Source organism: Heloderma suspectum, chromosome 2, assembly GCF_057233095.1.
Source record: "Heloderma suspectum isolate Gila_16-S chromosome 2, 16-S_ref, whole genome shotgun sequence".
Taxonomy (NCBI): domain Eukaryota; kingdom Metazoa; phylum Chordata; class Lepidosauria; order Squamata; family Helodermatidae; genus Heloderma; species Heloderma suspectum.
In genome coordinates, this window is record NC_139459.1 from 61,157,760 (window position 1) to 61,229,848 (window position 72,089).

At 41.0% G+C, this 72,089-nt stretch overlaps 1 long non-coding RNA gene across 1 annotated transcript; it reads right to left on the reverse strand.

The window, feature by feature from the left end:
- Positions 1–34,466: 34,466 nt before the first annotated feature.
- LOC146352283 (uncharacterized) lies at positions 34,467–42,596 on the reverse strand. Its single transcript, XR_014787656.1, has 3 exons — positions 42,536–42,596; positions 39,505–39,639; positions 34,467–37,831 (listed from the first exon to the last, which is right to left on the reverse strand). It is a non-coding gene; the product is annotated as an uncharacterized LOC146352283 (long non-coding RNA).
- Between the last annotated feature and the right edge of the window lie 29,493 nt (positions 42,597–72,089).

Here is a 72,089-nt window from a genome sequence, read left to right on the forward strand (position 1 = left end):
GGGGCGTGGCTATGAATGTCACGAAGGGACCCTGTACTTCTGAATTTGCCACTACACTACTGCCTGTCAGGGAGAAAGGTGACTGATTGATTGATTACATTTCTATAACGCCCAATATTTGAAGCCCAATAACCAAAGCTCAAGGTTAATGTTTGTGTCTATACACATATTGCTTCTCCCTCTCTATTTTGCCTGCATAAAACTCACTTTCTGCCAGCCCAATCCAAAGTACTGGAGTAAACTCCACAGAAAAAAAGGAACATTCTAATCCAGTGGTGGGAGGAGATACATCAGGATATAGATCTGTGGGTGATTTGCAGTAGGTCAGCAAGGATTTCCCAATTGTTTTCTCCCAAGAGCAGCAAGAAAATTATTCCCCACCTCCACCACCACCAAAAAATAGACTGCTGAAATGAAGAAAGCTTGAAGTAACCAGAAGTATATTTTTGTCTGGAAAGCCTGTGAGCTCAGTTCAGTTCTAGTACACAAACAAACTCTTGGGCTCAGAATTCTCTAGTGTATGTCACTTGCACCAGGCTCTGGTGACAATTTTTGCTTAAATGCAAAATTATTGCATTTAAATCTGTGTAATACTAGGGATGGCAGACAATTCCGCCATGGATCTCGGTCAGGCTGAATGCCAGTGCATTTGGCCTCCCGAACTCCGTGTCGGAACGGCCTGCCACCCCCCTGCCACCCCGCGCAGATCCCCCCCGGGATGAGACTTACCTGGGGCAGATCTTCCGGGTGGCGGCAGCTCCGGTGACAGCTCCGGTGGCGGCGGCCAGTCTTCCGACTGGCTGCTGCCGCTGCCATTTAAAAAAAATTTAATTTTTTTTTTAAAAAAAGTATTAAAAATAAAGACGTGATAGGCTACGTAAAGATTAACGTAGCCTATCATGGCTAGGTTAAAAAACAAAACAAAACAACGTGATAGGCTAGGTAAATCTTTACGTAACCTATCATGTCTGACTTAAAAAAAAAAACGTGCGTACGCAAATGGCGGTGGCTATGGCCGCCGCCATTTGCATTCCTTATTTTGGCCCGTCTTAGTCTACGTAAATATTTGCGTAGACTAAGAGAGCGAAAATAAGGGGAACACAAATAGCATAGTGGACGCTATTTGCGTTCCCCTTATTTTCGCCGTCTTACGTAAATATTTACGTAGACTAAGATGGGCCAAAATAAGGAACGCAAATGGCGGCGGCCGTAGCCACCGCCATTTGCGTACGCGCGTTGTTGTTGTTTTTTAAGTCAGACGTGATAGGCTATGTAAAGATTTACATAGCCTATCACGGCTGACTTCAGGGACGCAAACGGCAGCAGCTATGGCCACCGCCATTTGCGTCCCTGCTAGCCAGTGGCCGGATGTCCGGCTGCTGGCGGAGCCGGCCGGCGGCTCTGCGGAATCCCCGCGGAGTGGAGCCGGCTGGCCAGGATTCCGGGGGGAGGGACAGAGCGCCTCCCCCCCAGCGGAACCCAGCGGAGACAGGTAAGGGCAATTTCGTACATCCCTATGTAATACCATTTACTTCAGCTGGACAACTCAAATTTGTTGTCTGTTAAATCAGACTGTTACAATAGATTCTTTGGAACCTTATGGGATTTTTGGAACCACATTCACCTCCTTTGATGAGACTTAAGGGCTTCTTCATACATGTGGTTGACCCCCAGAAACATATCCACCACCAAGCCCTAATTGCTTGGTAAATAAACACAAATACTTCTTAGCAATTCACAACTTCAGTGGCGATAGAGCTAAGGGGTTGTAACCAGTGATGAATTTGCACTAGTGGGAAGCATGTCAGCTCATGCAAAGCAAGGAGTCCAATTTTTGCCAATCCTTCCACTATTGCAGCCTTCTGTGCCATATCCCAGACTGTTTGGGAGGGCTACCCAGCCCTCAGGAGCAGGCTTTTGAGGACACAGGGTGGGTGCAGTGAGTAGAGAAGGAAGTACTTTCCACTAGGACAAAGCCACCATTGCATACCCACTGAGGTTGTCTGCCATGTCATGCATTCTCACTGGGGGAACATGAAATATCTAATGATGCCAGACAAACTCTTCTGAGTACATGGTATCATCAATTTGCCTACTTCAACAAAAACACACCATGCCTTGCAATAATTAGAGATGACTCTTGGAATGGAGGTAGCAAACTGAGTGTGAAGGGTCTCTAAATTTATTTAGATATAAATTTTTATAGTGCTTTGTTTCTTAGGACTTCCTCTACAGAAATACATATAAACATCTTAGAAGCCATATTCATTTCACAGGTCATCTGTAGACATTAATATGGATATCTAGAGTGTCTACATACATATATGTGTATTATCACTGTTAACAAATAAGATATGCCAGCTCTACCCCTTAGTCCCTGACCATCCTCTGTTGAACAGATGTCGACTCAGGAGTGTTTCTGAGTGCAGGGAGTAGGATAGTAGTTCAGATTCTGAAGATGAACTGCCAGACATGGGGGTGGTATTTTCCCAGGCTAGTCCAGACACGGCTAGGCAGGCTCCTCAGGTTTCAAAGGTCCAGCTGGAGGAGGAGGGTCCCTCTTCACAGCCCCCCCCCCATGAGAGATAGCGAACAGGGAAAGGTGGAGTTTGTGGAGTTTGAATTAATAGACGCCAGGCACAGATGCAGAGCCAAGATTGAGAAGGCTGGGGCGGAACTTAGATGGTCTACCTGATTAGCCCTGCATGAACAGCTGTGCTTAGAAGCCTCTCAAGAGGGACAGAGACCTCTCCCCACCCCTTAACTTAGGCTAGGCAGACCGCGTTTCTTTCAAAGGTGGGTAACTTTCGTAGCTACCTTTTGAACCCCCTGAAGGCATTTCCTTGTAGACTGAGAGTCACTGAGAATTTGCATCTGTATGACCCTTTGAAGTAATGGATTAAAAGCTGTAGATTGAAGCCTCTTGTCTGTGTTTGATTCGGCAATTGAAGTTCAGTGGGGGCAAAAGGAATCCTGACAATAGGGAGTTCTGCAGTGGGCTTCTGCTTGCATTTGCTTGAAAGTGAATAGAACCCTTTGTGGAATCAGGAACCCTGAAAAAGCAGTGCCCCCCCCCATTCAACATGAGAAGGTTGGGTAATGAGGGGGCAGGGCTGGCAAATGCAGTCCCCTTCCTCATACTCAGGTTAGTCTACCCTATTCAGGCATGATGCCTGAATAGGTGTCATCTATACTTTATCCCATATAGCTGACACTAGGGATGTCAGAGAATTCCGCCACGGATCTCGGTGAGGCCGAATGCCAGTGCATTCGGCCCCCTGAAATCTGTGGCGGAACAGCCTGCCGCCCCCCCCCCCGCAGATCCCCCCCGGTACGAGACTTACCTGGGATGGATGTTCCGGGCAGCGGCAGCTTCAGCAGCGGTGGCTGCGGAGGCTGGTCTTCTGACCGGCTGCCGCCACCGCCATTTGCAGTCTTGTCGGGGGGGGGTTGTTTGTTTTTTTACAGAGACATGATAGGCTACGTAAAGATTTACATGGCCTATCACGGCTGGGTTAAAAAAAAAATGTGTACGCAAATGGTGGCGGCTACAGCCGCCGCCATTTGCATTCCTTATTTTTCACCGTTTTAGTCTACGTAAATATTTACGTAAACTATTACGGCGAAAATAAAAGAGAATGCAAATAGCGTAGCGGGCGCTATTTGCGTCCCTTTTTGATTCGCTCTTTTAGCCTACGTAAATATTTACGTAGGCTAAAATGGCGAATCAAAAAGGGACGCAAATAGTGCCCACTATGCTATTTGCGTTCCCCTTTATTTTTGCCATAATAGTCTACGTAAATATTTACGTAGACTAAGATGGCGAAAAATAAGGAACGGAAATGGAGGCGGCCGTAGCTGCTGCCATTTACGTACGCGGGTTTTTGTTGTTTTTTTACCCAGAGCGCTCCACGGCTGGAAATACAGCTGCGGACAGCTCTGGCTTGGGCCTGGCCGGCTGTTCCGCAGAGCCGCCGCGGAGCACAGCCGGCCATCGAGGATTCCGGGGGGGAGGAACAGATTGCCTCCCCCCTCATCGAGGATTCCGGAGGGAGGGACGGAATGCCTCCCCCCCGACCATGAACATGGAAAGGTAAGTGACTTCCGTACATCCCTAGCTGACACCTCAAAATGTTACCAGGTGATTTTAGAGTTGTGAATCCCAGACTTATTATTACATCCTAATTTCATGTATTCCAATAACATTTCTTGGTCCAAACTTCAAGCCAGGGCCTATCAGCTACCTGCCATTTCTTTAAGTATCATTAACTGCCATCGCTGTTAGTATGGGTTTTCCACAGCAAACTGAAATAGGAGAATACAGATCTTTATCATTAGCCATGTTCATGTTTATTGGTGCACACCTGTGCAAAATTAGCACCTCTTCTTTGCAGTCTGTCTTTATTCTAGCACTTACTATCAAGCAAGACTTTCACTGCAGTAGCACATCCTTATATCCAATTAATTCAATTGCTTTATTTAACGTAAGAACATCAGAAGAGCCATGCTGGATCAGACCAAGGGTCCATCTAGTCCAGCATTCTGTTCTCACAGTGGCCAACCAGCTGTCAACCAGGAACCCATAAGCAGGGCTGGTATATTTCCTGGTATATTTCCCATCTATAAATGTGGTACAATGGGTACAAAGGTGCTATATATTCCATGAATCACAAAAGTTAGTCCATAGCCCTATTTCTCTATAGCCCTGGAGGGATTAACAACTGCATGAGAGGGAAGAGGGGGCCCCACCCCTGCTATTGCAACCCTGCTCCTACACATCAGAGAGGCACCCGTGTAGTGGGGAGCCGGCTCTATGCATGTTTGCTGCCTCTGGGATATGAAACCCTTATTGCACAGACTTCCACATCACAGGGGGAGCATAGTTGCACAGTGCAAACTCCCCTCCACAGATGTGCTGCCCAGTATCTGGATAGCAAGGAAGCAGGGCAGAGGGGATACAATGGTGGGGGCATCCCCAGCATATGTGGCCCCACTCTGCAGATGTACAGATTTTGTTAAATCCATTCCATCTGTGTTTCGCAGATTGTCAGGCGCCTTTCGTTCCGTTGCCCACTCAGTGACAGAATCAGATTTTTTTTTACCAGAATATCGTCCTACTTGCGCTAATTTGCACTAACATACTTGTGCACTTGCACAAATGCACTAATGCAAATTAGTGCTAATTGCCATTAGCGCTACTGTGCATTAGCATAACCCCCCTCCCCAGTGAAAAACCAGTTTGCAAGTCTGCAGAATGTTGGAGAAATCTGCAACAGATGCAGATGAGTTTGGCTTTCTATGAATCCAACATGTGGATTCCTCACCAGACCAGCTTTTTCCAGGAAGCTGTTCCACTGCGGAATCTGCATGTTAGATTCATCTAAATCCAAATGCATCTGAATCCATTGTAGGTTTTTCTGACATTCCTACCCCACTCTTGCCCTCATATGATTATTAACCTCATGAGGGAGAATTCCTGAACAGGTCTTACGTTGCAACAATTGTTACAAGATTCTAAGTCATGAAATCTTAAAACCCTATCTTCCTTTTGAGAGTAGCTTGCCAAACTTAACTATAATTTGACTGGGTGATGTCGGTTTCAATGAGGTATTATTTGAGCAGATCACAGCCACCGAGCTTCCAAGTTTCACAGCTGTCTTCTTTTACCTGAGCAAGAGACCAGAGGAAAGAGGCACCAATCCTATACACATTTAGTTGGATGTAAGCCCCAATGAATGCCTTACTTCCAAGTAAACATGCATATGATTTTACTGTGGGCTTCCCAAAGGCATCTCGTTGGCTATTGTGGAAACAGAATACTAAACTATTAGACAGGCTTCTGGTCTGATCCAGCACAGCTCTTCTTATGTCCTTATGAAACATTTTTCATTGAAAAATAAACAGATCTACTTATCTGGGCCTTGACTTTCTGAGATGAAATGATATGCTTCTTTTTAGGTGTTAGAAATTGTGGTCCTCTGTGCCGGTATGTAATGCTATGTATAGACAGGTTTGAACTATCACAATGTGTCTGCTGTGGACAAGCTGAGCACCTTTATCCAGAACCCAGCCAGATATTTGTCACTGTAACTCTCACAAGCTCAGGATGAGAATCTACATTTTTTTTTACAGCTCCAAAAATGGAATGAGGCAACACTGTAAAAAAGACAGAAAGAAAAGACAGAATGCAGCCCTAAGATAAGTGCATCAAGACAAACAAACTAGCCAGTTCAAAATAAAGTTTTTTTAAAGCTCCTTTCATATTGTGTCAAATAATGTAACTGGGTGATGCACAAAGATGAGATGAAAATATTTAAAATGACTTTGATGGGAAGTTTCATTCACACCTACTGTTTCAGATACTGAAGGAAAATATTTTAGCTCAACCAGGGTTTTGAAATCCAAGTTAAAGTATATTTTGGTGCTATATTTGCCCAATGATTTTATAATTGATTAGCCTCATTGCCCTTTCTTGTCAATCGAGGCCCGCATTTCTACTGTGCATCAGATCTTTGTGTGATGCAGGTAGTGCCCTGCGTGTTTGATCTTTGACCTCAACTCACAGACTGTTTTATGTAGAAAAGCCCCATGATTGTTGCCTTCACTTTCTTTAACCTACTTTTTCACCTTGAAGTGTAAAGGGTCACAGCTAGGGCCTGGCTCTTATTACAGTCCTTAAGATGAAGCATATTCTATGAAAAGCACTCTGTTTTTATTTCTTTGGAATTATTGGCTTTCAAGCCTTTGAATTCTATGCAGATAATTACTGTTTTGCCCCCTTTTTTGTCTGATATTTGATGCTGCTGAGTGGAATAAATTACCTGTCTAACAAGGAGCTTTAATTGGTAGTTGCAGGGCCAATGAACATGATCCATTCTAACCCCCTTATTATTTAAAAACTACCATATTACCATGTAGGATGAGTTATTGTTTTAACCCTTAACAGAAGTTGCAAACTATGATGCAATTTTTCATTTCCTTTCTACCCACTTTGCTTGGACATTCACATCTCTGTGTGTATGTGTCAATCAATACTGTGTCTGCAGGAGAGGAAGAATGGGATAAGGGTTTTACCTAAATGTATATGTTCTTTTTCCAGTGGCTGATCACACCTATCACAGTCCTATGAGGGTGTCGCTTTTGAAGTCGCTCTGATTTTTCTCCAGTAAAAGAAATCAGAATCTGGCCGATGACTGTTAGCTCATCAAGATGACCCCAGATCCCATTAAAGCTCTATGTTAGCACTGTACAAGTTTGAAAAGCGCACATCCATATTAGGTTAATTGGATCCAATTCTAGGAAGTTGCAAGAATTCAAACCGAGTCCTCATGCTTCATAAAGTAACTGATGCCCATTGTGAGCGCTTCCTACAGATCTAGTTTTATGAACTCTTTGGAGAAAAAGTACCTTTTTATTTATTTTTTATTAAGTATGTGGAACAAAAAGTACTTTTCAAAGGCAAAACATTTATACCAGCTCACACAACTGTAATTGTGTGTAAATGAATACTTTTCAAGGATAGAACTCCAGGCAAAACCATCCCAAAGTGGTTTTAGTAAATACCAAGAAATATAACATCTATATAGCAAAGATTCATTTGGGATACAACATGAAAATGGCACTACTGAAGTTATTGTCTAATATATCCATCTCCCTAATAAGTCTCTGTCACAAGGCGGTTAGGATCTCCTGTCATGGTTTTTGTTTTTCAGAAAATGAAAAATATCTCTCACTTGGGTGTTCTAATAATCATGATATTTAAACAAATACTCCATTTAATATATAGGATTAGTTATTCTAATAGTGCCATTAGCTATCACTATACACCATAATAAGTGGCTTCATCTTTGTTATGACATGATCTTTCCTACTGTTTATTGACCTTTCAATACAAGGGGGAGGGAACGTTCCCAACCCCCCAAACCTTTAAGCAGCTACTGTAAAGCCGTGGTTTTCTTCTCAGCTGGAATGTTTAGAAACCCTTAGAGCTAAATACCTTGGTGTACTGCTTAAACACCAACAACAGCCTTATGGGGCCTTACCCGACCTTAAACACATCTTTTTTTTGTTGAGAATATTGCATTCTGTAGGCTAACCCTGGGCTCACATTAAATATACTAGTCTCATTGAAGCTCACTGAATTGAACTGAGTTGCTTTTTGTTTTATTCTCTCTTTACTTCACCCCCAACTGGGACTGGGCAGCCTTTCTTCCAGTGGAGCGTGCTTTAAAGTAGCCCAAAGAAGAGAATAAGGGGTAGAGGGAGAAAGAAAACCAAAAGGTGCTGCTTAGGCCCATAATTAGCCTTGATCCTTAGAGTCTAAAATATTTTAACGCCAGGTTTCTGATTGCAGTGCGGCAAAGTGGATTTGGGAATGCAGAAAAGTAATTAGGTCTGTGCATTGAAGTGTGGAGAGCATTTAAAAGTGAATGGGTGGTTACTACATTCTTGGCAGGCTGTTTTTTATCTTTTCATGCTCCACTGTTGTTAGAGGTGATGGGTTTATTGCAGTTTTAGCACTTTGGAGGTGGTTGTGTTTTTCTTAACCTAGCCTTTCACGTCCCTGTCTCTTAAGATGAATACTTGTGGCAGAATGGAGATTGAAGAAAAATGCTAAAAAGACGAAATCCTTAAAAAGGCTGGAATCCTGGAGGGGCGATAAAATCATTCGGTGAAGGAGAACAAGGAGGAATAAGCCCCAGCCTTGAAGCAAAGTCCTTGTACAAAGAATCGGCCTTTAATTAATGACTCACTATCTATAGAACTGGCCAGAGACAATGGTCACTCTAAGGCGAAGAAAAAGAAAACATTTATTCTCTAGTAGGGTATGTTCACATAGGGTGCAATCCACCAAGTACCGCTGCCCTGCAACCCTTTTTCACTTCAATCATTCAATGAGGCTTACGTGACGACCCGTTTGAATGAATAGATGTTGCGTAGCAGCTGCGCTTTGCGGATTGTGACCGCTGTCATTGGGAGAAACCGCCATCCTCTAAAAGACTAAATAGAGAGGTATCAAGGTCACAAATGATGCAGCACCTCGTAGTAATTTGTAGATTACTGCAGCTTCTATGTAACCACTGCAATTTAAAAAAAAACTCACCAGGAGTCAGCTATTCTTTATAATATTAGAATCAGGCTGCCTTGTTCATTTGCCACTCAGAATCTCGTCAGCACTGACCTGAATGTCATAGAAATATCCTGCTTAAAAAAGGAAAAGGGGGTGGGGTGGGGAATGAGATAGAAACCTGTGCATTTCACAGTTCTCCCTATGGGGAGAGGGGGAGCCGTTCTGCAGCTCCCTTTGACAGTGGTTGTAATTATATGCTACTATATTAAAAGAGCTGTGGTAGAATGACAGGGAATTACGAGGCTAGAGAAGAATGCAGGAGGGCCACTTATTAACTTTGAGGAACTGCCTTTTAAAAAAAGGCAAAAGAGATCTATTGAAGTATATCTAGACAGTGAACAATAGATACCTGAGGCATAATATACTGGGAAGTTCTCCTGAGAAAGCCCCAGTAGAATGAATGGGAACTGCGCAGGAGCATATAATTCATTTAAATGGGGCTTGCACAGGAAAAGTTCCAGGTAGTCATATAGCACTTTTAGATTAGTGTTCGCTTATCTGTAGTTTTAACCAATGAGGAATACCATCATCCGACTGCTTACTAGAGAATATTACTATTGACTCCAGTAGGATTTCTTTAAAGCATTTAAGAATCATTGCAGCAGCTTTTTAATTCATTTTGTTTTGTTTTCAAGAAAGTCCATGTTTAAAAATAATAGTTTCATTCCACAAGGAGTGGGAGAGTGTCTTCTCTTCTTTATATCCACAGAATATTTATCTAACTAACAGGTTTGGCTTGTTTCTGATACCCATTTCAAAGGGCCTGGAATATTTCCCTCTGTTTAGTCTGGTGTCTGGGAAACACTAAAAAAAAAAAAAAAAGGCTTTACCTTTAATAAGTATTTGTTTAAGTGGACTCTATCCTGTCAATATGTAGGCTAAAACTCAGCATCTAGAGCAAGCACTCACCTAACGGTCCTACTGTTTAATAAGCTGGCGGAGGAAAGAACTTTAGAGAAAATTAAACTACCTCTTGGTTAATTTAAACCCAAACACATATTCACCAGCTGTACCTATTTAATAGGCACAGTAGCAAGTTGCCTGCCATGAGTCCCAGTTGCTAAGGTACACTTAATACCCCAATGAAACCACGGGTGGCAAAACACCAGCTTTGAAAGTGAATATCTTTTCATATATATAAAAATGCTAAGATTCCACAAACCATAGTCCCGGTCCAGCTCTAGCTGTGAGCAAAAAGTTGTATGTCACAAGTGTCAGCCTGGATAAGAATGCATATCCCAATATGCATCAAAAGACACATCCAGCCAGTTCAAAGTAGATCTGTGTCTTCACTAGCTATTTGGCACACACATTTGCATCTGTGTGTGGATCTCCCTTAACAGATCAGATCATGTAGAATTTAGTGATTAGGCCTGGCCCACCCAGTGAAAAATGTACAGGTTTGTGACATCTAATTGTTGTAATTTCTAAATAGTAGGGAAATGTACATTTAGAAGATCTCTTTTTAAAAGTTAGCCATCTGATCCAATGAAAGTGGGGTTTTCACACTACCTGGTTTTTACTGCACTCTGCTGAGTGCATCAGATTGCATCTGATTAAGTGAACTATGCTCCACAAAAGCTTATGACACAAGACTCTTGGTTGTTTTTGCACTCTGATGAGTTACTCTCTCAAGCAAGCAAACTGTGTACTCATTTTCATTTGACAAATGACAAGTGCATGTAATAGGCAATGTAAAAATATGATGGATCATAAAAGCAACTGTACATAGATGTGTGTTCAGGAGACGTTGAGAGTAACTGGGTGGAAGATGGAAAACTTGATTGGAAGCTGTTCATTCACATTCATCTCACAAGTTTCCTGGATTTTGGAACTGAAGCTGATTGTTAGATGCATAAGTATGTAGTTTCTGAAATGGGTGGGTGGGAGGAAGCCTCTAATCACTGGCAGCAACCAGGTTATAGTAACTGAGATCATTCTTTAGAATTGAGTTCCCACATGCTGGCTGGTAGGAGCAAGGATGGAAATTATCTACAACCCTATTTTGACCTCCCTGACCTCTGGGCTGGCCTAAGCCCAATATTTAAATAGTGAGGGTTACTAAAGAGAAGAAAGCCCAGGAAAAGAAAGGGGAACCTGCAAACAGACGGTAAGATATACTTACAAATATTTGGATAGTTAAAACTACCAAACGCTGCTCGATTACTGAATTTAGAGTTCCTCATAACAGAATTGCAATTTAAATGGTTTCAAGATTGCAGGAACAGAAGCCTGTATTTCGCTATGTACTTTCTTCTTTCATTTCCATACTCTGAAAGCTAAGAAGCCATTACATCATGCTCTCACATGCAACAGAAGGCTTAGCAGAGCAACTACTCCAAAAAGGGCCAATTCATGCTAACAAGAAATTCTTGTGACCTGAAGGTTTAAATATGCTGATTATCAATTGCGTGGTTGCTATTCCATCAATGCAGACTCACTGCCTTTGTGACCCTGCCTTGCTTTTGATAGGCAGGTTGCTGTGGTCTCTAGAGCATCTTCCTGTCAATTACATCTTCTGTACAGGCTTCATCCCCTCTGGGGGGATAGGGACCGTGCCATGCTCATGATTTTGTATCCGTGTCCAGAATTGACTGCTGTAATGTGCTTTTTGTGGGGCTGCCTTTGAATGATTTGAAAACTTCAGTTGGTGCAAAATTAGGGTGGACATAGATCCTCTGTTTTGAACGCATCCTCTTTTTGAAGGATTTGGAGGTCCAAGTCTGGTTTAAAGATAAAGAACCATCAGAAGGAAGAGCTGGGCCTTGAAGTTGCCCATCAGCAGTTAGCACCTGGACAGCAGACTGAGCAGGCACGTAGGTTACCTGATCACCGTCTTCCACACTATGGGATGTACTGTATTTCTATTTAAATTATAAACACTATTTCTATATTTGCATCTATATGTAGCAGAATATGCATTGTACTGTGTAGAACTGATAAGAATTTATTGTACTTTGTAGACATGACTAGTTCCATGTGTGTATATTATGAGATAATGATGAGTAATGGAATGTATTCTGGGAATTGAAGGAAGGCTGCCACAAGTGGGTCAGTGAGGTACTGGAAGCAGCACACTGCTTAGTTTAGCAGGGATATCTTGGTCTAGGTGTTACTGGTGTCAGTGGCAGGCCTGGTTACACTGAGAACAATGGGAATAGTGGTAAGACCAGGTCTGAAACTAAGGATGAGGTCATCGACTTCATGGGGATTATGAAAGACCAGGGTTGGATTTGTTTGAGAGACAGATCCTGGGAGAATGAGAAATCCACCATACATGCCTAGGCTGGCTTCACTCACCATGCCTTCCATGTAGGTAAATATGAACTTTTGATATTGGCGATTAGATTGAGAAGACCCTAGGTTTCATTATGTTGAAAATATGCTTGCGGTTATTTTTATTGTACTCTTAGTGATTATAACTTGTGTGTATTTAGGATGTTTGAAATCTGCCTCATCTTAGCTAAAGCTTGTTATTCTCTTAAGACTGTTTGAGCAATAAATATATACTCCTTATTATCATATTTTTGTTGTCTGGCTTGAGAGAGGTTTCAGGGGCTACTCTTGGCAGAGGTTAGCAAACCTGTCACTGAGTGGGGTCTGTCCTTAAAGCTGTCATGTTCTTTCTTGATCTGGTGAATCTCAGATACACCCATTCAAGTTTGGGAAATAAGCTAGTTGGATGGAGAGAGGAGTTATTCATCTCATATACATATAAATCAGCACATGCAAATTTTATGCAAATTAGTGTTCTCTTTTGTCCTCTTCTTGGGTGATGTATTTACTCTTTGGGGGCAATTCATAAGAGGTCACCCTATGCAAAATGCTGCAGCCCATTTCCCATTAAATGTCAATTTAAGAAACCTTTCCTTTATCAGCTGTATTGGCTGCTGGTGTGCTTCCAGGCCCAATTCACAGTGCTGGTTTTAACCTATAAAGCTCTGCCTTAGAGACAGTCCATCTTGCCATCTTCATTCACTTCTGCCATCTGCATTTATCAACTCAGGCCTGCTTCAGTTAACATCTGTCTGGGCAATGTGAACATCTGCCACATGACATCGATGGCCCTGAGCCTGTGAAATGACTTCCTCCTGGCTCTGAGGGATTGTTCCTCATTGCTTGCATTCCAGAAGAGTTTCAGAACCTTCCTTTCTCATCAGGCCTTTGAGGCTATTCCCTGAAGGGATTTTGGGGGACTAGTGGATGATAACAACTTTCTCAGTTGTTTTTTTTATTAATTATTTATTATGTTTTGAATTCTGTTTTTTATTTATGTTTTATTATTGTAGGGCTTTCTCTTTGGAAGCCACTTTGAGCATATGCTGAGAAAGCAGCACATAAATATTTATCTAAAATGAATTGCTGCAGTGGTGTGCTGCTTTCCCATGGCTTGCCACTCTAGTAATGTTTGTATGCAATAACCATGCGGATGAATCAAGAGGCTGAGATAGCATGCCTAGCTAGGAATGCTTTACAACAGCTCCATTTGATGTGTAGGCTTTCAGCTTTGCCCCACACAGAACAAGAATTTTGCCATAATTATTCATGCCTCATGAATAACCACATGGGTTTATTACTATATAAAGCGCTCTATCTGTGGCTGTACTTAAAGGTTGTCCAGAAATTACAGCTCATGCAGAATACCATTGTTCTCTGGCTGGTTGGTACAAGTTCTAGGGAGTATATAACAACAATCCTTGGCAGGCTGCATGGTTTGTTTTCAGCCACAGTTCAAGGGGCTGATTATGCTCTTAAAAGTCCTAAATGGGCCTTCTCCTTGGTTAACCTCCCTGGTCCTTGAGATCTTCTGCAAAGTCGTTGCTCCAGTTCCGACCTCTATGGGATATTAAATCTGCTAATGTTCAGAGCTGGACCTTCTGTGGTGGTGCTACAGCAATGCAACTCTGTCCTGAAGGAAGCCTGGCAAATGAATTTATGGTGCCAAATGAAAGCTTTAAAAAAAAAATCCATCAGGCTTTTATGCTGATACTTTTTTCAAATACATATTTCATTATATCATGTTTGTTATGTCATTTAACAATGAACAAATTACATCCCTATAGTGCAGAAAGGAGGGGAAACTCTAAAAAAGAAAAGGTACAAAGGAGAGGTAAGGAGGTTTTAAAAAGGAAGGAAGGAGGGAAGGAAGGACCAAGTAACTAGAGGGATATGAATGTGAGTCTGGGATAGCTGTACAGTCTTTTAGTGCTATGTGTTTAACAGAGCAATCCTATGGTCCCTGGGAGAGTGTCTCGGGAACCATAAAAAGGTAAAAGGTAAAGGTGTCCCCAACCAGTCGTGTCCGACTCTAGGGTGCGGTGCTCATCCCCGTTTCTAAGCCGAAGAGCCAGCGCTGTCCGAAGACGCTTCCGTGGTCATGTGGCCGGCATGACTGAACACCGAGGTGCACGGAACGCTGTTACCTTTCCCACCGAGGCGGTACCTATTTATCTACTTGCAATTTCTTGCTTTCGAACTGCTAGGTTGGCAGAAGCTGGGACTGAAGACAGGAGCTCACTCGGTCACGCAGCACTCAGGTCTGGAACTGCTGACCTGCCGACCTTCCAGTCTGCAGTTCAGCGTCTTAACCACTAAGCCACCGCGGCCCCCTCGGGAACCATAGGATATGGCAAATCCTCCTTCTGAGGCCATAGACGTTGCTACAACCTTGGGAGAGGGAATCCGAGACTGGGCCATTCCCCTCACCCACGTCGTCACAGCCACCAAGCACCGCAGTGGCTGCTCTTCCGAGGTTGCAACAGTGGCCTCAGAAGAGCTCAGGAAGAGGAAAAGGGGGAGAGGAGGGGGGAGGAGAAGCCTGGATACACAGGATCCTAAAGCCTCTCCATCGCCCTTACCTACAAAAAGGTACGTCAGCTGGATGAACCAAGAGGCTTGTCTAGATGTAAATGGAAAGAAAGGGAGGAACTGGAGGCAGTTCGACTTCATCCTCATACCACACTGCCTGGCTCCTGCCAGTAAGGCATAGGATAGACAGAGAGCTTCAAGACCAAGAGGCATCCCTTTGGTTTGCATGGTAAGCATATTTTATTTCTTTATAGGTTGTGAACAATGATATACATTTTTTAAGAATGTGTTCATGGAGAAAAGAGTTGTGTTTAGTCCAGGTGTAAGTATCTGACTTCATTCTGCAGTTGCACACAACTGTTAGACAAGTAGCCAATGCAGGCATCTCCTTGATCCAAAGGTCAAGCACGTGTGTCTTTCTCAGTATATAACAATAGCCCTTTGGTAACCAGTGAAATTCACCTGAGAATGGCAACAGCATCATCCTGTAGATGCCAAGTTTTGATTCATGCTTTTACATTCCTTTTAATTCAGCTCCTTTTCATTATTTTTTGCTACTCATAGGTTTTTTTGTCCTTGTGTTGTTAAGTATTGTTTTATCTTGTTGATAATTCTTGCTACTCTTCTTGAGCAATGTTTAAGTTTGAAAGTTGATATAGAGCACAATCCTACACATGCCTACTCAGAAGTAAGTCCTATTTACTTCAATAGGGCTTGCTTCCACGTAAGTGGGTACAGGATTACAGCTATAGAAAATTTAAATATCAGGACACTGAAAAAGTAAGGATAATACATAAAAGTGATATGTAATATAGATATTTCCTCTCATGTGAGCAAACTCTGGAATGTATGACCTAGTTTAGCAGTCACTTTTGCAGCTTTTACTTTGGTGCACATTTTGGTAATGATTTATCTATCTTTCACATCTGAGCATACTCAGTTATTACAAGGGAATAAAATATTTTAACTAGAAAAATGGAAATGATGACTCATGAGCTCAAACTGATAATTTGTTTCTACATACCACAGAATGTGTGCTGTAATTCCCAGTAAAACACATGTGTACATAAAGCCAGCTGGTCCAGAATATGGACCAATTTTAAATGGTTGATTATTCCTGTTTATAGGAATTGTCTGAATTGTGACATCTGTTAAAAAGCAATGACATTAAATAAATCAGAAACAACAAAAAAGTAGGAGTAGGAAACATTTTAATTGGAGACCGGTAAGAAGACTGTATTTTGTTTTTCCAACATGCCTTAATATTAAAGTGTATTAAATGTTTCTCTTGGCCTATAATTTGTTAAATATTTTTGATGAATCAGGGGCTTCTCCTATGATATGAATTATTCTCCACTCCAAATTCAAATCATATTTACTTTATATTTAGAAATGCTGTTCAGAAAACATAGTGGGATATATAAATGGCTTGGACATAGAGATGGACAGAATGTTGCTTGGTTGTGTTCCAGGAAGGTTTCAGCACACCCATATATGTCCAGATTGCACCATTGCTTCCCCCATTGCATTCTGGAATACGCTGGAATCCAAAATGGCTGTTCTGGAACTCTGAAACAAAGCCTGAAAGTATGGTGGCCGTGTGTCCAAACTTCCACAGTGTCGTCCTCTATTTGAAGGACTGCCAGAAGACAATCTCTATTTTAAAGTGTCTTCTGTATGAAGGACCGCCCAATCCAAGTCTGGTTGAAAGACAACCATTAAGAACGGAGAGCAGGAGCCTGAAAGTTGCCCATTAACAGTTAGCACCTGGGTAGCAAATGGAGTCACAGGTCAGGTGTTCACAGTCTTCCCCAGTATGCTGAGCTGTATTGTATTTCTGTTTAAATTATAGTAACTTATTCTATATTTGTATTTGTACATATAAATTAGCATATGCAAATTGTATGCAAATCAATGTCCTCTTTTGACTACTTTTTTGATAGTGCATTTCCTCTTTGGGGGCAATGTTTAAGTGGCCACCCCATTTGAAAGAACTGCTGGACCCTTTTTTCATAGATGCAGAAGCTTCAGGTGTCATGTGCCAGTGAACTCTGCACATGTGCTTTGAAGCCTAGCTTTGCCTCTGGATGTTCCTGAGCGCTGCTAGATTTCTCTGCATACACGGAGGCATCCAGCTTGTGTAGCTTGAAAGTATCATCAGCCTACATCACTCCATGAGGACTTTACACATTTGCACAGTCCGAATACATTTTAGAACCTGCCAGACCCACAGAAGGAAATCCCCTGACTGATTTGGGAAGTCCTTCTATTTCACTTGGGATTCTACCATCTGTAGTTCACTTAGGGTTCTGCCCCATGTATAATCTAATCATATTTCTCTAAACGCTACCCACACTGAGCATTCAGGAACAGGCCAGACTAAAAAAAAATAAATCCATAAATGTATTATTTACAATGCAATCCTACAACATGACTAGTCAAAAGTAAGTGCCATTGATTTCAAGAGTACTTACTCCCAGAGAGGATTTCAGCCTTAGAGCACAATCCTAAGCAATTGCCGCTTGATAGAGGGCTCTGTCTATCCAAAGCCCTGCTGGCAAGAGCCAGGCAGGGAGGAGGAGGACAGAGGCTTTTACAGACTCTCCATCCTCCATTTAAAACATTTTCAGCTAGATGGGCCTCTCAGCCCACCTAGTTCGCTTACCAGGATGTGGGTGGGAACTGACAGGCTCTAGGATCAAGCGGATCCAGGCCTCTCCTCTCTCCCTCCCTTCCCTGCCGACCATCCTGTCCCCTTTTCTGCCTCTCCATCATCTCTTCTAAGGTCACAGCTGTGACCTTGGAAGAGAAGCCACCATGGAGAGTTTCACAGCGCCTGGGGGTGAGGGGAGAGATCCATGATAGCATCTCTTCCTCCGTGGTCATAGCTATGTCTATGGCTGTGGAGGAGGAGATCCTCCCTGCCCATTAGTTAGTTAGTTTTGTTTATTAACTGGTCTTATACCTCCCATTCTTGGCCAAAACCCTTGAAGTGGTGTTTAATATAATCATCATATGACACAATTAATAATAAAAATATATCTAAAATCCAAATATAACACAGAAACAACAACCCACAAAAGTAGAAGCAAGATCAGATCAGTGTAACTCTGAAAAGTCAAATTCCCTAACCCTAACCTTAAACTTGATCAGATGGTCCTCACTGAATAAAGTTTCATAGATGGAGCACCACAGCTAAGGCCCTAGATGGGGAACATATGGCCCTCCAGTAGTTGCTGAACTACAACTCCCATCAACCCTAGCCAATGGTGAAGAATGATGGGAGTTGCAGTGGTGAGGGATGATGGGAGTTGCAAATAAACAACATCTGGAGGGCCACAGTTTCCCCATCCTTGCCCTAGATTCTGTGCCCACTGGACTTCAGATAATGGGGGGGGGGACTAACAGCAGAAAAAAAGAAGAAAAAGTGAGAAGGCACCAATGCAGAAACAAAGAAAAGAATCTCTAGCTGCACAAAATGTTATTTATTAGGCCCAACAAGTTTAAAATAAAATTTACCTCATAGGCACTCTAAAACAGAACTCTGGGATCTGTGCTCTCCAACTATTCTTTTACAAAATATTTTGTTTCTTCTCCTTGTTTCATCTGTTACAGCAAGACCTGCTTGGGTGATCTCAGAGTACAGGCAGGATAACGTAAGGGAGGAAGTGCTCCTTTAGATGACTAGTCAGACCATTAGGACTCCAATCCTATAGTCACTTCCCTGGGAGCAAGCTACACTGGACTCACTGGGACATACTTCTGAGTAGACTTATAAAGGACTGCATTATTAGAGATTTAAAACAGAACTCTGAATTGTGTCAGGAAGCCAACTGATAACTAATGCAGCTCAGCCTCAGTTATTTTAGAAGCCTGGCTGCTGAATTCTGGATGGACTGTAATTTCCATGCTGTCATCAAGGGCAGCCCCACACAGAATGCATTATATTTGCATGTGAACTAAAATAAAATCACAGTTTTGAAGGTTAAAAATGCTGTAGTTGGAGGACATCCAAGAAGACAAGTTTTTCCCATGCAATGAAAAATTTCCATTATCTTTGGAACTGACATCTAAACTATTATTATTCTATCTTTATGCTATTACATAGATTTCCCCCCCCCCTTAGGAATGAGTATGGCAGGAGTGCATCTCTGTGGCAATTTTGTTTTGGCATCAAGTTGTTATTTTCTGCAAAATGATAATTGTCAGATAATGATAACTCAACAAGCTAAAAATAAAAATTAAAAAAATCTCTTCCCATTTTTGCTTTTGGCTCATTCTTCAAGCTGACAGCTGAAAGATACCAAGTTTCATTGATGGCTGTCATTAGGTTAGGATGACTAAATTTCAGCTCCTTGGCAAGTTGCAGAGAAGTCCCCTAGAGAACTTTCGCTAAGATGCAAAAAATAATCCCCTGAAAAAATCTTCTCACTCTTTCTTGTCTCTCTTTATGGTGCCTGTTGAATTCCCATGGGTACCTTCTGTTAAAATCTTGAATCTGTCATTCTTTCCCTTATTTCAGATCCTCCGATAGCAAGGGGCTATACAAGTCCGAAGTTTTATTAATGGTAACACCCAGAAGATTGGTATTCTTTCCTTCATATTTCTTCAAAGAAAATGTTTTGAATTTTCTTAGTTGTGTGACAAAACAATGATTGTCAATCTAACGACTCATTCAATAAGGGCCGGGTTCAGATGATTTAAGTCCACATACTTCCACGTCAAATTTAATTAACTATTGAGGCACATAGCAGGATCTTGGGACATTTTTCATTTTATGGAATCTTGAAGCTGAAACTACATTTGTTTATAAAGACATTCTTTAGCTCAACAAAAGAAAAGTGCTTCAGTGGAAGACACTGTTCCCATTTCTAAACCTAATTTTCATTTTTAAAGGGTGCTTAAACATATGTTTAAATCCCATCCCAGCGATTCTTAATTTATTTAGGTATAATCCACCGTTTCCACATGGGTGATGAGATTTATAAACACGAGTCATCTGATCCTTAAAGGATAATGTGCATACAGAGACAACTGTTTACATGTATATCCTCTGCCAGAGAGAGAACTGTGCATGCATGAGGGCATTGTACACATGGTTCTCAACACTGGATTTCTGGATGCAGCTTTGACAAAACTAATCACTGGTTTGGATAGTCTTGGGAGAGACTGAGTGACGCTCCCCAGCCCTCCAAACAGATGATGATCGGTCCTCTCAAAGCTAACACCAGCAGCCACCTCTTGGGCGGCTGTGGTTATATCAGGCAGCAGAGACAAAGGGCATTTCTACACCAGCCTAAAACCCTGCATTTAAAATGGGGTTTTCTGCTTCCATTTTAAATGCAGGATCACCACTGACTGCCTTTACACATGCTTCCTTCCCCCCGCCCCTTCTCCCCATATCTGAGTCTTCCATTATCTTTCATTGATCTCGCTCCTCTTCTTGCCGCTTTAACTCTTTGCATGGAGGAAACTGAAGCGGAACACAGTGGGATAATTTGATAGCTCATTATGTGAGATCTATTTTAAAAAGGAATGAAAGGCATTTAGTGCAGGAGGGTCAGAGCAGGGTCACAGCATCATTTAAAGAGCCACAAACTTCCGCGAAGGAGCATTCTCAATCGCAGGATAAAAGTGCCATGTGATGAAGACCACAGACATACTGACAGCCCACTTCTGCTTATGTGCATACCTCTGGATAAGAGGATATGGCGATATAAAATGTAAATATAAGAACATTGCAAAGTACAATATTATAATTGTACATGCCCATAACTGTAGGTTTAAACAGGGGAATATGTTTATACAATCATTTGTAACATAGGGCCAAAACAGACATTACTTTAAAAGGGTGTCCAGCAGCTAAAGCTGCTTCTGCTCTTTCTTCTTGTTTTTACTCTAGAATAGGCACAGGGCCCTCAACCAAGATTGGGACCCTAGTGTGGGGGCAGGGGGCTTTTAAGATTTGGACTGGGTCCCCTGCACCTACTCTAGAGTGAAGATGAAAGGAAGATATAGCTGCTAGACACACATTTAAACTAATGTCTCTTTTGGCCCCTGTTTACAAACAGCACCAAAGGTTTATATAATAGTAGATGTGAAATAAATAAATAAAGAGAGAGAGAGAGAGAGAGAGAGAGCGCTTGAGTGGTGCAACTCCTAACTGGAGATCAAATTAGATCTTTTTTCCCACCGTTTATTTATTGCAGTAATGCCAGTTAAGATGAGATTGCAATAATGAAGTCTAGCCAGTTAGTATCATGGATGGGATGAACCTGAACATATCATTGCTGTTCTTGACTGATTTGGTTTGGCTCCACTGATTCTAGGTGCCAATTCTACAAATGCTGGTACCACATGCAGAAGCTTCTGTAGATTGGGTTTTTCCACATCATCGCAGACAGTGTTTTTTGAGCTTCTGCACATGGCTCCAACATTCACGCACCTGGCTCAACAAGTGCAGTCTGTATAAATCAGCACAGGCTAACAAAATATCATGGTTGCCACATGCTGAAAGGATTGTGAGCATCTTTCCACAGATGAAGGGGTGGCAATGCAAACAAAGTGATCTTTCAGCAGAAAGACTCTCACAGGCAAGGCACATGTGGAAAGCTGTGCTTTACCTTATCCTTTCCTCCCCTTTACAACCACTCAGTTTTTCATCAAAGGAACACTTTTTCAAAAGGAATGAATTATTTTATTCTTAATTGTTTTTCAGTTTACAGAAACAACATTTGACAAATAAGGTATAACTAAACACATAACAGCAATTCTAAGATTCCAGGCAAAGAAACATTCTATTTCCCTATTTCTATCCTTCCTGCAAAACCAAACACCCTTCATCCCAAATGGTTTTCTGACTCTCTTCCTGCCTGTTCCCTCACCCCAAGGTACAAATTCTTTTTGCAGCAAACCATTTCAAACATCACTCCAGAATAATGGCCTGGAAGAGTCACTTTGGCCCCAGTAGTTGACAGATTCCAGTGACTGCCCAGTGCAAGGAACTGTTTGGGGCAAATCATGGAGAAGTGTGGGGCATTTATGTGAGAAGACCCAGCCTTCCAAGGCCTACACATTTCATAGCAATGTATATGAAGTTCACTTTGTAGGGTAGAGATATGAGTAGTTCTACAGTCATGTAAGTGAGACATTTCAGCTGAGTTAATTTTGTAGTCCATTTTTTACATTTAAGTGTTGTTAGGCTTCTCACACGGTGAATTTTATCACGAATTATCTACATATTGAAAAGATGGCACCTCCTGACGTCTGTCTCTAACCACCTAATAGGGCTTCTTTTTTATCTTCTTTCCTGTGCAATCTGTCAGTGCTTATGAATGCTGAGCCTCTGTAGTTGACAAGGACTCCTAAGGATCAGGACTCCTAAGGACCAAGAGACATATGCTTGTAGAAATGGAGGCTCCCCGGTGAGGCATAATCTGTGAACCAGCCCAAGGCAAAGCTAATGTAAAGTTTCAGATAAACAATCAGACGTAACTTATATTTTGTTTGCTCCCGAAGCAATGAAATGCCATGTTTTAATTTTTGTTATTCTATTTTACCTAAAATCTTCACAAGCAATTTTTCTCTTCTTACTAAGTGAAACAATTAACAATATATATGAAGTTATACCAGGGAGAAGTAAGTCTCGTGTAGGGTTTTTATTCATGTGGACTATGCCCCAGGTATGTAATGCAAAATACTTTGTAGGGGAAGCTCCTCACATTTGGATTTCTCCAGGAAGGCTGTGCATTGCATACTTTAACTCCTCAGTTCAAAGCAAAATATTTTAAGCCAGGGAAAATAGCAACATGTCAGCCTCAGGTTTAAAGAACTGTTATTCTACGCAGTAGATGGGGAGCTGGCCTTTGACCAAAGACTGACATGTAAATAATCTATCCTTCTAATAGTAGAGGTAGCAGTATTTTAAACTCCTACTGACTTTTATGTACCTGTCCAGAGGGCATAATCAGATAGGGTTCCCACTTTTAAGAAGACTCCACCAGGAAATTTACCAGCAGAAGTTCAAGGCTAATTCATTTTTAAGAAATTGTCTTTGGGCAGTGGGTGACCTGATCCCTTAACCCATTTGAGGGAGCTATACCCAGATAACACACCACTTGTTTTATGTATTCTCTTTGCCTGGTTTACCTTCGTGTGTGTTTCTGTTGTTTGGATCCCCTTCCTTACTCTGACAGAAAGAAAGCGATGTTTTGATCAGTAAGAAATCAGAAGACTGAATTTTGAAAAATGGTATCCCTGCTTAACTCAAATGTATGATTCATCCAAGGCTGGTTTAGAGTTTTATTGGGTCTTGAGTAAGCAGTGTGCCTATTCTTCGCAGCTGGAAGAATGTCTGTCTGTCAGTCCCATTAAAACTCTCTATTTTTACTGTGTCCTTTACTACACACCAAGAGTACACTTTGAGATTTAAATGTCAGCTATAGCTGAACTTAGATTTAAAAAAAAAACATAGAAAATTGTAATCTACTGATTATTAATAAAAGAATGCTTTCTTTGAGATTTAATATATTAGATATAGATATAGACAGTTAAGCTAGTTTTGAACCACAAGATTTCAACCTAATAAGTTACTAGTTTTGAACCACAAGATTTCAACCTAATAAGTTACGGATACCTAATGGCAGAGCATAGGTAAAAATGATGGTCCTATTAAATGTTAAGTGCAGATTGAGGAATCTTCTCAAAGTGTAACAAAGTCAGCTGGAGTGAGTGGGTGTAAGGAGAGGCATAAGTCAAAACATGTAAAAGCCTGCTTTAAGACTACATCTGTGCTGGCATACCTTAGATTAAATTTCTATTTCTTAACATCCTGGGCTCAAGCTAGACAAAATTAAGCAATATACTGTCCCATTTATTTCAGAAAGAATGTTAAGCATGTGCTTCAGTATCTCCCATGAAATAAATGAGATTTAAAAGTGTTTAATTCTGGCTAGCTCAAGTCCAGTGTTTCAGAGTAGTCTCTACAGAGCAGGAGTAGGGAAACTTCCTTACCCCCACCCCCCTAAGGCCACATTCTTTCAGGGTAATCTTTCAGAAATTGCATGCCTGCTGGAGACAGAAGTAAGCAGAGACAGAGCCAAAGTGGGCAGGGCTGGAGCCGCCCTACACACATGCAACACTCTCTCGCTTTGACACTCCTCCTGTTCATTCATACACATGCATTTATATACATCCATTCATTCCCACACACACACCCATACACGCCCACGCCTCCATAAATCCATTACATTCTCCCTTTCAACCCTATCTCCACCCCTGGCACACACATCAATTTGAATATATTAAAATAGATGATACAAAGTATATCTACAGTATACAGCATGCTTTCAGGATCCCTGTGAATGTTGAAACTTGCATATCTACAAGGCCAGTTTCAAGGGTAGACATGGTTGGGCACCTGCCAAGGCCCACACTCCAGCAGGGCCCCTCCGACAAAAGGCCCCTTGACTTGCCGCTTCTCTTCCCCATTGCAACCTGCTCATTCACCAGCCTCTTGCTCCAGGCCAGACAACGGTGGTGGTGAGAAGGAGGAGCAGTAGATGCCACTGGCTGGCTGCCTGTCAAGCAGCCTAGTGGTAGCAATCATGAGAAAGAGGATGAGGAGGGAGAGAAGATAGATGCACCATGAGCAATGAGAAGCTAGACTCGCTGAACGAGACGGCCCATTGAGTGCATCTTGCCCAGGGCCCTCAAAAAACCTGGAGCCAGCACTGTATATCTGTACAGCACACACACACGTTCCCTTTGCTCCCCTGTAATAACTGACCTTTTCATTTGATCTTAATGCTTAAAAAAAAAAAAAGTCATGTGAAATTTGCACTCACATACCCTTCTGAAATATACAGAGGTATACAAAATCAGAAAAGGTTTGCATGTGGTCTGTGGTGAGTGAAATGTGCAGATAGTGTACAATTTCAGCTATTTAAAAAAAAAAAAATCAGATGGATCTGGAAGGTGCAGGTTACACCTTCCCATGCAGATGGGGATTTCCACAATTATTAATGATCCCCTTAGAGTATTTAGTGCTAGTGCTAAAGAACATAGTGGTGAGATTGGCAACACACTCGTTTTCCTATAACACAGTCTGGAAGCTGAGCACAGATTGCAACAGGATAATGAAACAGTCAAATAGTAAATTGAGACTGTGCAAGCAATGAGCAATCTTTACTGAAAATGGTGTGTGTCATACAGAAATTGGCCTAAACAAGGGTAACTTAATTCTGAAGTTATTTAAATTACCTTTTCCACCTTGTAGGACAAATTCAGAGCCTAGTTGTTATTTTTTTTTAATATCAATGTGACTGTGAATGTCTCAAAGTTGGCGAATGGCAACATTCTGATGCAAATACTGACAATCCCATCGAAGTGGTGTGAATGCCCTCAGATTCAGAGATACACCTGTGAATGTTGTCAGTACACACACACTATTCTGTGCCCAACTGGATACTGTGTTACTTGTCATATTGCTCCCTACCCTTTGCATTTAGAGCTGTTTTATATGCACAGATCTATAAAAATACATAAATAAATACATAAATATAAAGCCCTCCATAGATCTATCAGCAACTGATCAGGCCTTACTATCTGCTATGTATCAAGGAAGAACTCCTCATCCTGTTTGGGCCAGTTGAGTACAAGCAAAACCTCTTTCTGGCCTGGTTCTCTGGTGCTGTCCTGAGTTGCAGCCTGGAAGGCCTGCCCTTGCATTGTCTTTTCACTTCATCTATACCAGTTTCTTTATTTCAACCTGCTTCAGCTTCCATTCATCCTCTTTTCTACAGTTACGTATTTAATCCTTTGCATTTATAGGTTGCTTGCTGTTCAGGTTCTATTACCAGTAAAACTAAAGACTGGCTTACATGAAGGTGTATATTGGATGTGAGTTCAGCTGCACAGGTAGACATGCAGCCCAACGTGAGGCCACAATGGTGCTTTTGTTACCATTGTAAAATGTGTTTCAGGCCTTGCAAAAGGCAAATATATTGACTTTTGATGGGTCTTCCTGGGCAGCTGGTTCCATAGTGAAAGAACCACAACTGATAAAGCCCTGTTCTGTGTTCCAATCCATCCTACTTCTCTGCTAGATGGCTGCCTGAGTAGGGTCCTTCCAGGTGATCTTAAGAGATGGAGAACAAACAGGGAATCCTGCAGGTGGAACCTTGTATTACCCTGTGGCAGTGCTACTACCAGAACGATGGAAACGACCAGCGGTGCATCTAGTGTAACATTCTGTTCTAAAACAGGACAGCCTTGCTGCCAGAAGCTTAACAAATGGTTATTGACTTGTTATTGGCTTACCATGCATATATCAGGAACAACAGACATCCTTGATCCTCATGCTGGAGAAACATATTGTAAAAATATGTGAGGCACTGCCAAGGACTCCAGCAAAAGTCCTCCTTGGAAGATTATTATTATTTTGTAAAAGAATGGGGGGGGGGTTCTTCCCTGCTATTACTGTAAACCTATCTTATTACTGCTTTATAGAACATGAGAAGAATTAATTTCATTTTCTGCAAGTTTCTTCATATTTGCAGATAAGATTAACATAAAGCACACTTCAAACACTACACAAACAGACAAATTGCCTGGTTACAGAACAACTAACAGATGCAAGCTGAAACAAACTGGCCAAATATGCACAATTGACTCTGTGTTAGTCCTTGATCCACCTACACAGCCACAACAGCTCCTGCCAATTATTTATCTTAAGGTTTTAATCATCACTTCTCCCGTTTGCTGTATTTTACGTTGAAATGAACAGAACTTGCAGATCTCCATGTTCTACCATAATACTATGGGAGCAGAGGATCTAGAGTCTGCACCCCGCTTCCTAGCCTTGGCTGTACATCTGAAGCATGGCTGAAGAAAGAGGTCTAGCTGTTAGGATGTAACACAAGGGGTGGGCCTGAGGCACTGGGCATGCTGGATTGCTGTCTTTTCACTTGTCTTTTCACCATTGTGGCCTCATGTTGGGCTGCATGTCTACCCGTGCAGCTGAACTCACATCCAATATACACCTTCATGTAAGCCAATCTTTAGTTTTACTGGTAACTAAATAGCTAAATACTTTTGATTTATCTGTATTGTTATTATTGTGTACGCAACTTAGTATTCACTGTAATGTAAGCAGGGTAAAAAAAAAACACCAATGTAATAAATTTAAGTATTTCACATTTTTAAGTGTATGGCAAACACGCTTTATTCTTTTGCTTAAAGAGTGATCTTTGAAGTGAAACAATGCCTGTCAAAACACCCTGGAGGGACTGCTCCTTCCTTGATTGACAGGGTGGTAGTTTTCCTGTCTAATCAGGTTAGGAGCTACAAGAGTGCTCCTGGAGTCCACTTTACTCCAGGATAGACAGGAAGTTGTAGCTAGGAGCACATTTAGGATGCAATCGTATGCATGTTTAGACAGAAAGAAGTCCTACAACTTTTGGCTGGCTGAGGAACGCTGGGAGTTGTAGGACTTTTTTCTGTCAAAACATGCATAGGATTGCACCCTTAATTGACTTCTTCTGCTATGTAGGCTATGCCCCTTTCTGGAGAAGAGGGATGTTATCACATTGGTCCACTTTTTTTGTAACTTCCACATTTAACTACTGTCATGTTCTTTATGCGGATGGCCCTTGAAGAAAACTCAGAAGTTTCAACTATTCCAGAAAGCTTGGCCCACCTCTTGGTAGATGTTGGGAGGCAAAAATATACATCTATTATGTAGCACTAGCCACTGCACTTGCTACCAATTAGCTTCAGGGCCTACTTCAAGGGGCTGATTCTTACCATTAAAGCCCTTCATGGACTGGGACCCATACATCTCAGGGAACCACTTCTCCCCCAAATGAGTGCAGATGCTGCTTAGATTCTGCGGGATGGGCCCTGCTCTGTGGCCCGCACCACATGATGAGACAATATCTGTGGCAAGTAGCAGGACCTTTAGCAGAGCTACTTTCAAGCTTTGGAATGACCACACGGATGAAGCTTGAAGCAGCTCTCTTTTCCCAGCTTTTTCAGAGAGGATACACAACTTACCTCTTCTGAAAGGCCTATGGTGGCTAAGAAGGCATTTCTGTTTCTGTCTTCAATCCTGTGGCATTTATTTATCACAATTCTTTTAATGCTCCTTTTATTGCTTTGTTACTTATGATTTGTCGAAAGCCACCATGAGCCTTGGAGTCTCAGGGGATAAATGTTTCAGATAAATAAATAATGAGATCCTTGTGTTATGTTCCACCTCAGAAAGTATAATGTACACATAAATACTGTGTGAATAGCAAATAGATTTTGCAGTGGTGATTGATCAATGAATGTGTTGGTGTTGACAGAACGCTTCAGTGATCACATGAGTCAGTAGCACCACTAAACCCAAAGAATTGGTGGATTTGTGCTCCTAGCAACTGAAATACCCCTATGGTAGCAATATTGGCATCCGTCAGTCTTTTGAAGACTAAGGTTTTATGGTGTTCTTCTGGGTAACGTGGATTATTTCATTATTTTTTCTTCCCTTTTTGGTGACTGAAGAGGCCTGTTGTAGATCAGCAGAATCTGCCACAAATACACATCTGTAAACGTAGGTGAGTAAATCACAAGAAATATTCTGTTTCTGGTGACCAGTGTGCTTCTTCTGGTGGTGTAGGAACCATCCGATCAGTTTTGTGTGCCCGACTAGAATCTATGGTGCTTTGTGTTCTTGTTATTGACAAGAACTGCTTAGATACAATAAGTATTATTAATTAATTAATAATAACTTCCCCAGCATTTCCATTCTTGGGTTATATTTGCATGCATGCTTATATGTAAAGGGTGACTTTTGAGGTTCTTTTCTATTTCCCCTTAGAGCACACATGGGCAACCTGTGGACTGCATGCAGCCCACCGCCACTCTCCATGCAGCCCACAAAGCTGGAAGAGTGACACCCACTTTTCCCCATAGCCTAGCTGATCAGGCATTGGCTGGGCTGCAGGGAAAAGATCACTGTTCAAGTGCTCCTACTAGCAGCACTGTGACAGTGATCTCAGTACAGATTACTGCAGGGTTGGAAAGGTTTTCACCTCCTGCATACTCCAGAAATCTCCAGGTAACCAAGATTCTTGTTTCCCCGCTGCTAATAGCAGTGGGGAAACAACAATATCAGTGGGGATCATTCAGGGCCAGGTGGAGGCTTACACCTCCTCCATCCTCCAGTGATCTCCAGGTGAGCGGGGGGAGATAGAGAGAGAGACTGTAAGTGTGTTTGTGTACTCATGCATGCATGTGCAGCCCCTGACCCACCTGGTTGCCCACCCCTGCCTTACAGTATCTGTTGTTGTTGTTTTGAGGCCACTTTTCATCCTGTGGCCAAGCCAATGCAGCTATTTGAGAAGAGCAAGGGTGCTTGATAGATTGACCTTGGCAAGGACATCTGCATTGGTGGTCTTATCTTGTCAGAAAATGCACAGATGCAATAAATGAAAAACCAGTGATGCAGATGACAGTACAATTAGAAGTATGACTCCCATCTCACTGAGTGTATTCATCCTCTGCATTCCATTTTAAGTACTGAAATTTAGCATATATGAGCTTCTGCTGCTGCTTCGGTGTTGTATGAAGTAAGTATCAGCACTGTAGAGCACATATTTATTTTATTTATTTTATTACATTTATATCCCACCTTTATCCTCCTTAAGGAGCCCAAGGTGGCATACATAATCCTCCGCCTCTCCATTTTATCCTCCCAACAACAGCCCTGTGAATTAGGTTGGGTTGAGAGTTTGTGACTGGCTCAAAGTCACCCAGTGAGCTTCCATGGCCGAGTGGGGACTACAACCTGGATCTCCCAACTCCCAGTCCAACACTCTAACCACTACATCACATATCTTGAAGAGAAGAACTTCAAGATACCACAGAGGACTCTGTGTCAACATTGTTCTGGCCCCTGTTCAGAAGGCAGGACGATGATCTCTTGGGCTACCATCTGGTTCTTGTTTGTTTATCGCTTTGTATAATAATGTATATCATGCATCTTCAGTCCTAAAAAGGACCCTTGATGTGGGTAAAAGAGCACATAAAAATATCAAATCATATTAAAACAATAAAATGATCAGCAACAATAACGAAGTTAATTCAGCCGCAGCATACCAGATAACAACTTAAAGCAGTATGACCTTTGAAAAATAAGATAGCACAATAGAGAGAAAAGGCCCTTTTCACTTCTCTAAATGCGCAGAGTGAGGGAGCCTACAGGATGTCCCAGACCAGGACACCACAGTTACAGCTCTAAACTGGGATACAGTGTAGAATCTTTGTGTCCCGTGTACATTACCTCAAAGCTGATGCACAAATATTGAAGAGTTGAGGCCTGTTCAGGGGTTCAAGAGAATGCAGGAAGGCCTAAAGCGTGTACTGGGCAGGGTTATGCATGCTGGTCCCACCCCCGGGCATGCCCACCCCCTCAGTTCAGATCTGGCCATGTTGGACCAGCAAGGCCTGAAAGGGAGTTCTATTCACATTTGTTTGGAAGCAAGTAGAACTCTCCACCGGGAATCCTGATAAGGCAGGGTCCACAATCGCACGGAGAGTTCCATGAGCATAGAAGCAAACATGGGTAGCACTTCCTTTCAGACTTTGCTGGTTCAACATGGCAAGGTCTGAACTGAGGGGAGAAGGGTCAGAGCACCTAGAAATGTACAGGACAGGACCAGGGTGCATGGCCCTGTCCCAATACAGACTAAATACCAGGGGTGGGCAACTATGGGAGGTCTGGGGGTCATTTTCACCACCAGGACCCCTCCTCTGTGAACCACTGCACACACACTCACGTGGGTGCTGATTTTTTTTTAATTACAAATTTTAAGAAATAAACATGACATCCATAGTGGCTATGGAGCACCAAAAGGGTCGAAATTAGCTTGTTAGCTAATTAGCTTGTTAGTAAAGAAGCTAATTTTGAGCCTTTTGGCACTCTGTAGCCATCAAGGACGCCTTTTTATTTTTCAAATAAAAAAAATTAAACTGATATTGGGGGCAGCAGGATCCACATGCGATCCGTGGGCTGTGTTGTCCATCCCTACTTTAAGCCCTCATGCATTCTCTTGAATGCCTGCACCGGGCTTTTGTGTTCATGCAACAGTGCCCCATGACCAACATTTCTATTGGTTCTGATATGTTTTCAGAAATCTTATGACTGCCATGATAAATGATACCATAGCCTTTTAATTTCCACCAGCACCCCAAACTTTTCCAAATTTATGCAGTAGTAAATCCTGCTACTTCCCTGATTTGGGGCAGGGGGACTGATTTTTGAGATTAAAATATAATTGCCTGATGACTGGAGTGGGGGATTTCCAGTATGTGTGCATGAGATTGTAACATAAGCCATTTCTTCCTCTTTAATTGTGGTTGTACATGTTTGGCAAATCTTTTAAAACATTCCATTTCTTTCCTAACATCTATTCCAAAAATTATAAATGCAGCACAGTGTAAGCCTTTTTCTAATATTCTACAAATCTTCTTACACACAGATGGGAGACTTGCTGTTTGATTTTCGCATTCTCATTTACCTTTCTTGACCACATCTAAAAAATGTTGAGTAGGACAAAATATTAAAACACGATTATAAAAACAATCAGGAAACATATAACTATCTTCATTCAAAGACTCAGCAGCTTTTCTGTGCATTTATATTGGTCTACAAAAGCCTTTTATTCTTCCCCAACCTGATGAAGCAAGAGGTTGTTAGTCATCAATGTGTAGTATAGAATATAATGGAATGGAAAAGAACATGATGACCAAGTGATATTGGTTTATTTCAGAATAATTTAGTCTTCATATTGTTACCTTTTGTTTCATGTATGCCATATAAACCCAGTTTATGGACGACTGTGTGGCCAATTTAAAACCTCAGGGCTCATTTCCTATCTCAGATAATGTATTGTTAATTGCTCACTGATAAAGATTAAGACCCTGGCACCTGCAAATTGCAATAATAGCTGTATTTCATGTGCAACGATAGCAGTTGGACAAGTAGTGAAATGACAACATTAACACTAAAATCATATTCAATAGGATTTATGTCATATATTTTGGGAAGAATGTGTATGACCACTGAATCAGACATACTTCCCTTTACATTTTGTTGAATAGTACTTTAAATTGCAGAATTAAATGCTCAGACCAGAAACCTTGTCAGTTAACGGTGTCACTGAATCAAATGCTGTAAAGGTGAAGTAGTCCTGCTGTTCTTTCTGTCAAAGCCTTCTGGCTATACTTCATATTTGGTACCTTTATTCGTTCCTCTGTTTCGATTCGGATAATGAAATGTTGAAACAACAACATGTGCTGTGAAATGCAGAAAGTAAATATAAGGGCTGGACTTGAGCAGAGAGGTTGAAAGAAATCTCTACAAATGACTGATATTCCAAATATTGCAAATAAAATATTTTCTAATATACATGAAAAAGGATGGGGAGCGTAAAAAAAAGCATCTTACAAAATGCTGATCCTGTCTTAGGGCCAAACTAGATGTGATGTTATTCATGTTGCATGGTTGTTAATTCTTTTTTTAACCAATGGCTTGTAACAGGTAGGGAACAGAGCTCTTAAAAAAGCAAATATGGGCAGCTATAACACAGAGAGAGATGGGGGAGGGGACATGATACTGTTTTATTTGTGAACCAAGGTGATATATAAAATCCCCCAGTGACACATGGAATGATGTAGAAGGACATTCTTGGTTGTCCTGTTCTGTAGATTCAACCCAACTTCTACAAAATAGTGTATGTCACGCATAAAAACATTTTGTTAGCTTGATTGTAAAGCTTCCTTCTTAAAGCTGTTAATTATTAAAACACTGAAAACATATTTTAAACAGAAATAGGGCCCCAGGCCAGATAGGAACCATGGTGAGGGGAGACAGGGTTTAACATTTGCCTCCACTGTGTGGTCCCAGTCTGAATTGGGGGCCCTCACACCTTCTGTTTACAACAGACAGTACTTTAAGTAAAGAGTTGCTTCTCAAACTTCAGCCTTGATTGCAGCCATGACCTCATATAAAAAAATCAACACTTCCCTGCTCATAGAAAAATAACAAGTCAGAAAGGAGACTAAGTGAGAGCTTTCTGTCTAACCTGCTCATTTTTTTATGTGCATGGGGCTTTTTAGTGTGGAAGAACACTCAAACAATTGATTCCATGTGGGGTGGCAGAGCCAGAGCTCACTGGGATGTAGCTCTGGCACTTTTTCATTAGCAGGGACGCTGATGTCATCTGACACCTCCCTCAGAATTCCCTGTTCCCTCTGAGCTTAGCTGCAGTCCTCACAGTAGGTGGGGGGAAATGAATTTTTCCAGCATGAATATATTGTTCCTCATTGTAAGGTAAAATATTTTGGGGCAGCTTGGTCTTGAATAGGCAACTGAAACCCTTTAGCTTTGCAAAACACCTGCTGCTAGCAGATGGAAACTGCTTGGACTGATTTGTTGATATGGGTCAACACAGCTGCCTGCAATTTTGGACTCTCCTTGGGGGGTTGTGGCTACGGGGACTGCCATGATGAGCAGCTGCACTTCAAAATTTAGCACTACACCAGTGTTGATTCCCATGCGCAGTGTGAAATGGTACAGTCCAGCAACAGGCACATCATATTGGGCTGCTGATTGTCTTTTTGTCCCTCCGATTTGAGATGCATGTCTACTTCCACTTGTGCAGCAGGCAGACACACTGAATAGGAATAAACTGAATGTCTAAAATGGTACTAGGGTCATGTCATTTACTCCTATATGATGACACTGGCTTCATTGCTGTCATCTGTGATGGACAGTGGCACAAAGGAAAGAATTGGTCCAGATTTATTGTTTCCCACATACTCCTGTGTCTTTCTTTCTTCCAAGGAATTGATCTCTCACAGTGCAATCCTAAACATGTTTTCTTAAATGTAAGTCCTACTCTCTGCACTGAGCCTTACTCTCAGGTAGGTGTGCATTGGATTGCAGCCTCACCCACTCCTCAGCCTTTCAGATGCAGTGCCCAAGTGTATGAGATATACTTTTCTGTGATGCACTCCCACACAGCTGGGAGTTACATGTGAATGATTCATCCACATGGGTAGAGCCACTTGTCAGGGCCTTTCTCATGGTGATACCTTCTGGAACTGGCTTTCCAAATTCTACAGGACCCATACAGTCTCTTCTGCCCACACGCTTGCATCATTTACACACAGTTCCCAGCCACAGTTGGGCTCATCATAGAAAAGTGAATTCCTCATAGCTGTGTGGGCTGCACTTGGAGGGAATTGAATGTATGCAGAAGTGGCAATGCTCAAAACCAGAGGCAATCTATAGATATTGTGCCCTTAAACACAGTGGATTGCACTATATTTTTCTTTGGTTACAAAGTGCTCTTGTAGAAAAAGCTCTAAACAATTACATTTCATTTCGAGAAATAACAATAGCATTTTGTATTTGGCTCCTACAAATTCTTTTAAGAGAAAACACTCTTTATCTAAAAGTACATGAATAAATATCTCTGCATCTCAATTGATTATACTTAAACTTTATTTTCAAAAAGCATTACAAGCAACTCTGGCACAGATAATAAAAAAAAAAATCCCAGCACTCTTGTGCGAGCCCACTTATGTATGTCAAGTGCCTGAAACACACATACAAATCAGAATTATAATTTTTCCAGGCCCTGAGTGCACAGATTTAGGTTTTCAGTTATTGTCTGAGATTTGTATGACCTGAACACTGTGAACAAACATCAGTTGACAGAAAATTGAAATAAATATTAACCTGCTTCAGTAATATCCATATTAAAATGTTACACTAATGACAGTAGGATGCTCATGTCATGTATAACTAATATGAGTCAATATTATAAATTGGATAGAGAGGTAAAACTTGGACCAGGGAGAGCTAGGCTCCAACTTCAGCTCAGCCCAGATTACTGGGGGACCTTAACCAAGTTGCTATCAGCTTCACTGCCCCGGCAGTAGAGTAGAAATGGTAAAGGCCTACATCATCATGTTATTGTGAAAGCAAATGAAGTATAAAATATTTCAAATACAAAATATACTGTATCACTTATTATGATAGATGTGGAGCACTAGCAATTGAAGGTAGAAAGCTAGTAGACATCTCTTGCCTTGCCTTCGTTCCTTCATTTTGTATGACTGGTGCTTTAAAATGGCAGTAAATGCCTGATTTGGGTTGTCTAGGGCAGTACACCTTTAATAAGAACATGAGGCTTAAGGGAATCACACCAGGTGTTCTGGGAATCCATCGGCCCACCATAAAACCCAATGTCAAAGCAAGGAGACCTTCATGGTGGTATGGGGTGGCTGGAATGGGAGATAAATATAGAGGTAGAAGTGAGAAGTTGGAGGAACTGGGGAAAAGGCACTTTGGAGTCTATTGGGGAGTAACTGGCATACACATGTTTCATAAAAAGATGGCTGTGGCATTCAAAACTAATGAGACCTTGTATGTATGGGCTTGTGATATACTGTGGATTGTTTGGAAGAGTTCAATGCCAGCACCCACTCAGGAGTCACTCATAAACCCAAATATAAATGAGGGTTGTTACACTAGTACAAAATCAGCTGTAAGAAACACTGTTGATTTGCTAAATCTACTCACTTCTGCAGTATTTCTTTCTTAGTTGTCTTTGCCATAGGTCATAGCAACAAACAAACAAAATAACTCTTCTATTATTATATAATATCATCATCATCATCATTATATCATAATGTATAGAGTAATAGGGGCCGCGGTGGCTTAGTGGTTAAGACGCTGAACTGCAGACTGGAAGGTCGGCAGGTCAGCAGTTCGAGACCCGAGTGCCGCGTGACGGAGTGAGCTCCCGTCTTCGGTCCCAGCTCCTGCCAACCTAGCAGCTCGAAAGCAAGAAGTTGCAAGTAGATAAATAGGTACCGCCTCGGCGGGAAAGGTAGCAGCGTTCCGTGCACCTCGGTGTTCAGTCATGCCGGCCACATGACCACGGAAGCGTCTTCGGACAGCGCTGGCTCTTCGGCTTAGAAACGGGGATGAGCACCGCACCCTAGAGTCAGACACGACTGGCTGGGGACACCTTTACCTTTACCTTTATAGAGTAATAGGGTTGTTCTGAAACCCTGCAAAGCAGTACAAAAGCAATAAAATTGTTCCTACATACAAAACTAAGTTCAACACTTAAAAATGAACTAAAAAACCATTAAAAAACTTTACATAAGCTAAGACCTCGGCCAGCCTTCCGCAACCCAGCTGAAGTATTGGACTTATCTCATGGATTTCAATGGGACCTCAGTTCAACAAATTCAGACTGGATCAAACTCGATGAACTGAGTAAGTACCATATCTCATTAGCATCGAGTGATGCAGATATCTAGTATTAATCAACAATAGAATATTCACATATGTCTGTTCCTGCTGAACATGCCTGGGCATGTCTCTAACTAGTGGCTAAGACACTACTCTTGGTAATGTTTAATTTTAATACCTTGTCATAATTTATTATAGTAATCCCATCATCTCCAGCCAGCTTGACCAATGGCTATGCTGGTTGGGAATGGTGGGAGTTGTAGTTCAACACATCTGGAAGGCACCAGGTTGGGGAAGTCTGGCCTACGCTAGTACTTAGTACAAAGTATACCAATACATAAGACCCTTAATACATAATACATACGTATATAGTACACAAAGTGGGAGCATTCAAACATTCAGTCTCCTTCTTGGAGACATTATAAATGCAATTGGTCTTCCTTTTCAGAGGGATTATCTCACCCTTAACCCACAAACACAGTGGGCTATTTTGCCTTTACCAACTGGTATACCATTGAAAGAATTTATCCAGTCAGGAAAGTGAAACTATTTCTCAACATTATCAATGACTGTAAATCGTTAATAGAACATGTTATGTCTACAGGAGTACCTGATAAAGACATTTCACAGTCAAAATGGAAATACAACGGGGTTCCATAGACTGCCAGATATAACTGATATAGTGGTTTTGAAAAATAGACTGACAGTCTATAATTGATAAGGTTGTTTTGGAAAAATTAATAGACATGATTGTACCATCAAGTATTATACATTTTGTAGAAAAAGTTGTAGTGTAGACATTCAGCCAGCATAGTAGTCACTGACTGAAGTCAGCTTGCAACAGCATTGGCTCTATCCTTACAGAAAAAGCGTATCTGAGAGCTGTCTTTGGGATTCAAAGTGATGCAGTTAGCTGGAATAATAGAGTGGAGAAACCTAGACAGTTCTCTGAATGAGAAGCTGCCGCTGTGAATTACTATAATAAATTATGAGAAGGTGTTAAAATTAAACATTACCAAGAGTAGTGTCTTAGCCACTAGTTAGAGACATGCCCAGGCATGTTCAGCAGGAACAGACATATGTGAATATTCTATTGTTGATTAATACTAGATATCTGCATCACTCGATGCTAATGAGATATGGTACTTACTCAGTTCATCGAGTTTGATGCAGTCTGAATTTGTTGAACTGAGGTCCCACTGAAATCAATGAGATAAGTTAGTCATTACTTAAGTCCCATGGATTTCACTCGGAACAGGGTGCAACTAATTTAATCTAGATCCATCACACTGAGAATGGATAAGCCTTTTCATGCAACTTTAACAAATACCCTATCAGAAGCAGAAGAAACAACCATGATTAACTCAACATTCCTCATAACATGATACCCTGCCCCTCAGCATGTACTTTAATTCCACCATAATTTTCAGATAGAGGAAGAATATATTCAAGTGCAGGAGGCTGTTGTTGTGCTCATGTTCTGCTTTCCCCATAAGCATCTGGTTGGTTTCTGTGGGAACAGAATGCTGGATTACATAGGCCTTTGTCCTGATCCAGTACACGTCATTTTATGTTCTGTTCTGAAGAGGAAACAAATATTAGGGCCTCAAAGAATGTTAAAGGAAGTTGCCAGAAGTAAAAATGCTGCCTTAATAAATTGTGAGCCTTTGAACAAAGTAGAGTGGTGGTATTATTTGAATTAAAAGATCATTTCATCTTTGATAATCATGTGGCCTTTAAGGCAGAACAAAAAAGAGGGCACAGTGTAGTCATGTCCTGCACTGCCTTATCTCACATTTCACCTTTAAATTATCTTCTTGAGAGATGACTTGATTTCATATACCCCCACAGTTGTTGTGTAAAATAAAGTGTGCCACATAACTCAATTCAGCTGTAATCTGTGTAAAATTTACTTGAGCAGATTGACATAATTTATGTTCCTGGCTTAACCTAGAGTCAAGGAACAGCGGTTATGAGTCACCCACTATTTGACTGTGTGTGGTAATTCCCAACACATAAGAAATAGTGTGTGCTTTTGATGTTGCTTTTTGACCTTGTGGAGTGTGTGAAATTAAATCCTTTCTAAAATACAGTGAATATATGAAGATTTCTGAGCCTATTTTATATAGGCCCAGTTGGTGTTTGACAAGAAGACTGTTTCCCCGTCCATACTGAAAATTCTTGGAAAGCCTGTGAAGGAATCCCCATCCAAGGGAAAGGTAAGAGTAGCAAGGACAGATGGATTTATTTTAAAGAAGGCTCAAACCACATGGGCCAGTAGACCCATTTGTTTAAACCTGGGTCATCTGCCCCAATCACATATAAAATATGCTTAGGCAGGTATACCAACTGTACCTGGTCCTGGATGGCGATAGCCTGATCACTGTGGCCCACACATTGGTAACCTCAAGATTGGATTAACTCAAGATTGGATAGGATTACACTGAGTAATGTGCTCAGTGTGGGGCTGCCCTTAAGGCTGGTCCAGAAGCTGCAGCTAGTGCAGAATGCAGCAGCTAGATTACTGACTGGAGTGCCTTACTGCACGCATGCGAAAGGATCTACACTGGCTGCCAATCTGCTACCAGGCTAGGTTTAAAGTTTTGGCATTAGTATACAAATGAAGGACTAAATGAGGAACTGGAGTTTCCACCATGTTTGTAACTATGTAGTTCTCAGACAATCCCTTTTCTCTCTAACACAATCCTGTCCAGATATTAGAAGCCTTGAGCTAATTAATGTATTTTAGGCATACCTGCAAACACTTCTCATAAAAACTTCCCTAACAAACAGAATATAAACGACAGCCTTCAGAACACTTTTCTGAGTCGCCAGTGAATTTTTGTAGGAGATATTTATTATAAGAATTTCTGCAGATGTTTTTACAAGTAAGTATGCACAGGCCTAAATGCAGTGTGCAATGTTCTATAAGTTTCTTAATTCTAAAACAGCTCCCTGAAGAAGGCCTTAAATACAAAGAGGCTGAAATGTGTTTGCGTTTTTGTTTTGTTTTTGCAAATAAAATCTTTGTTTCAGCATCCTGAGACGTTTCTCTTCTTTTTGTGGTTCCATTTTGGATGCTCTCCCACTTTTACACATTAGTATACAAAGCCCTATGCAACTCAGAGGAACATCTCCCCCTATAACAACCTTCCAGACCACTACAATCTTCAAGGTTGGCCCTGTTATTCGCGCCACAGCCTACGGATTTCCATTTCATGGCAACATGGAGACGGGCCTTCTCTGCACCCACCTTGTGGGATAATCTCCCCTCTGAGGTATATCAGGCCTCAATGCTGGTGCGTTTTAGGAGTTTATTGAAGATGTATCTGTTTGCTTCAGCTTTCTCCCAGCCATGAGCTATCTTTGTTCCAACCTCAGATGAGAGCTGTATATAAATATTGTAAATAAATAAACAAACAAACTGTGATACAGTGATTTTAAGAGCAAAAGCAATGCATGCTGCAGGAGGGGGAAGCTTAACCCTTCCCCCTCCTGCAGCTTATCTCTCAGGAGCTGCTCCCCAGGCATTTTTCTCCCAACTGGGATCACTATCAGAGCCCTGTGGGGGAGAGGGGAGGCGGGTTCAGGTGACAGACTGCAGGAATGGCTCAGTTCCCTTCACCTGAGCTTCACTGTTGCTTATAAATTGAGCCCATCCACCCCTTGCATTTTATATGATTGCGGCAAGCCTGGGTTTAAACCAATGAGTCTGATGTGCTGTAGCATGTAGTTTGAGGCTAAATCAGGAGCATGACAGCTCTGTGGTGTATTATGCATGAGCCTTCTTTCCAGAGTTCCTTCACGCTATGGATGTTGCCTGCAGTAATTCTTTATTGAAATTTCATCAGCTTCAAAATTAACATGGTACATCACTGTTGGACCTAGTACATGGAAATTCCAATCACAACTTATCCTCTACCTATGCAAGGATTCAGCTGATTCTACGAAGACTACAAACATCTCATATACTGCTAGGATTAGGTTCTTAATTCCATATGCAGTGTAATACAAGGCCAAACTAAATGTTTCGGTAATCCTATATGTGGAACTATGCATGATAGGGTTTTTTTACCTTTGTGTAAGCACACACAGCCCCAATTCAGATCGGGACCATAGCACTCTGGGAGGGGAGGGTTAAAGCTCTCCCCCCCCCATTTTTTTTCCAAAATTCCACCTGCTGCAGGGGGGCAGTTAAAATAAGAAAAATGTCTCCATTGGAGTCAGTGAACATTTTGTTTGGCCTACAGTGTTCTAAAGCAGGAGGCAGAGCCCAGTTTATCATGAGGCTTTTAAAACTAGAAATATAATCAGAGGCCACGCCATGGCAATACCCAGTCATTTCAGTGGCGCGTGTGCAGATGAACTTCCCAGTAGATTGTGCTCTTGATTTCAAAGGTTCCACAGCACCTGCCATTAAGGATGTCTTTATACTATGCAGTGGTCATGCATGAGAGTAACATTTAGCCGGCTTTTCCTATTCATGTTTGTGTGAAACACACCTACCCCAAATTTGGTTTTACCATGGCATAAAATGCAAATGGTATTATGGGGATGAAACTTGTGTGCGTGTACACGTGTTTGTCAGTTTTAGCCAAAAGGTTAATAGTTTTGAGGTCAAAAGTTTAGTTAGTATGTAGAGATAGAAACTAGCCTCCTGATTGATTGGAGCTGGGGAAGAAACAATAATTTTAAGAGATAAAAACCAAGGCAGAGGGGTAGAGAGAAGCAGGAAGATGAGAGAGAGAAGCCAAGTCCTAGAGGAAAGAAATAATCAGAGCTGCTGGAACTGGAGAACTGTTTGAATTGAAAGAGCTGGACCTATGACAGTAAGATATTGCTTGGAAGGGACCTGAATAAAATAGGGACACAGTGTAGAGAGACTGGCTGGCTGTGTTTATCCCTGGTTGTTTTATTACCCTATTGCTGTGTTTTATTTTGTGCATGTATCCATTCAGATTTTTAAACTTTTACCTATTGACATTTTTTCTACATTAAAATGTATAGTATCTTATTTGAAACTTTGTGGTCTCTAATTTTAAGGAAACCAAAACCATGTCTAGCAGTCCACCCTCCACCCCCACAACCTAAAGTTGATACCTGAGCCCTAGTGAGAGTTGTAAGGCTGGTTGGGCGGAGGCAGCCAGAGAAAATGATTTCCACCGGGTGGCAGAGAAAAGGCCACAGGAAGGGAAGGGTAAAAAGGAGTGGGGAGCACATTATTTTGACTGTTTTCCATTCCGCTCATGGAGCAGAGTGTTGCCAGTCCATGGCACAATACTGCACTCTTGAAAGTGCTGTTTACTTAAACCATGGGTTACAATACAGTGCTAACCATTCTGAAATTCTAGAATCAGGAAATCAAGTAATTAAAATAGAAACCCAGTCACGTACATTTTAGCACAGATTTGAACATGTAGTGGTGTCAGCTCATTGACAGCCTGGACTCATTATAATGTTTTGAATTTGCTTGTTTGAGTCAGCAGACTTGGTCCACCTGAACAGCTGTTCAGTGCTGCTAAGTCTTACCAATGCTTTCTGCAGAAGCAGCTCTTGCTCTTATCACTGTTTGCCCCAGCAGTGGCACCTACTGTAGACACCCCACTGATGAATCAAGAGAGGAGCATAATGATACCAGGACTGGAATACATTTTTGCATGCTTAAAGATGAAACTACAAAGTTAACATGGATATGCAGAACCCTGAGATATTTGCTAAGCAGATTAGTGTGGGAAAAGCTCCTTAGTCAAAGAACTCTTTGGCGACATATGTTGAAATGCTGCTACAAAACCCCATAGGGGTTAAAACTTTTTCAAAAGCTTAATTTATAGAAAACTACCCTTTTCCAATCAAATTGCTCTCCAAAAGTTTCCTAATGTAATGTATTCAGTCTTTGGGCAGGAGGAAGGGTGAACGCTTGAATTTTTATCAGAGAAACTTCTGCATTATTGTATATTATCCCCTTTCAGCATTATTGCAGTAGCATTGAGCCACGATTCCCAGCTGGACTTGAGGATGGAGTCATGGAACATGATAGACTAGTTTCTATGTTTTTCAAATGTATGGCATGTTTTTGTGATGTAAATTGCATCACAAGCTCAGAAATGTATGGACTTTGACTGAAGATTGCATCCGGCTCCGCAAGGTGCGGATTGGGTAAATTCTGGTCAAAGATTAGCAGAATCTAATTTCTAACACATCCTTAGTCCAAACAATAGTTTGTCTCCAAAGCAGAACTGGAACTCAAATTCAACCTTAGCTAAACTGTGGAACAGCAAACTTACCTTGCTCACTGAAACAGAAATGCTCTTCCTCTGAGTCACAACCACAGGTCTGCCTTGTTCACTAGGGGATGAAATAGGAGATAGACAATTACACCTGGTAGAATTTTATCATGGGCAAACCATGGTTTTGCTGTTGCGAATAGGCTTTGCATTCACTTGGTCCCTCCTCCACTCATGTACTCTAAATTTCTTCTCTCACTTCCTGGTTTGTGATAACAGGAATCCAAACTAGGAATGTGTGAATCACCAAGACCCAAGCTTGTCAAAGTTCTCTGATTTCTACCTTGAAGCTAGTTCTGACCCATACCCAGATTGCGAACTTTGTTTTTTTCTTTTTGCATGAAAATTCATGTGTATTTTCATGTGCATTTTTCAAATGTATGCAATTTTTGTGTTGTGAATTGCATCACAAGCTCAGAAATGTATGGACTTTGACCACAGCTTGTGTCCAGCTCTGCGAAGTGCAAATTGGGTAAATTCATGTAAAAAATTAGCGAAAACTAATTTCTAAGACATCCTTCGTCCAAACAAAACTTTGTCTCCAAAGTAGAACTAGAACTCGGTTCAAACAAACCGTATAGCTTTAGAACTAATTGTCTCCCTAATCAACTAGCATCCCGTATCTTTCTGGAAAATGTTGTGGAACAGCTAAGCATTCTGCGGCCTTTGACACCTAGATCCTGTTCCTTTCAGGCTGGACCTTTCCCATTCTGACTTTCAAGTAGGATTTGTCATTTAGAGTAGCTGTAGTATTGACAGGAAATCTTCACCTAGAGAGGGACAGCAGCAGCACCACAGTAATAATATTAGAAATTCCGGTGGATTTTGATACTCTTAATCAAAGAGTAATGGCATTGATTCTGTGACTGCAGAATATGGGACTATTTAAGAGTTGGCTTCATCCATCCTACTGCATTTAATGACTGATGCATTTTAGCTGTAGCTCAGTGGTAGAGCACATGTTGAATGCCCCAGGTTGAACCTCTGACAACTCTTGTTAAATGGATTAGGATGAGAAGAAACTCTGCTTGAGACGCAGCAGAGCTCTGCCAGCAAGCTTAGTCAATACTGTGCTAGATGGACAAATAGTCTGACTTGATATAAAGCCATTTTGTACATTTACCTATGCAGACAGTGTAACTGAGGGACATCAAGCTAGGCACATCTGGCAGATTAATAAGGGGAAATCTTGTAATTATAGTCTCTGATACTAGACATTCCTCTTCTGAGCCAAATAATAAATATGAGTTGTTTTTAAGGTTCAACCAAAAATGGCTGAGGGGCATATTAATAAAAGTATCTGCATATCTTGACAAGACAGTGTACCATTATCTGAACGTATTTTTTATATAGTCTCATAGATAAAGGAATTAGAATTTGCTTTAAGAACCAGCAAAATCTGGGGTTATGGAAGGGGGATGGTGTTATAGATAGTATATTTTCCATTTGGGGAAAAAAATGTGAAAAAAGGATATATTCCGTTTATATTCAGCCCCCCAACTTCTGCAGATTATGGTAGCCTGCAGCTCATTGAAATTCTAAAAGAAATAGCCTTTCTGGGTATTTCCTGTTAAAATGCTGTAAGATTGCTCATTCTCTTGATATTTTAGTGAACAACAAAATGATGGCAACATGAAGATTCTGCTTCTGGAAAGGCAAAGGATTCTATTTAACTTCTGTCAGGTTGTCCTAAAGGAATTCTGCATGATAATATTTATTTCTTCTGGGAGACATTCTAGATGTGAATAGAAGGGGATTGGGCACTGGGCAATGATGCAGAGGCAGCTGTGAGCACAAGTACCATATTTTATTGCAGTTGCTAAAGTAACAGCATTCCACCCCCTCCAGAATAGCCAAGAGGAGACGTATAAAAAATCTAGTTCAACTTAGACATGCTGCACCCTTTCATTTCAGCTTTTTTTTTTCAAATTATTTTAATGAAATCCCTGTTTTGTAAATTCAGATATATTACTCCATTATGGATCATGATGGATGGTGTCTGCATGAAAGGGCCAAACAGAATGAAGCCCTTGCACAGATTTATCTGCTGCTCCTGAACAACAAGAATACTGCCCATATTCTTTTGATATACTTCATTATCTGTTCTGCTTTGTAGATGTGACAAACTCTGGAGGAGTAGCCATGTTTGTATGTAGCAGGTGAAACAGAAAAAGACTGGTTCACATATGTATATGTCACTTGATCTCTCTGTACCTGAATGCGTGAAGTGACTTCATTGAAAACCATTGTGTTGGAGCTAATGTGAGCTGATATAAAAATTCTCTGTGGATTTAGATGTGTAATAGACCATGCACACATGTATGCATCAGTTGATGCAGATCATCAGGTGGATAATGTGCACATGCAAACTAACTCAGAAGGGCTGACCACCAACCCTGCTGCCCATTTTAATTCTCCAATAATGCCTCTGGGGCCTCAGTGTAGTGTCCCTCTAGAACAACAGTCAGTAGGAGTGCCAAAGGCATTGTGAGGTAATTAAAATGGGTGCCATTGGCATCATTTGCCGGCTACGCTGGCTATTTTGCTGCAGCACCCACCTGCCACTCACAAAGGGAGGTAGGGTGGCCCACCATACCGAGGAGGGAGGGGGCCTACCAGGAAGGTGATGAGGGAACCAGCAAACCAGGCAAAAGCCTGGTTCTTACAGGCTAGTTCTTACAGAAACCTTCCCTGGACCATGAAGATCGTCTTAACTATTGGGTGGTCATAAATCCTCCCTTCTTGGCCAAGGTGCTCAAGCAGGTGGTGGCCTGCCAACCCCAAACATTATTGGATGACATTGGTTATCTGGACCTGTTTCCATCTAGCTTCAGCCCTGGGTTGCACACTGAAAATGCCTTTGGCACCTGATGGATGATCTATGCTAGGAGAAGGGCTGGGAAAATGCAAGCCTGTTAATTCTTCTGTAACTCTCAGTGGCTTTTGGTACCATCCAACATGGCATCCTTCTGGATCATTTGTCTGGGAAGAGAATTGGGGGACACTGCACTACAGTGGTTCCGCTCATACTTGGCATGTTGGTACAAGAAGGTGATGCTGGGGTACCGTTAAACGTGCAGGGTTGTATTTAATCCCCTAAACCAGCGGTCCCCAGCCTTTTTGGCACCAGGGACCAGTCTCGTGGAAGACAATTTTTCCACGGACTGGGGGGGGGAATGGTTTTGCTGGTGGACTTCCGGCCACTGGGACACAAATGGCGTCCGCTACGCAGACGCCATTTGCATCCCAGAGGCCGGAAGTCCGCCAGCAGCTGGAGCCAGCCAGCAGCTCCATGGACTCACCGCGGAGTGGAACCAGCCAGGGCCAGCAAGGATTCCGGGGGTGGGTGGGAGGGACGGATCACCTCCCCCCCCCATGGACCCCCGCAGACTCAAGGTAAGGGGGTTTTGCACACCCCTACTGCGGCCCGGTTGCTAACAGGCCACGGACCGGAACCGGTCCGTGGACCAGGGGTTGGGGACCTGAACTGTCTAATATCTCCATGAAGCTGCTGAGTAGATTAATGCAGGGATTTGGGATGAGGTGTGCTGATCATTCGCAGCTCTATTTCTCCATTTCATCATAGCCATGTGAGGCACTGGAAGTGCTGAAGAGGAGCCTGGGGCCAGTGATGGAGAGCTGATAAAGTGAAACTCATTCAGGTCCAGCATGTTTACCCAAAATGCATGGAGTGGCCATGAAAGATCTCTTCTGGTCACACAAAGCTATCATTGGACAGCCAGGGATATAGGGGGATTGCAAGTGATTGTTGCCTTTCAAACAGGGGTGTAGCTGGAATTCAGATTCACTCAAAAATGAGCCAAGCCATTTCCCAATTTTGTGGGGGAAAGGGTCTGGCTTATTTCCAAGCCAAGCCATGGGAGTTACCGATGGCTGACCCCAGTGGAGGCTGGTGGCTCTGATGTCAGTGGAGCATTGAATCCATTCCAGGTTGCAGTCAGAACTAGTCGGAATTCTACAGGAATTTCAGTCAGAACCAGTTAGAGTTCTGAGTGGTTCTGACTGAAACCTGGACTGGATTTACCACCCCACTGACACTGGAGCCATCAGCCTCCACTGGCTGACCTATAAAAAATACTACCTCAAAATATTTTTCTTCAACACAGAACACATTTTGAATGCTTCCAGTCCCTCTCATAATGGTGTCACAAGTTTGCACAAGTCTGCAGTTATTGTCTCTCCTTTCAGACACAATAACAGTTAGCATTTCAAAGTTATGAGAAATAGTTCCTAAGTAAAACAGACAGTATTAAAAGTCAGATAGGTACATTTGGCAGCAATAAGCACTAGTATAACACACATATTTAGAATACAGTCTCAGTTTGTACACATAATGAAAAAATGGGTACTTGATGTGTGCAGGTGGGGGGGATATGAAACACTTGATGGTTCAGCAAAGCCTCAGATCAAGCTATTAAAATGAAGGGAAACAATCTGGATGGTATCTAGAGAGGTTACAGTGATTCCCTTTCTTCCTCACTAGCATAGCCAGTTTTGGAGTACAGTTACGTTACTGCAGCATGCACAGTTTCTTGAGTCAAGATAAAACGTTTTATAAGGCAGGCTCTCTATGGAGCACATTCAGCAGTAGTGGCAGCAGGACTGGAAGTAGTACTCCTGTTGTTGCTGGTGCAGCTGTTTTGCTAAGATTTTAAATGCACCACATGCCTCTGTGCCCTGTACTGAAGTAAAATATCTATTTAGAGGATGATTAACATGCTGTTTCCTTAAATTCAACACATCAAGACTGATTTGCTAGCTGCAAAATGTGTGGAGATTTTTCTTCTCCTTTTCCTGTGCACTGTCATTTACAATATGCTGAATCATGTACTTGTGGGTTTTTGAGTCTGTTTTGTAGGTCCTGTAGTTTTTCCTCACATGCCTGATGGCTTTTTCCTTTAATTATCCGTACATTGTTGTTTTTGGCCAGGCTACACTTTCCATCTTGAAATGTTTACCTTCCAAAGAGGCCTCTCTCCTTCTTATCTTCATTGGCTTATTGATATTTCCTATTCCAACAACTGCCTTCCTCCCCAAACACTGTGTAGAAACATTACCTTCTAGCCAGCCATATCCTCACCTTCACAGCTCACTTCTCTCTCTCTCTCTCTCTCTCTCTCTCTCTCTCTCTCTCTCTCCTTCTTTTTGAATAACAAACTATTTCCTCTCTCATTTCCTCTCTCAGAAGATGTTTTTGGACTTGTTCCCAAAAGTCTCTGGCATTAAATTATGCCCATTCTCCTCTTGTGTTTCCAGGGGGCAGCCTTCCAGAAGGGTTTCATCAGCCTAGCCATTTTGGCCTGCAATCTCATCTAGTTCTGGCTCTGAAAATCATGTTGACTACTTGGTTAGGCTTGGTGGAAGCCCTGGACAATAGCAACAGGATTGGTGGGTCTTCTCCCTGCTGGTGATATGTTCCATGGATCTTAGTTTCAACTCACAAGAAGTTGATTTTGGTATACTATGAAATCTCCTCTTGTTTTTCATTATTACAGATAAAAAAGCTCTTAGACTGAGCAGCAGAAATGCTGAGTCAGTTACATTCACCCAGCTACAACATATTTACTGTTTACTTTATGGTGTATATTATTACCTTCATATCTTTAACAAAGTTAAGTATTTTCTGTAACACAGCTTGAACGATTAACTTAACTGGTTAACTTAGCTCTTGGGAATGAACAGTTTGGGAAGAAAACACAAGTGCAGTGCAATCCTATGCATGCTGACCAGAAGTAGGTTCCACTGAGTTCAGTTAGTCCCACATACATGTACGCAAGACTGCAGACTTCCTAGATAAGCATAAATTAACGCAATTTTGATTCCACTGCTATGGCTACATAAAGATATAAAAAGTAACGAAGTTTGCTAGGTCTGGACAAAGAAGCAACATTTAGGACTGGGCAAATGGGTCATTGCACTGCCTGTTGGGGCTGATCCCAACCCTAGCAATGGAACAGCTGCACTCTCTCAGACAACCCAGAATACTATTCGCTATAGCAAGGAGATTTTGTGACAGATGTTATCAAGTCATACATCTTTCTGCCTAGGGATGGGACAGAATTTAATTCAGTTTTCATTTTGATGCAGACTTAACCAAATTCATACTTCCCAAATCAATATGTGAACCAGAGCACAGTTATTCTTCACCACTTGCATTTTTCAGAATTTTGCAACAATTATCTGAACAGAAAATGCAAACAAGAATCTGTATATTATGTACTAAAAAATACATTATATAAAAATGTACAAAAAAAGCATTATATAAGGGAAATTACTTAGAAAATCTGTATAGTAGGCAAAAATGCATATAAAATGTGTATATTAAGAGAAAAATTCATACATGTTTTTGTGCAGACTATCTATCTATCTATATACACACACACACACACACACACACACATATAGAAAGTTCATCGACTGATGCAGAAATAGAATGGAACAAACTAAGGATTGGAAAAATAAGATATTGAGAGAAACCAAAATCAACAAATTTGTCCATCCAACCCCAACTGCCAAGAAATGGATGCCTGTTTAGCTGTCGTATCAGGCTGGTTTGCACGATTATAGCAAGGGAAATAAACTTTGGCAGCTTATTTCTGCTGCCATGTGCACTGACAAGATTTCCTTAATTATGCTGTCTGGCATTCCTTGCTGTGTCATCCAAACCCAGATCACATGGCTTGTGGAGGCGGGAGGCAGCAACCCTCAAATAATCCAACAACAGCCCATGGGTTACTTGACGGTTGTTGCGCCCTCAAACAAGTCTTGCCGCCCGGGTTCAGATGACACAGCAAGCCGTGCCAGCAAGGGTAATTAGGGAAATCCAGCCGACACACGCAGCAGGATTAACAAGCCACCTGGTGTCTTAACCACACCCGATAGTGCGATCATTGTCATTGTGTGGGTCCCTTTGCCCCACAGGGTTTTGGATAATGGGAAATGTCACTCCCTTCTGAAATCTTGCTGTTATCATAATACTCCAAATAAGCTGAAGGGAGGTTAAGGTGCAGGCAGGTTTGTTTATTTATCTGTGGAAACAAACATACTCAAGCATAATTAACATATGCACTAAAAAGGCTTAGGGTTCCTTTTTTCCCCTTCCCATCTTTGCTCACATTGCTTATTACAACCATGCATTACATTTATCCTATGTTAGATGGGAGTTTGTTGGAGTAATAATTGCGTGCCATTGTGCTTTTTAACATCTCTTCACACCCAAGATTATGGCTATACCGGATTATTATAAAAACCGTTACTTCTTTTCTGTATTCTATTAAATCATGCTGTAATGTGATGCCTTATCCAAAGCATACACACCTGAACAAACTTTTACTCACAGACATTTTTTGGAAATGCAGTACCAGCTATATTGAGGCATTTGAAAGCTATGAGGGATACTCAGAACAATACAATAATATTGGAGAGGACACATCTGTTTTCCTGAATGTGTCTGATACAGATTTTACCATTCCATATCCTGTAAAGCCTTCTTCCTCCCAAAATAATACAGAAAGAATGTGTAGGAATGGCTTACACTAAAATTCCCTTCTTATGAAGTTGCTACTCACTACTAGTAATTTTACTTAAGCATAGGGCTGACACCCAATTAAAGAAAACTTACAGTATAATCCTATACATGTTTACACAGAAGTACGTCCTGCTGAGTATAATTGGGCTTACTCTTAGGACAATGAATAAAGGGTTGCTTCCCTAGTCACCCAGTTATATGAGTTTTCATTATTATACGTTTGTTCAATTGTCTTGTTTTTAACATGTGTACTGTAAGCCACTTTATGAGGGCTTGTCCTAAAAGGTGGGGTAGGAATGAATTAAAATAATAATCATTGTAGGATGGATTCCAGGATTTGCCTTCTGCGAGAAGGAAGGACCTTCCACAAGAGAAATGCCTCCACTTTTGGAAGATCCCTCCACCTGATTTGGGGGGATCCCTGCTCCCCAACACACTACAGCTCACCCCATTCAGCAGGGTATCCTGAATCTCTACTGTAAGCCACTTTTGAAGGGGTTGGAGGGGCTGCCATGGAAAGATGGGGCTGGGGAAGTCCATTTCCACCAGTGCTCAAAAGGTTGTTTAGTTAATAAATCTAAATTAATCACCTATATATTGCAGCCCTACTTCTGAAAGACATAAATGCTTGTAACTGAAGCAGAATGCATAAGGGATCTGCTGAGCACATACTCCTGCTGTCCCAAAATGACTTAATTGCATCTTCAGTAGGATCCAGTAAATGACAGCACCAATGGACACAGCCAAGCACAGAAGCCTGGTATAGCATGGACCCTATAATATGGAGAAACAACAGAAAAGAGGAGCAGATTTGCCCACCTTCTTGTGGTTATATACTTATTGTACTATATTCATTCAGTGCAGTGCAGTTAATAAAAAGTTAGTCTTAGACTCGGGGAGACATAAGTTCAAATCTCCACTCAGCCATGAAGTGAATATCCCCATGCATGCTCCCTGAGCTGAGCAGGTACAAATGTGTTAAAGAAATAGATATTAGATCATTTCATCCTTTCCTGTCTAGTCTGAATCAGAACAGGCCTACTTGCTAAATTAGGCAATTAGGAAGGAAAATAATCCTCTCATTGCTATAGATGTGTTAAAGCAATATACACTGACCTGGTTCACAAGACATGACAACCCACGGTGGGTTGTCACCCCTGTTTGTTTCAGGGTGGCTTGTTGTGATGTTCAAACATGGTGCAGTTTCTTTAGCACAGTTTGTTAACCATGCACAAGCACCCTAAGAACCCATGGCTGGTTGTTGGGTTGTTCAGCGTGGCTTGTTGTGATATGCAAAACCAGTAGAGTGGCTTACTCATGGCTTATTGGAAAGGTCTGCAAAGCCGCCTTGCAAGAGCAGCAAAAAAGCTGGTCACTCCTTCCAATCTCACTAGTGCCACTTCCCACCTCCATCCTCCCCTCCTGTAATACATCATTGCCTCCTTAGATGACTACACTTTTTTTTTCACCTTGGGGGATATTTGTGTAAATGTTGCTTTTATGTTTGAGGAGATTTGCACAAATTCACAGTAACTACTGCGTTTATTTGCAGTAACTACTACACTTTAGCGAATTTGCACAAATCACCCCCAAACTTAAAAGAAAATAATGTTAAACTCTACCCTACTAATGAGTGCATTTGCGGTCATTAGCAGAGTAGGCTGCTGATATTGTGCTGCAAAGGCCCATGGGATACATGCTGAGAACGGGAAGGAGGTCTAAGGAGGAAACAACCCACAGCAAGCTGCAGAACATCTGATCATTCATTGGAATTAATATCAGTTAGTGAGCAAACAACCAAGCCACCATGGCTTATTTTTACAGTGGCTTTCATGACATGCAAACCAGCCCACTATCTTCAGGTCAGGAGCTGGCAACTTTTTTGCATATTATTCTTATGTTTGCTATAGCACAGAAAGAACCATTCCGTTTTTTAAAATTGTTTGTTGCATTTGTGTCCCAGTCAGAGGACTCAGCAGTATACATGGGACTCCCAGATGTTCTCCCATCCAGTTACTGGCCAGACAAAGACTTGCTTAGCCTCAAAAGTGGAACAATGTTAGGATAGTGTAGTATCACTAGTAGAAAATTGGAAGAGGGCTTCTTGTGGCTGCATGTAAGAGAAATACCTTGAAATCAAAGTGCCTTTCCTTTTAGGAAACAGGTGGATAGATTCAATTTAGCATCCCATTGAACTGGGCTATAGGACTTAATTCTGAGTAAACTTATATAGAATCAGGCCGCAAGTATACAATTTTGACTCTTTACTTTTACATAGGTGCCATTGATGACAGTTATTCTGTCGATCAAGCATATTTAAAAATCAATCAATCAATTTTATTACGGTTGTAGATCAGCAAGCATATTTAAAAATAGGCCCAATATACTTTTTTTAAAGGGTGGTGGTGGAAAGGTGTGCACATTTTGTGGATTGAAATTCATATGTCAGAAGGAAAATATTTTTTTAAAATGACCTTAGCATCAGATACAGAGTAGGACATCTAGGTGGCTGCCCCAGGCACATTTGTACTAAATCCATGTGTATTTGATAAATTTGGAGTTAGGATCCAGAATCATGACACTGAGATTTATTCTTTCCTATACCTAAGTATGAGCTTAGTGCTTAACATCATTTGACATTGTGTAAATATAGGACAATTTTTAAAGTATCAGGACATCTGATAACAGTGTAGTCACTGGCATTTGTAGGCTGTCAGGGTTTGAGGCAAAACAGAAGCAGAAAGAGTGTTTACAATGGGTGTGAAAATACTAGATGCTTTGTGAAAAGATGCATTGCACATTAGTCAGCTGTCATAGGGACAAAACTGGGGCCGACATGTGTCTGATTTTGAGTTGCAGGGGTCTCCCAGCTTCACCCTACTTTGGTAGTTCTGTTCATGCACCATGTGAGCCCACCCGACTACCCCTAGTTGTGGAGAGGCCCTGATGGTATCCCAGACATCCCTTCCAATTGTTGTTTTCCTACTTCCTTCTCCAGAAAATGGCATCAAATCCGTTTTTTCCACCCAGCTGTTCTTTATTTCTTTATTTATTTATTTATTGCATTTATATCCCGCCTTTTTTCCTCGAAGGAACTCAAGGCAGCGTACATGATCCTCCTCCTTCCTCCATTTTATCCTCACACCAACAACCCTGTGAGGTGGGTTGGGCTGAGAGTCTGTGACTGGCCCAAAGTCACCCAGTGAGCTTCCATGGCCGAGTGGGGATTAGAACCCGGATCTCCCGATTCCCAGTCCAGCACTCTAGCCACTACACCACACTGGCTCTTTATTCCACTTTATTCCACTGAGGCAAGTTTCTTGCCTTCTATTTGCTAAATCATGTGGCTTTGGGGGTTGTTTTTGTACTTGCTTTTTCCCCCTTATGTCTAAATATCAAAATGAATATTTAGCTGATTACAGTACATTTTAAAAAATATAAAGAGAGAGAGTTATTACTTGTTTTGGAATTAGTTATGCTTTTGCAAGGCTGTGTTTCTCTTCATTGAGACAAAGGCATTTTGTGAAGTGAACAACAAAACATATATGTCTTTAGTAAGCTTATCACCATTTGTGTGTGTGAAAGGAAAATGTCGATGCCCAAGGTGGAAAGAAAATGTGCTACACAGCTAAGCCATTTGAGGGGTGGGGGAGGTTAGTCAGCAGTAGAGATAGTGCTGTATTCCTTTAGCTAAGAAGATTTGTCATTTTATACATGAAAAGTAAAGTAAAATGTGCCCAGTGGACTTAGACCAGACATATATTTCACCTTTGTGTTCAATCTGAATACTGATTACTTGGATTCAAGTACAAATATAATCACCTCAGTAACATGCCATGGTTCTTATTCAACATGATACTTAAACAGCACAGATAGCTTTAAGTTATTTCAATAGATATTTTTCCAAACATGGAGCAAAATCACTTAAGTTTTTTCCCAGTCCCTTTTTTTTTAAATGCAAATATACAATGGGTGTAAACTATTAACAGGTATCATTATGATCATGGAACTATTTGAGGACTCAAAGGTTTTTTTCATGGCTTTACACATTGAAATAAAGATGATATGACCATGAGCAACAAATAGTTCCAGGTTCAATAAAGATAATGCTGAGGGTGATCATTATTCAGTGCTCTAATTATTGCTTGGAAGGAATGACAGGATGCTTGGCATTCTAGGTGCAATGTTCTTTCCACATACATCAATGTAGTCTTGCAGGTAGCTCCGGTGTGTCTGACACTACTTCAGAATTTATCCTACATCCAAGTTTTCTTATTCTGACCTAGTATAAAAAATACTCCCAGGACAATTTTCAAGTCTGGTCTGAGCAAGAAGTTGCCTAGTGTATTCTGCTCACGTGTTCTGTGAATTCACCTGTCTCTGACCTTTGCCTTATTTGTGCAGCTTCCTGAATGGCCTCCATGCTACACACAGCTCCCTGTACTAGCAAGGTCTCACCTGGTACCTTGGCTTCCATCTCCATCCTATAACATATATTCCTATGTTCTATCCTCCCATAAGTCTTGAGCTACTTTTTGGCATCTCACTGAGGCTAACTCCACATTTTTATGTGAAATAGGATGGTTGGATACACAGCAGTGTTCTCAATAATACAGTCTTGGGTAATGACATAATCCTGATTAAAAATTATGTTCAGAGAACCCTTGCCATCAATTATTGCTCAATTTGGTTATACTTGTCTGCTTATAATCATATGATATCTTATGTATATTTGTCACATGTGTCTTCTCTGTGTATAAATGTGTTATACGCAGACACATATATACATATAATAATGATGTATATAAAATAGACAGAGGAGCCATGCCAAATCAGAGTTCTCAGACACATTCTCCTGGCAGTTTTCTGCATGTCTTGTTTTCATTCTTCTACTGTAGTGTTCAGAAAGGGAATTTGTGCATCTTCCCCAAGGGAAGAGTTTTGTGCTACTTCTGTGAAGTTTTGTGCTACTTCCCACCATGGAGATTTGTAGGTTATCCTTTGAAATTACAGAAGAAGCACATAAACTGTGTGCAATGCACTCATGCTTACACTTTCAGCAAGTGTTGGAATGTACAAAAGCAATCAAGGCCATGGTACTTATGCTGGCTTCTAATTATTAATCTTGCCACTGCTGGGGATTAGGAAAGAGCACTGGGAAACTGAAAATAATAATTAGCACTATCAACCAATCAAACATTTTTATTTGATTCATCATCTGCCTTGTAATGAGTTAACTAATGATTAAATCAATTTGCGTATTGCCAAAACTTCAATATAGATGCTCTCTTTTTTTATAGATATTGTGCAAAATGTAACATAACACGATTTACTAGAAAAAAATACTACAGCTCATTGTTAGAAGCCCATATTTTAATGTATTATTTTTCATTCCCTCATACCATTCCAGAACCTAAATAGCCTCAAAAATAAGCAAATGTGTCCTTTAATTCACAGCCTTAACAATTAAAATCTGCCCTCATCAATTAAAATTGAGCCCCATTGATTAATTAGCTATAACTTTATATTATTCTACTGACTGAAGCTTCCAGCCCTAATAATAAAACTACTTTGAACCATTCAAAAGCCAGAATATCATACCTTCAAAGCATCATTCATAATTTATATAAAGCTTTTTACATGTAAAATATTTTACAGTCCTTGTCCTCACACAGCAACCCTGCAGTTGTTGACTGTTTTTCCTACTTTACTGCTGAGGAACTGAGGCCTATTCTGAGTGATTTGCTTGAGATTTCCTGTGAGATAACGCTTGATTTGAATCCGGGGCTAGGTCCATAACCTTGCCCTGCAAGGTTTTGCTTGCAAATCTGCCCCTACCAGTTATGCTTCCAACTGCATAATAGATGCATATTCATCACTGTGTAAGACCCATTTAACTGGCAGGATGTGTATTCTGATGCAGAGGAGGATGCAAATCCTCACCGGGGCCATAGATTGTTGCATACAACTAGAACTTGGATCCAGGCCACTATCTGTTCATCCACCATAGTTGGTATTATTGCAGTTTGAAATTTTAAAGAAAAAAGAGGGTGAGAGCTCCAGGATCATTATTACCACAAAATATTCTATAAAAATAGGATCTGATTATGTCAAGAAGAGGCATGAGAGGTGGAGTCTAAATGCAGCATCTAGTCCCTTGGGGTCTAGAAAGTAGATGAGAAAAGCCCTCAACCAATATATCATTCATGACAACATAGCATACACACATGTGTTATAAGATGGGGGGGGGCATTCATGGATAAATATAGATCGAGTTGTCTCTTGCCATTTTGGAATGTGGGTGGTTCTAAAGCTCAGTCCTCATCCTGTTCAACACTTGATTGAAATAACCTGAAAGGAAGATAGATACATTTTGAGGACTTCAGACTGTTTTGGTGAAAGTACATCTGTTTGATACGAGAAACACAATCTATCTCATTCCAACCTGCATTTCTGGGTCACTTGAGACATTTAAACTGCACTTATAATTAACAGCTATTTTTAAACAGTGAAAAAATAGAGCACTGGTAAGGTACAAAAGCATTAAAATTGCTCCAGTTTTGCTTTTCAGTAGGACACACTACTGTAATATTCTTCAAGATCAAAGGGAGCTCAGTAGAAAGAGACAGGCCGATCAGTGGGGATAAATAGTTCCCATTATGATGGTGTAAGAAAAGGGTTCTTTCTATTGAAACAATTTAATAACCACATTCATTACATTGGTGTCCACTTGGTTTTTATCTGAGCAATTTTTGCATAACTGGGGAGCAAGTTCAATTGAGCTTATTCTCTAGAAATTAAGATGTGCAGGGTTTGATGTTCAGAAATTAAGCACTAATAGCCTGCAAAGCAGTTGTCTTGAGATTTTTCCCCTAGATATAGTTAGATCTCCCGACCACTAATTATGTCAAATGCAAATGTATTCTCTAGAATATACCAAAATGTTCATTCGCTTATTTCAGAGCAGTTAAGGTTACACTAAAAGGGCTTCTGGTTTTTGAGCAACTTTATAAAATTACATCACAACAGCAGGAGTTATGAAACAACAGTCTCACTTGAAGACTTCCCAACCAGGGGGCTCAGGAAGGGAAGAGCTAGAACTGATTTTTAACAGCCCTGCTCAGCAAAATAACTAGACAGTGTCACCAGGGTGACATTTCCAGCAACAATTTTTTAAAGAACAAGAGAGTCATTGATAGATTTCTTTCTTCTTCCAATGCTGACTTCAGCTGCAGACACCTATGTATTAGAAAAGAGTTGAACTCTCTGCCAGCCAGCCTGGCTCAGAATGATTAAGTTTGTAAATTCTCAGCTGCACAGCAGAGCAATGTACAAAGTGAACTGCAGTTTTTCGTGAAAGGCTGTAAAAAAGAGTGAACATACACAAATGTTTTTGAGGAAGAACTGAATCAGAGTTTTGCTCATGACCCTTCCAATCTTCCTACCAATTCCTTCCTGCTATCTTCTTAGCAGCCAATGAAACCTCCACAGAAACATTTTGAAATAGAAACATTTCCCAGCGAACACTGAATCCTCTCTTGTCCAGCACCTCCCCCCTCACTATTGCCAAACCAGCCAAGAGTAAAGAACTGTTGTAGCATGCACTGGGTGGCACTTCTTGTCTCCTTCTCCCCACTTTCTTTTTTACAAGACATTGTTCAAAAAATGTGAACTTACCCTTGTTTTAATGAAAGCTTTTCAATAGATGCCTTTTTCCAGAAGCAAGACTGTTTCTCTGCTGTACTTCTTCCCTGATTTGGATTTGCCATGTAAAAAAATCCATACATGCATTTGACACAGAAAAGGGCAGATTTGACAGATCATGGCTAGGATAAAGCCACAGAAATCAATACTTTAAAAAAAAATTAACAATCCAAGTCAATTAAGTTATTGTTTATTTTTCATATGATTGCTAGTTTGGTACTATTGTTATTATTCTCCCTTTTAACTATACAGTTGTAGGGTTTTTGTTTTTGAAACATACGTAACACATTTATAAATAGAAAAGATACCAGTTGTGTATCTCAGAATGGTTAATCTATGCTCATTTATATATGTGTGTGTACATATATTACACACAGACGCATAATCAAGATGATTTTTGTGTTTAGACACGGTCCTAGACTAATTAAAATAAAGTATGCCAGCTTTATTTTATTTTTTTTCAGTACATTGTTTCCAGCCCTGGAGCTCAAATAACAGTGCAACAGCAGCATGAAATGTGGTTATAATAGCCTGAAACCACATTTCCTGAAACTAAAACATAAGAGATAATAGTGTGAAGGTACAAATTAAATGCAAATAAAACAGATTCTCCATTGTTGCTAATCCCTGGATTGGATTTCAGTGAGGAAATTAGCTGTAATGTTTAACCTCTTTGTGTAGTAACCATGGGCATATTATTAGTGTGTGTTTTTTAGAGTTTAAGCAGATTTTTTTTGTTGTTGACAATTTGAGAAAGCCACCTGTCAACTTTTAAGGAAGTGATTAGAGTAAATGAGTTCAGGGCCACAAGTTTAAATTCATGAGCTGGATTTGAAAGTATTCACAGACTTCCATAAATAAGAAGAAAAATGGCCTCCTCCCTATCCAGCCATATTTGTTCAACACTTATTGATACACACACACACAAACACACACACACATTTTTTACAATCTGGAAGAGAGCTATCCCATAACGTCTTGTCACCTATAACAAACCATTCTAAGGGTGCTTCCCTATCACCCATAGTGTGCACCCATAGTGATCACACTGCCCTTTATGTTACTGTGACAGAACACACTGTTAAAGTCATTTGTTTACATAGGATTCCCTCTCTGTCACCTTCACACACACACATACACACACACACACAATCAGTTTTAAAAACCCCAAACATTTCATTTTAGAGAACAAGTTATATTCAAGATCACTATTTTCACTTAGTTTAAAACTGTATAATAGATAACTGACATGACACTGTCCTTTAATGAGTGTCATTTAATGTCCAGAGTTGCTTGCTTCATTTCACCCTGTGGTAGAGCTGGCCTTCCTGTAGAAAAGCACCTCTCCAAAATATTCCATACTCACAGTTATGACAAAATAACAGCTTCATAATAGACACTCCGGTTTTACAGACAGGCTTAAGTCACAGTGGCACAAATGACTTCTGCTGCTATCAATCAGTTTAGAAAGTGTTTAGAAAGCAACCCAGAAAACTCCTATATGCCTTCTTTCCATCGATGGCATGGCCTCTGTGATTTATAGCCAAAGGTTTCACAGGATGCTATAGAATCAGGTCCCTGCCCCTATGAAAGTGGCATGGTGCTAACATTTGAGAGTCCTACCTTCCACCAGAACCTATGAGCTCTGGAGATGGAGCATCAGACAAGCTGCCTAAGACTGTGGCCTACCACATGTTCTATAGACCCTTGCCCATCCTGGCTGCCAAAATCTGCCAGAGCTAGGCTGAGACTATGGACCTCAGAGGTCATCAGTGCTTCTCTAACAGAAGGAATAGTTTCTGCCACCCGTAAGGAGATGGTAGTGAGAAAAAAACAAGTCTTGATCTTATGATCAAGAACAATTGCTACCTGGTATCCAATCTTCCATATATACAGGAAGGAGTTGGAACAGGCGGTGGCCTCTTGAATCCAGGTAGTCTTGAAGGGAGTTGATTACTTGGATCCATTCCAATCTGATTTCAGGCCTCATTTTGGGATGGAAACAGCCTTGGTGACCCTGGTGGATGACTTATCCTAGGGAATGGGTACACCCTCTCAGTGGCTTTCAGTACCATCAGCCATGAAATCCTTCTGGGTTACCTGGCTGGGTTGGACTCGAGAGGTACGAACTGCAGTATTTTTTCCTGAGAGCCAGTGTGGTTAGACTGGGACTTGGGAGATCCGGGTCCTTGGCCATGAAGCTCATTGGTTGATTTGGGGCCAGTCACTGACTCTCAGCTAACCTACCTCACAGCATTGTTGTGGGGATAAAATGGACAAGAGAAGGATCGTGTAAGCCACCTTGGGTTCCTTGCAAGAGGAAAAAAGTGGGATATACATGTAATAATGACATAATAAATGTAAATAAAGAGGCAGAATGAGAAGATGGTGCTGAGGGACTGCTGTTCCACACCATGCTCTTTGCCATATGGGGTACTGCAGGGTTCCATCCCGTCCCCCATGCTCTTTAAACTCTACATGGAACCTCGGGGGAAATCATTTGAGGGTTCTATCCTTAGAGGAGGCCTGGAAATAATTTTAATAAATAAATAGGACCAAGGTGTCACCAATATGCTGATGAAAGGGAACTCTACCTGTTTTCCACCTACAAATCCCAGGGAGGTGGAAACTCTTCAATGGGTGGCTCAAGATGGTTTTGGGATAGATGAGGGCAAACAAGCTGAAGCATAATCCAGACAAGGTTGAGGAGCTGTAGGTGGGGAAACCAGCTGTTCCTGGCAGAGGGTTACAACTGGTTCTGGATGGAGTTGCACTCCCTTGAAGGGCCAAGTTTGCAGTCTAAGGTTTCTTCTGACCTTGGCACTGCCTGTAGATGCATAGATATTGGTGGTGGCCAGATGTGCCTTTTACCAACTTGGACTGGTAGGCCAGCTATGACCCTATCTAGAAAAGTGGACCTAGCTTCAGTCATGCATGCACTAGTGACATCCAGGCTAGATTACTGTAATGCCCTCTACATGGGGACCAGGAAATTTTAGTTGGGGCAGAATGCAGCCACTCCTATGGTCACTGCGGCCAGATGGTCAAAGCACATTATACCAATTCTATACTAGTTGCATTGGTTACTGGTGCATTTCCAGATCCAATTCAAAGTGCTGGTTTTAGCCTTTAAAGCCTAAACAGATTGGGGCCACATTGTTTGAAGGATTGCTTGGGCCCATATGAACCTGTCCATGCATTAGGATCAGTGTTGGGGCCCCTGTTTATTGTGGCAGCCATTAAAGGCAGGGTCTTCTCAGTAGTGGCCCGTACGTTATGGAACTTTCTCCCAAGAGATGTATATATAATCAGCCCGCTCCATTGTAGTATTCAAAACAACCTAAACCTGTCTTTAACGGGGAGGGAGAGGGGGAGGTAAGGGGAAAGAATTTTCTTTTCTTTTTCTTTACTTCCTTTCCTCCTCTCGTTCCCTTTATTTTTTTCTTTTCCCTTTTCTTTTTGTTATTGTGGTGTCCTCATCAGAATATTGTATTGCTGGGAAATTGTAGTATTGATCAGGTTGTTGGTATTTTTGGTACTGTTTATTTCATTCATAAAGATAAAATAAAAATATATTCTCCCCCCCAAAAAACCTGAAACCTGTTTAAAACAGCCTTTAATTGATGTATTTGCAGGATATGCCGCTGCTAAATTGTTTTTCTGCTGCGGCTTGGAAATGGTTTTATACCAGTTTATATGTTAATGTCTGTTTTTTAAATTTTAAAGTACTATTGTTATATTAATGTTGTTATATGTTGTATTTCATATTGTTAGCCATCTTGGGTGGACAGGGTCCAGAAAGGAATAATAGTAATAGTGGTGGTGGTGGTGATGATGACGATGATAGAAAATAGGTCACAGTTAATTGTGCTAGCAACTGATTTTAATAATATGGAGACCTGCTGCCTCTATGCCATTCAGGTTTGGAAGGATCTTTATTGCCTGGAGCTAACAACAAGGAAGTCATGGGGAAACACTAGAGACTGCCCTTCTCCACAGATTACCATGCATCTTTTGGCAAGGCCGATGCATTACTTCTCCTTTTACATACTACCCTGAAAGAGCAAGGGAAGAATCTTCAGCTAACTCAGTCATCCATTCTTTTGGCTTCTTCTTCATGAAGTGTAATGTGTGCAGTAGCACTTGGCTTTACTTGTAAGTGTGCAATGAAAATAATAAAGTTGGGCAGAAAGGCAAAAGAGGCCCTCTCAAGCAAAATCATAGTTAAGATCAATTGTGCAATAAAGGAGAAACAGGCACTTGATTTAGATGTTAACACCAAACCATGGTCTGGCATTACATGAACAAGCAGTCAAAAAAGCCCTGGGCTTATGTGTTCCCCTGCCATTTCCTGGGGAATCCAAACAAATCCCTAATTTGGCCAAAACTGTTGTTTCAGCCAAGTTCAACTGTAAGGTATAGCCCCTGCTCTTCTTACTGTTGCTGCCACCAGGACCCAACAGAGCTGATGGGATCCATACTCCTCCATGGAGTTGTACCATCCTATCTCTGTTCCAGATGACCAAACCCCACTTCCCTAGGATGGGCATTCACTCTGCTCAGGTTTCAGCTTGGGCAGCCATGTTCATGGAAGGAGATATCCCCTGGACCTGTCACCTCAGGGCGGTCTTGGCAGGGACAATAAGAAAGAGGTAATGCCAAAGAGGTTCTCCCCTTTGGATGTCACCACACTGAGGGTCATTGCAAAAGCAAAAGTGCCACCCACTCTCTCAATAGGGGGAAGAGGTATTTGGGCAGAAACATCTTGGACTCATTTGGTGAGGGCAAGAGAGTTAAACTGACTGTTTGGAAAATGAGACAACCTGTTGAAATGGTCAAGGATATGTCAACTGGATGTGTTTTATCATTTCTGAAAACTCCCCTGTTGATGGGAAGCTGGGTTGTGGTGTCTGAATATTCCCTTTGTTCTTTTGCTGCAGGTTACTGTCTTACGGATATGGGTGCTGAGTTGCCTAAAGGTAGTATAGAAGGCAGGGAATTGCCGCTTGACACCACCAACCACTCATGAAATTTCATCAGCCTCCCCATGATATATTAGAAGTACTGCACATTGTATATATTTAAAATTATTAATATAAAAAGGGAAACATAAATACAATTTCTCCCCCACCCCAAAAAAGCCACATTGACAGTAGTCCATCAGATACAATCTATATAAACAGTCCCAGAAGCACTGAATACGAGATGACCAGAAGAATTATAGTGCTACAATTTTGGCCCTATATTAAGGCTGAGTCCGATGAATCACATTCTTCCATTACAACCAAAAATCAATGGGGGGCAGTAGGTGCTATGGCTTATACTCAGAAAATGGTTCAGTAGATTGATCTGAAACTAGCAGTGTAGGAAAGATAGGTTTGAGGAGTGGTGGCTAGTGACCACTAGGACTCGTGGGGTGGAGTGCCGGGTCATCAGAGGTGGCACCAGGCAGTCACACCATCCTTCTGTACATACATCCATACATGCACACACCATATCCATCCATTTACAAAGTCACTCCCATATCTATACATCTATAAATTACAGAGGCCAACACAATCCTTTAAAACATAAAAATGCAGAACCCACACACCCCAAAAGCAAGAGTTTTTCAAAAAAAAAGAAGAAAATGAAGTTCACCAGTTCCAAAGCAAGTCATTTCTTTTAAGAAAAGAAACGGAGCTCATCAGCTCCAAAGCAGTTTTTTTAAGGAGAAAAAAAGGAAGAGCCTAAACCCTTGTTGTTGTTGTTATTCAGTCGTTAAGTCGTGTCCAACTCTTTGTGACCCCATGGACCATAGCACACCAGGCCTTCCTGTCCTCCACTCTCTCCCGGAGTGTGCTCAAGTTCCTATTCATTGCATCGGTGATGCTATCTAGCCATCTCATCCTCTGCCGTCCCCTCTTCCTTTTGCCTTCAATCTTTCCCAGCATCAGGGTCTTTTCCAGTGAGTTTTCTCTTCGCATTAGGTGGCCGAAATATTTGAGCTTCAGCTTCAGTATCTGTCCTTCCAATGAGCACTCAGGGTTGATTTCCTTTAGGATGGACTGATTTGACCTCCTTGCAGTCCAGGGGATTCGTAAGAGTCTTCTCCAGCACCACAGTTGGAAAGAATCAATTCTTCGGCGCTCAGCCTTCCTTATAGTCCAGCTCTCACAGCCATACGTTGCTACTGGGAAAACCATAGCTTTGATTATATGAACCTTTGTCGGCAAGGTGATGTCTCTGCTTCTTACCATGCTGTCTAGGTTTGCCATAGCTTTCCTCCCAAGGAGCAAGTGTCTTTTAATTTCATGGCTACAGTCACCGTCTGCGGTGTTCTTGGAGCCCAAGAAAATAAAATCTGTCACTGCTTCAATTTCGTCCCGTTCTATATGCCAAGAAGCCTAAACCCTAAAGACAGATTTTTTTTTTAAGCCAAAGAAAAAATTGAAATAGGAGATTCAATCAAAATAAGAGATTAAAATATCCCCCCAAAATAGCCCAAAGAAACTTCAGCTGCAGCCTGCAAGTTACAAAGTTAAGCAGAAGAAATTAGAAAGCAAACCAACAAGACTCTGCTCCTCTCTCTCTGCCGCCCTGCACAAATTGGGAGAAAAATAATCACCCATTACTTCCTCTCCTGAGTCTGCTCTGCTCTAGCTATGCGCATTTGAAAACTACAATGCTGATTGGTATGGGTGTTCTCTTTCCCACCCATTTCTTTAAGGAATCCTTTTGATGCAAGATTGGCCCCTGATTGGCTGGGAAGACTGAGCCACATATGGCATCCAGACAGCACCAGGAACCTTGGCAAACTGCCTGGATGCCTTCCTCAATCAGTGCTGTGTTGCACTTGCCCTGGTGGTGGAGAAGAAAGCAGAGATCATGCGCACAACTTCCCTCCTTTGGGCACATGTGGCAAAATTGCTTGGGCAGGTGATCAGGACTGACACAGAGAGGGGGAATTGTCTGTGGTGCCATTGGCAACCAAAACAAGGGAAGGTTTGTTTGTTTTATCATTTCTGGTAGGTCAGGAGAGGCAGCTGAGAGTCTGAGACAACAGTGGGATTCTATCCTCTGCCCTGATGGAGCCACCGCATCTGAAGATGGTCCATGCCAGTACCCAACTGGCAACTAATCCTTGTATTTGGGATGTGCAACAGTAGCTTCAGTTGCATGATAGCTTCAGTTCTATAGAACCGATGTGACCATTCCAGTGAACAGACAAGTCTGAGACTGATGGCAATCCAGCTCCAAGGAAGTGGTGAAGCTGGAACGAACTACAGAATAAGATACCATTCCATTTACATACAGCCCAAAAACATGAGTGTTAAGGGCATAGCCCTTAACAGCTGCAATTTCCTGACATTTTGGAGCTTGAGTGGACATGGAAATTGTTAACTGAATACAGGATACAGCTGATGTGAGGGCTATTCCTTTAATGCCCTGGTGTCCTTTTGTCCTTCTGCATTGACTATGATACCTAGGAGTTGAGGCAGTAAGAATTCAGGTATATGTCATAATTACTTATATATTGGCTTAAAACTATTAAGTACTTTATCAAAAGATACAATAAATAAGTCCTTGCTAAAGCAGCAAAAATTAAAAAGTCATAAGGAGGAGGAGGAGGAGGAGGAGGAGGAATGGAAGGAAAGAAAGAAAGAATATGAAGATAATGGCATACTCAAACTTAAGATAGCCCTCAATCAATGGGATTTGCTTCTGAGTAGATATGTATACAATTGTGCTGATAGGAAAAAAAACTGGTTTATATTACAAAATATAAATATGTTGACTAGTATATCTTGAAATGTAACTCAGCATACTTTTGTCTTTCTGGTATTCATTTTGGATGTGGCTTTGACATAATTTATGCTGCAAGTGTGGCTTTTACCCCCATTAGGTAATTTAATATGTAAGATCAACTTACTGTTATGCATCACTGTGCCCCCATTATGGACTGCTACCATTAAGGTAGTTTTGGGTCATTTGGCACCATGGTTAATTTGTGAAATCTATTCCTTGTTAATTTCACTATCCAGAAATTACTGCCTGTTTAATCGGTACAGTTTCTCATATATATATACACACACACACACACACACTTGTTGTTTGTTCATTTAATTAACCTACAAAGAGTATGAACTGATTATTCAATAGAATATTTTTCAGGTGCAAGTGTGTAACACAGTTGTTTAAGGGTATGGGAAATGAAGTAGGAGAGGGACACACATTTGCATAAGCCTCATTGTGGTTTAACCTGTTTTAAGTGGAGGACAGCATAAAAGGCTGGTCTTTTTCCTACAGTTTTACATAGATGATGCTGCAAACTGAGCTTTCCCTTCTGCTATATAACCTTGGTAATAATATGTGTTCAGTTAATCTGCAGAGTGTAGAGTCATCCCCTCGAAAAGTAATTCACTTCTTTTTTAAAAAAAAATGGGTGGAAAATAAATATGGTGCCGTAAAATTGTTGAGTAGAGGAATCTATCTGGACATTTCACAAAACATTTCATTATGCTGATAATTCCCAGAAGTGCTCTCGAGAGTGCTCTAAGCTGAGGATTACTGCACTGGATCTGATAGACTTTTTTTGTAGCCCCTTTAAAAGGCAGTGAACCGTTTTTCTATTTTATTTAAATAATGCCCCTTAAAATGGATTTTTAGAGGTATAATAACTCCTTAAGAGTCAGTTATGCTAAACAGTTTCTCTTGATAGAAATGTTGTAAAACTCGTTAACTGCACAATTTCAGATGCTGGCTTGGTGAACACTAACTGACATTTGAATGGCCGGAGTTTGTAAAATAAATTGAAATAGTTGTTGTATCACACAGCTAGCTGTGCACAAGCTGTAGGCCACAAGGGGCTTGAACCTGACAGAAAATTACTTCAAGATGAATGAAAAGTGCTTGTTTCTCTTTATTAGTTTTTGGAGAACAATGAAAATGTTGAATTGTTTACCGAAGGACTGATTAAAAATGGTCAGCGGGGCCATGTCCCTACTGCTAACTGTTAGCCTCCCCAACCCCAACCCCTTTTCTCTCTACCACATGCATCTTCTTATAGCCATTATGGTCACACATCTGTGTGTGAAATGTGCTCATTTTGACATTCCACTGCTGCTGTGAGCTGTTGAAGCCTTTGTTAGGTAAAGGGCTGTTGTCAAGCCTAACAAGCTGGTCATGCAATTTGCTGGACACCGCAGCAGAGAATAACCCACGATGAATTGCTTTAGCCCCTAACAATGCTCAGTTCAATATTAGAATACAGAAGTATTCTTTGGCTTTGTGTCGTCCTGATCCTTACAATATTTTGAAATATCCTCTGCAAAAAAAAAAGTCATCTTTTTCTTCAGAAAAGCATGCTGACTACCCAGAAAGAATCTCATGGTAATCAAGCCTATATGGGTTGTTATTTCTAACATACATTTTTAAATGGTGAAAAGAGGAAAAGGTACAAAGAGTTAAAGAGCGAGAGACACTTTGGAAACTGAAAATTCATGTGTGTGTGTGCGTGTTCCACTCTAGGCACTGTGGGATGCTTCAAAGTGCTATCCAATACTCTTTCAAACTGTTTGGTCCAATTTCAAGGCAATTCAAGTCAAGACCCCTTTAGCACAGCTTTGCCTGTAATTTCTTTTACTAACATATATGGTATTGTTCAATGAATTATAGAAGTTTGGGAGTAATTAATATTTCCATTGGGGTAAAAGAAGAGTGCAGTCCCTTTGAAGCTTCAAAAACATTTCTCATGATTCTTTCAAAGGGGGGGGGGATCACTTGTATTTACATGGTACTGTTTTTTAAAAAGTCTCCGTTGCCTTCCCTCCTTTTTCTTGCTCCAAATCCCTTCCCCCTCCTCCCTTAAACACACACACCAAGAGAAATCACCCATTAACATGCAAGAGTATGAATGCTATTTGTGGCATTCTGTCACTATACATTGTGTACCGCCCCAAAGTGAAAGCAGGATTTTCTTTTTTTTTCTATCTGCAGAACATGCATTCCAGGCCTATTATGCGTATAAACAATAGCATATGTAATTACCTTTCCAGGGTGGCAATTACTCTTCAGATTCAATGGCTAGAGTTAAAGCAAAAATTCTCCGTTCCCATTGCTCACAAAGCTGCCAACCTTTATGGATCAAATCTTGGTCATGAGCAGCAGAGGACAAACCCTATCAATCCAGTTTTTGAATTATCAGTGTGATTGGGAGGGGGATACAGTCCATAGTCCCCACTGGTTTTGGAAACTTTGTTTCAAATGTGTTCATTTCAAGCTTTCAAGTTGCTCAGCCTATACAATCCTCCTCTTGGAAGGAAGAAGAAAAAAAAACTTTTGCTAGGGAAAATTTCCTCAGCAATTCTGTAGGTATGAAAATACCATGCCTGTCATGTCAAAGTGGTGGCTGGTGTAAAATGCTGACTTGCTTGACTTCCTTCAAGTTATGATGAGTTTAGTGGAGTAGGGGAAAGGAAATTACATTTCTCCTCTACCTTTTCCTGCCTCCCCGCCCATCCCTCTCCAAGCCTGTTTTTTTCTATATTGTTCCGTATGACCTGCTGCGTAGCAGCACTACTGAAGCATTTTCATTCAGGCTCCAGCTTTCATCAATTAATCAGTGCGATTAATCAACTAACAATTTAATGATGGTTTTAAAATGTGTCTCTTTTTTAAACAGTGGAAAAATATATTTGGCTATTGGGCTTCGGCTATTGAGCGGCATAGAAATAAATAAATAAATAAATAAATATTCCAGTATTCAAAACATTTGTAAGGGATGGGGGACCTGTATGAAGCTACAATCCCATGCCCACTTACTCAAGAGTAAGTCCCATTGATCTTAATGAGATGTACTTCTGAATAGACATTTCTAGAATTGAGTTGCCAGTCACTCAGATGGGCTGTCTCCCTCCTCCTCTGCCAAATTTAATGCTGTGGGACCTTTTAAGATTATTTTAGTTTCCACTGAAAGCTGGTACACCTTTGAAATTATACTTGATCTTTCTTTAGGAGCCTCACAAAAACACTTCCATTGAGATTTTGCAATAATCACTTAAAAGCCAGGGAGTTAACTGATTAAAATAATGTATTAAGTTGACAACCCAAACTTTCATTATTTCTGGGTTTAAAAAAAAAAAATCCAATTTTTTGCACTTAATAAAATCAAACACAAAAATAAGCTTTTTAAAGTATACGTAAGTACATGTAATATAATATATGTAATTATTTGTATGTTGTTTATTTGGTTATATATTACATATATGTGATATGTAATATAATAACATGTAATATAAGTACATGTAATACATATGTTAAATTTAAAAGGATTACAGTGACTTCAGATGTGACACTGATACAAAGGGAACAGAAAGGATGCCTCATACTCTTCTTTCTTTTGCATCCCTGTCTCACCCAAAGTAGGGATGGGGGATGAATTTGTGTAGTTTGCATTTCAATACGAATCAACCTAATTCGCACTTCCCAAACACCAGAACAGAACACAATGATCCTTCATTCTATGAATGCTGTGGTACTGTTGTTCAGTCAAAATGTCATACCAAAATGCAAATATTAGGGGAAATTGCATACATAAATGTATACATAAATTGGGGAACATAGTATACATATATTGGGATGATTACTTGAAAGCAATGTGCATATTAATGGAGTTAAAACTCTCCATATGGAGTTTTTTTTTAAGCATTCATAAACTGATGTGGAAAAAGGAAAAAATGTAAATGTTATAGAAAGCAAAAAAGACAGGTTCATCCATCCCTAATCCAAAGCAGAACATTCAAATCTCACACCTCCACCTCAAAGAGAAGTGTAAGCTCCCAATGCAGAGAATGTTTGCTCATCTCCTGGAAAAACTGAAGAGGCTACTGCAAGGCACTGTATGTGGGGCTGCCCTTGAAAATCTAGAAACTACAACTGGTACAAAATCTGATGGGGAGATTGTTAATTGGCACTGACTGCTATGAACACATCATGCCAGGGTTGAAAAAATCCTTACTGGCTGCCAACTCATTTCCAGCCTTTATTCCATGGGCTGTTCTTGGTCTTTAAAGCCCTAAATCAGGGGTGGGCAACTTGTGGCCGTCCAGATATTTTGACCTACAACTCCCATCATCCCTCACCATTGACTATGCTGGCTAGGGCTGATGGGAGTTGTAAGCCAAAACATCTGGAGGGCCACAAGTTGTCCAGTCCTGCCCTAAATAGCCTTGGGCCAGAGTAGTTGAAGGACCACTTTCGCCAACAATGAACCTGCCTATCAATTAAGGACATCTTCAGACACCCTTGTCCAGATGCCCCTGGCTTTCCAAAGTTAGGTGGATGACTCCTGGAGAGAGATCTTTTTCTGTCCCAATCTGGATCAAGCTCCCTGCACCTACTCTAGAGTAAAAAAAAAATTAAAGGCATAACTGCTAAATATGGATTTAAAGTCATGTCTATTTTGGCCCTAAGAAAACAAACAACTGAAAATATAAATCATAGCACCTCCATATACTTTTCAAACAACGTTGTACAAATAAAGTGCTGGGTTTGCATGTAAGAGGTGCGCATTCACATCTACACTCACTCATGAAGATTGCTGGATGCCCTTAGACAAGTCACTGTCCCTCAGGGGTTACAGATTAAGTGTTTACATTCAATACATGCCATCAGTTTTTAAGTCACTACACTTATCTGTTCCACTGCATGTACATGGGACAGGAAGCTATGATAGACTTCAGCTCCCAAGCATGTACATGTCACAAAACAGATGCATGCAGCTGTTTCAAACACTGTTATTTACTGTACACCATATATGTGTATATACAATATAGCGTACATATAACATCTTTACATATAACACTGAGGCAGCCCTCAGTCTAATCTACTTTTCCTAGTCATTGTAAAGAAAAATTAAGTAATAATTGGGGTGGGTTAGGGTTTTTTAAATTTGTTTGCTTGTTTCTTTGTTTAGAGCAATGTTGTTTTGTTCAGTTGATTATGTAAATTTGTTGTATTTTGTGTTGTTATTTGTATTGTATACCACCTAGAGTAGCGAGGTAGCCGGCCAGATGGGCAGCCAATAAATCAAATCAAATCAATCAATCAATAATTATGAAGTACTTCATACATTGAAAAATCCTACAATTAAGCTAAATAATTATATATTCCACATTTCCCACCTAGGTACAAAAATGGAGGATTGCAACTAAACCAGATTTTTATGTCATCTCCAGTTGTGACATTTTACCTCCTACTTCACCACATCAAATTAAGAGTTTCAGTTAAGGATAATTGAAACTCAACATATCAACTTAAGGTGATGTACCACTGAGGGCCAAACTAAACATTCTCTCTAGCACACACGGTGGCGCTATGTGTACTAGAACTCTTTACCTCCATGAAAGCACACGTGGCCCCAATTCAGATGGTGATCCGGGAGGGAGCATTAAACTTTTCCACCCCATCTGTTGTTGTTTTTGCGAAATTCCACCCCTACAGTGGTGGGTTAAAAAAAGAGGAAAAGACTACATTCATTCCCATGGAGCCTCCCCCCCCCCTTTTTTTAAACCCCCCATAGGGGGGTGGAATTTTGCAAAAAACCAAACCCTAATCTGAATCAGGGCTACACATGCTTACACAGAAGTAGAGGGAGCTAGCACGCATATATCCATAATGCATGCTAGAGAGAACTATTATTCTGGGCAGAAGAGGAAGGAACTATCATTCTTTTCATTTGAGGATCACAAATATACTTTGCATAGATGCCTATAAAGATTCTTATTTTATTTATTTATTTACTGGTTTTGTACCCCGCCTTTCTACCAAGAGAAATGGCACTCAAGGCAGCACTCAAAATGTCTATATTTAAAATGAAATTATTAATGCACCAGTGACAGCATTAAAAGTAGAGCACCAAATTGCAAATGACAAGCTATAGACAACTTTATGTATCTGTTTTCTCATAACAGAATAAATCCGACACCATGATGGTATAACAGGTCTTTTCAATTGCATCTTTCAGTGTATTCTATCCATTTGGAGACATAAGAAATATCTCTCGGTGGTTAAAATAGCCGTGGTTTATATCACTAAGCAGTCAGTAACAATAATATAATGATGAATTGTATTAATCCTATAATTGCTGATCTCTTTAGCAGCGGTACTCAGAAGGTACATTACAGAGAACTTGTCATCTTACAGGGAGCTGCTGTAGTGTTGTATAGTGGTTACAGTGTTGACCCAGGTTCAAATTCCCACACTCAGCCACAAAGCTTACTGGATGCAGAGCTGGATTACTCATTAGGCACAATAGGCACA